Genomic DNA, 72,089 nt, shown 5'->3' on the forward strand with positions numbered 1-72,089 from the left:
TCACGTTGGATAACCGAGAGGAGCTTGTGGTCGATTTGTCTCAAGAAATGGTAGAGAAAGATTTGCAAGTGGAGCAGCTGTCTGGTGAGATTCATGAGTTGGAGGAGCTAGTGGGCACCCGGGAGAACACCATTGAGGTCCTAGAGGATCAGCTCCTCAACACTTAGCAGCAGCTGGCAGAAGCAAATGAGCACCTAGACATGCATCACCAGGAGATCCAGGACCAGGAGGACGACGAGGACGTCGACATTGAGGGAGGAGATGAGCCTGCTTCCAGTATAGACACTGCTGGCTCGGGAAGACCACCTTCCCCCGAGTCAAGTGTTGCTTCGTTCGCTCACTAGGTGTCCAAGGTAGGCTTAGAAGTTGGATAGTCGGACTCCTCGCAGCTAGCTTAGCTTTTGCACCCTTGGGGTACTAGGCTAGGTAGGGTTGAGTCATTTTGGAACAAATTGATGTAATCATGTAAACTCTCTTGGGGGCTTGTTTGAGGAATGCTATTATCAGTTTATTTTGGAAGAAAGAATTTATGCCTCTTAAAGAATCCCTTTTGTTGAAGTTAGATCTTTCATGCTGTTTTTAACTTTTTCCCCGTGTTGAAATCTTGAAATTGGAACTATGGTGTTAAGTAAGTATGTGGTTTTTCAGATGGCTGGGAGGCAGCGTCGTGGCTAGAACGAGCACGTTCCACCACCACCCCCACCTCCCACTCTGCAGGAGCTCATGGCTCAGCAGAATGAGATCCTGAGGCAGCTGGCTCAACGTCAGCCACCACCCCAGCATTATGGTGGTGGAGACCACCAACGTCACCCCGCGGCGGCCACCTATCAGGAATTCCTCAGCACCCAGCCTCCACTGTTCACAAGGGCGGAAGACCCACTTGACGCAGACGTGTGGCTGCGAGTGGTGGAATCCAAATTCCCACTGCTCCATGGAGTTTGCTCAGAGGTCACCAAAGTCAGGTTCGCCACCCAGCAGCTTCGCGGACCTGCAAGGACTTGGTAGGATCATTTTCTTGCTATGCAGCCAGAGGACCGATAGGTGGAGTGGAGGGAGTTTAAGGCAGCTTTTAGAGGACACCATATACCAGCCGGGATCATGGACAGGAAGCTCAACGAGTTCTTGGCACTCACTCAGGGCAACAGGACAGTGTTGCAGTATGCCCAGGCCTTTAATGACTTGTGCCAGTATGCGGGATATCATGCGGATACAGATGAGAAGAAGAGGGACAGATTCAGAAGGGGGCTCAGCACTAAGCTCCGGGATCGTCTCAACACCGTCAGGGCCAACAGCTACAATGAGTTGGTAAACATGGCCATCTCCCAAGAGGACTGCATTACAGCTAGGCAGGCAGAGAAGAAAAGGAAGACCCCTGTGGTCGGACCCTCAGCTCAGCCACAGCGTTTCCGGATTGTGTCCGACACCCAGGGCAGGGGACCCCAGCAGCAGCAAGGGCGATGGGTAATTCGACCTCAGCAGCAGCAGCAGCAGGCACCCAACCGCAACCAGTTTCCAGCACAGCGGAATAATCAGCAGCAGCAGTACCGCCAGGCCAATGACAACAGATGCTTCACTTGCGGCAACACTGGGCATTATGCCAAGAATTGCCCCAGGAACCAGCAGAGGCAGGGGCAGAATGCAAATCAGAACCAAGGCAAGAGACAGAAGGTGCAAGTGAGGCAGGGCAGGCTGAACTTCACCACCATGGCAGATATTCCAGAGGGAGCACCCGTCATGACTGGTATCTTTACAGTATTAAATTTTCCTGCTATTATTCTATTTGATTCGGGTGCATCGCATAGTTTTATCAGTGCAAGATTTAGTGCCAAGTGCCAATTGCCTTTTCACCACACCAATGGAGGTATCACAATTTCAACCCCAGGAGGCAGGGTTGCCACTTACCAAATTAACAAGAATGTGCCTATAAAGTTTGGTAGTCTGATAATTAAAGCCAACCTCCTCATTTTGGGTTTGGAGAGTGTGGATATTATATTGGGAACTGACTGGTTAACCAGAAACCAGGCTGTGATGGATATTGCAGCTAGGGCCATTGAAGTGCACTCACCAACCTGTGGTGAGACCACATTATATTTGCCTGACCAGGGTTGTACCCGATCTTGTGCTTTTGTTATGATAGAATCCCCAGTGGAAAAGATCCCAGTGGTCCGTGACTACCCGGATGTTTTTCCGGAGGAATTGCCAGGGATGCCACCTGACCGAGATATTGAGTTCGCAATTGAGTTGCAACCCGGGACCGCTCCTATCTCCAAGAGACCCTATAGGATGCCTCCCGCGGAATTGGCAGAATTGAAGAAACAATTGCAAGAATTGTTGGACAAGGGGTTTATTCGTCCAAGCACTTCACCATGGGGATGTCCAGCTTTATTTGTGAAGAAAAAGGATGAGAGTTTGAGGATGTGTGTTGACTACCGTCCTCTCAATGCGGTAACTATTAAGAACAAATACCCACTGCCCCGCATTGATGTTCTGTTTGATCAGTTGGTGGGAGCCAAGGTATTCTCCAAGATAGACCTTCGCTCAGGATACCATCAGATAAAGATCCGTGCCAGTGATATTCCCAAGACGGCCTTCTCTACCAGATATGGACTGTATGAGTTTCTGGTGATGTCTTTTGGGCTGACCAATGCCCCGGCTTATTTTATGTACCTGATGAATTCGGTATTTATGCCAGAATTGGATAAGTTCGTGGTTGTCTTCATTGATGATATTCTGGTTTATTCCAAAAATGAGGACGAACATGTTGAGCACCTGCACATTGTGCTTCAACGATTGCGCGATCATCATCTTTATGCTAAGTTGTCTAAGTGTGAGTTCTGGCTGAAGGAGATCAAATTCTTGGGTCATACAATTTCTCAGGATGGGGTATCAGTTGATCCTGAAAAGGTGCAAGAAGTGATGGATTGGAAACCCCCGACCACGGTAAAGCAAATTCGGAGTTTTCTGGGATTGGCAGGGTATTATCGACGATTTATTCCGGATTTCTCCAGAATTGCCAAACCAATGACTGAACTGTTGAAGAAGGGAGTCAAATTTGAGTGGAGCCAAAAGTGTGAAGATGCCTTTCACACCTTGAGACAGCATTTGACAACAGCCCCAGTGCTAGCTCAACCTGACAACACCAAGCCATTTGAAGTTTATTGTGATGCTTCTAGTACTGGTTTGGGATGTGTCCTGATGCAAGAGAACAGAGTGATTGCTTATGCTTCCCGGGCACTCAGGCCCCATGAGCAGAACTACCCTACACATGATCTAGAGTTGGCAGCTGTAGTTCATGCTCTTAAGATTTGGAGGCACTACCTGATGGGAGCTCACTGTAACATCTATACTGATCACAAGAGTCTCAAATACATCTTCACTCAGGCAGATCTGAACATGAGGCAAAGGAGATGGTTGGAGTTAATCAAGGACTATGATTTGGAGGTGCATTACCACCCTGGTAAGGCCAATGTTGTGGCAGATGCCTTAAGCAGAAAGGCCCAGTGCTATTGCATGAGCATGGATGTGGGAGTTACCACCCTGTGTGATGAATTGTGCAAACTGAACCTGGAAGTTGTTTCTTCGGGTAACCTAAGCTACATCTCGGTGGAGCCCACATTGCAAGAACAGATAGTCAGGGCTCAGGTTGAGGATAAGGGTGTTCAGGTTATCAAGGATATGATCAAGCAAAAGGCAGAAAAATACAAATGTTTCCGACAAGACAGTAAGGGAATTCTATGGTTTGGAGATCGATTGGTTGTTCCTAAGGACCCTGAGCTTAAAAAGAAGATACTGGACGAAGCTCACCTTTCCAAATTCTCCATGCACCCTGGTAGTAACAAGATGTATCATGATCTCAGATCTTTATATTGGTGGACTAGAATGAAAAGGGAAATTGCCAAGTACATATCCGAGTGTGATACTTGTCAGAGGATAAAGGCTAGTCACTTGAAGGCAGCAGGCCCTCTGCACCCCCTTCCCATACCATCTTGGAAATGGGAGGACATTTGCATGGACTTTATAGTAGGATTACCCAATACCTCCAGGCACCATGATTCTATTTGGGTTATCGTGGACAGATTGACCAAGACGGCTCATTTCTTGCCAGTACACACCACCCACAAGACCGAGAAGTATGCTGAAATTTATGTTGATCAGATAGTGAGATTGCATGGTATTCCCAAAACCATTATATCTGACAGAGGAGCACTTTTTGTGGCACGCTTTTGGGAGAAACTGCAAGAATCACTTGGGACCCATGTCATCCGAAGCTCAGCATACCACCCACAGACCGATGGCCAGACAGAAAGGGTGAATCAAATTTTGGAAGATATGTTGCGAGCCTGTGCACTACATTATGGAAAGGATTGGGACAAGTGTCTGTCTTTGGCAGAGTTTTCTTACAACAATAGCTACCAGTCCAGTTTAAAGATGGCACCTTTTGAGGCATTATATGGGAGAAGGTGTAGGACCCCACTAAATTGGTCTCAAGCAGGAGAAAGGGAAATTTTTGGGCCAGACTTAGTACTCGAGGCAGAGGCAAAGGTCAGGGTCATTACCAAGAATCTGGAAGCTGCTCAGGCTAGGCAAAGGAGCTATCATGATAAGAGGCGGAAGCCTCTACAGTTTGAGGTGGGAGATCATGTCTATCTTAAGGTATCACCCACCAAGGGTGTTCAGAGATTCGGGATCAAGGGCAAGTTAGCCCCTCGCTACATTGGACCCTATAAGATCGAGGCAAGTTGTGGACCCGTGGCCTATCAAGTGGAATTGCCACCTCACATGTCAGCAGTTCATAATGTGTTCCATGTATCTCAGCTGCGGAAATGCGTTCGTCTACCCACTGAAGTACTGCCAGAACCAGACATTGAGATAGAACCAGACTTGTCCTATCAAGAGTACCCCGTCAAGGTATTAGATCAAAAGGAGAGATCAACTCGGGCAAGGACAGTAAGAATGTATAAGGTTCAGTGGAGTCACCATTCAACAGAAGAAGCTACATGGGAGACTGAGGATTTTCTACGCTCTCGCTTCCCCGACTTTCTACCCAAAGGAGTCGGTATGTAACCCCAGAACCCCACCCCCCACCTGCCCTTTGAAATCAATTATAAGAAAAACTTAGATAACAAGGATAGTCTAAGTTGTGGATTTAACTTAAGAAGGGCTTCCTTCTGAAGTTGCAAAGAGAATGACATTCGAAGAGCAGTTAACAAGAGAAACTTGAGTATGAAGAAAGAGTAGCACCAACACACCTTCCAGCACCCTCCAAGGGACTCTACCTAAAATCTCGGGACGAGATTCCTTTAAGGGGGGAGGGCTGTAACACCCCAGGTGTTGCCATGGCTGGAACACACCTTGGCACTCAAGACTATGATCACATATGGAAGAACTTAAGGAGCAAAAGTATAAGGGGCTTGGGAAACTAAGTTTTTACCAAGAGTTGGGAATGACCAAAGGCATTACCCTAATTGTGTGCAACTATCATCTTGGGAGAGGGGGGAAAGAACCCTAGGCCTCTCTTAAACCCTATCTCCCAAAACCATGGATAAGAGGGGAAAGAGAGTGAGCAAATGTGCAAAACATGGGTAATCTTTACCCAAACCCTAAGCAACATTATAACCATTAATTAGGGGAGGGAAATATTACAAAAAGGCCCCTAGGGAAACCCCCATCTCAAATCTCCAAGTGGAGAGAGAGCTAGAGCTCTCTAATTCCCTCTAAGTCCCATTTTAGCCCTAAATCAAAGATCAACCGTGTTCACTTTAAAAATGGCGCCAAAACCACTTGGGTTCTATACCAAAAATGTGCAATACCACTTAGGGCACCCACTGGAAAAAGTTGAGCTCGAGACTCGGACGTTTGACATGCCATGGCATGGCTTTTGTCGTGTTATGCTCAGTATGACACACCTGTTTTGGCACCCGAAGATCTTCCTCCCTAGGCCGTATCTGCCCCGGCGTCTCACAGTTGAGTGACAGCCCTAGGTGCCAGGAAGAGGTCTGCGCCGGACTTTTGCAAAGATTCGCACGTTTGCGACCTCGGGCGACATTTGAACACTGGAAGAAACAAACCGCCACGTGTTCGACGCCGTCTGCCGCGCCCAAGCCAAGCCAGTGCCCTGGTCCGCGTCCGCGACTATAAAACGCCCAGGAGCCTTGGTCGTACCCCTCCGCACGCGCTCAAGCCTCACCGGAGCTCAGTTCGCCGCCGTTTGCCCATACGCGACGCGCCCGCGGCCACCCGAGCCCCTGCCACCGTAGACCGGCCAGCCCAGCCATTCCCAGCCCTGTCCAGCCCTCGGAGAAGACTGTGCACGTCTCCGTGAAGCTCCCCGAGCGAGGAATCGGGCTCTGCTTCACCGGAGAAGCCGGCCCAAGGTCACCGGACTTCAACCGACCGCCGGCAACCGTGGACCGAGGTACACCGTGCACCTCTCTTCGATTCCTTGCACGGTTAGACTCCTTAGACCTCCACGAAGCTCCCTATGCCCTTGGATTAAACTATGCCGCCGTGGATAGGCCGGAGCACACGCCGCCGACGAGCTCGCCCGCCTGCTCACGTGGACCGGGCGATTCCGGCCATCCCCGACGACGAGTCGTACCTCGACGTGATCGCCAGACCCTCCCCGAGCCAACCCTACCCTTCGCCGGACCTCCCTCGCCGCCGGTAAGCCGCGCCGCCCTTTCTTTTTCCGCGGCTACTGTTTCAGTTGAGGGAGGGACTGCGGGTGAGAGGGAGAGAAACCCAGGGGGTTAAGTGAAAGGTCAGAGACTCAAGTGAATAGTGCCTTAAGGGTAGATCTGCGAGGTTTGAATTGTTTTAAACCCAGGGGCCTCGGCGCAAACTGTTTTTCCAGGAAAGCTTAATCAAAACCTAATTTAAATTCAAACAGAAACTTTAAAAACCCATAACTTCTGTTTGGTTTATCCAATTTTGGTCAAATCAATTTTGCCAGACTCTAAATCATGTAACCTATTTAGGAAAAATATAAAACCCCTTGGTGCTGTGGAAAACTTAAAAGTTCTGATTTAATGTTAACTTTGACCAAAAGCTAAATAATAGTAAGAAAAATAGTTAGGCTATTTGACTAAGGTTAGGAAAATTTGAAGAAGTTTATATTTACCTACTAACCTGTTTAAAAATGTTAAACCCCTCTGTCCATTACATTAAGTTAGTTTTAACCCCTTATTCCAAATATGCTTAAAGTTTAAGAAAAATAGGAAAAGTGACACAAGTATTGAACCAGAGGGCACCCCTATTTTTGTTAAGATACCTAGTTAATGTAGTTCACTAGAAAAATATATCATACCCTGTTTTAGTGTAAAATAATTAAGATCTCTTTAAAACTAATAAAACAAGGATAACTTAGAAAAACTCCACAAAAATAACCCCAAGTTGAAAACACCCCCACCCTTGGGATAACTATTGTTTTATTAGAAAGAACCTAAGAAAAATATGAAATCTGCTGTTTGACATTTTTCAAATAATAAGGTAGTAGAAAGTGCCTTTTTGACATTAAACTTGGGAAAATCATAGCTAATTAACCACCCCTTAGTTTCCTGTGATTTTTAGCACAAAGACCTATCATTACCAGAGGATACCAACAAAAATGACCTTTAGGACAGAACCTACCCCTAACTAGGAGGTGTAGTGTAAAGTGCCCCTTTTTGCCTAACTTTTGTTATTTTTGTTCAAGGTTTAACTTTTATACCTTAAGCCTCAAATTCTTAAAACAAGCTAAAATAGCTAGTGGCAACCCACTGTAATTTTTACAGAATTTTTGGAAATTATTAAAACCCTGTTGTAGTTCAAACCTACCCTAGAAAACCTAAATGGAAATTAAGGGAAGAGAAATAAAAGATATGAATAAAGGTTGTCCCTAAAAACTTTAATTGCTGTCCACAAAAATATATCAAAGCAATACCAAACCAATATGTTGTCCTAAAGGAAAAACCTAAGTCCAAAGAGTAATAAGTCTATCTATGTACCACTAGAAGCCCCGCATAACTAAGAAAACCCTAAGTTACTTCTCGACTTCGTTTCTTTTGCATAAGGTTATTAAATCGTGCATAATCATGACATACATGTTCATTGCATTTCGATAGACTGTAATCTTGCTGACGGAGAGTACATCCTCGTGCCGGAGCAAGGAGCTGCTCAGGAGGTAGCCCCAGATCCAGCACCAGAGCTAGCACCAGAGGACCTGCCTGCCACTGCTTTGGAAGGCAAGCCCCGGTTTTATGCATAACCTGTTATTTATGCTATTTTACTTCACTTAATGATTGTAGGATTGATTGTGCACTTAGGTGTAGGAATTGTTTGAAACCCTAGTTGCATGATCTCAGGAATCCTTTGAAATGAATACTAGTATGACAGGTCGAGTAGTTGCTTTAATTAAATAGGATCTCGGTAGAAGACGAGTGATTTTTTTAGCACTCGCGCGAGATCAGGGAATTGATTGTACCCACTTTCACACTATCATGATACTAGTTGGTGGACAACAATCCATGGGGATTGGTTGTTTACGAGATGGAAAATGGAATAAGGATTAACGTGCGGATACCTGTGTCAAGCGTTTGAACGTACTGAGCACATGCCGAGAAATATGGTAAATCGGTAAGCCTAGTACCTGAGTGAACCCGGCAGTGGACATATCCCCTCACGCGTCCTGAGACGAGGTCTCCCATTCCGGTTATGGTGGGTACAAGTGCGGTCACTGCACGACGGCCAGTCGGGGTCAGTGAGGCATTGTACGCCAAGGCGGTGAGCCCTGATCTGCTGACGGGGAATCGATGGGGACGGTTGATGTGTGTGGGGACGGAGTGCCCCTACATGTCGTGTGTTTAGGTTTACCTTGCAAGGATAAAAACTCGATTCGAATCGTCTGCTTCTCGCAGCTAATGAGACTGCTTGATCCATTGTACTGCATTGAGTAATAAGTGGAAATATGATGAGTTGAGATAAGATGTTGACTGTTAATGATGCTTGTTACCATGTATGAGTAGATAGTCCACTTTTAGCCTTAAGAGAGTCACACTTAACTTTGATTAAGTTAAAATCTTGATTTAGAAACTCAGCTAGTGCTTTTGGCAACCAAACCCCACAGCCAAACAGCTGCATGTCTAGAGGTAGAGGAGTAGACTCCTCACACCGGGTAAGTCTAGCTGAGTATTAGTATACTCAGCCTTGCTTGTGGCATAATTTTTACAGGTTCTCTGGAGGAGATGGTTGCTGGGATAACTTGGCCGACCACCCTGCCACCGGGTTGGACTGTCGAGTGGGACCCTGCCTCGGCTGAGGAGGAGCATGAGGAGTGATGGGACAGGCTTCCCCATCTCTCTATTTTATTTACCGTTAGTTTTATTCCGCTGCACTTCGAACAATGATGGATACTTTTGCAAAAAAACTCCGATGATGATGATGGTGATGTAATAATTTAACATTATGGCATGTATGGTTTTATGCTTTATTGTATTTGCTCTGTGACTCACCTTCGAGTGAGATCGTGGTACTTGATCCTGTCAGTGGCCGTGTCGGACTAGATCCGAGGGATTGACGGGTTATTCCCATTTAAGTGTGGTCTAGCCTCTAAGGCGGGACTTGGACACTTAAGTTGGAATAATTCGGGCAGTTCCGCCACATAAAATAGCCTCGGGGCGAACGACGGTCCCCCTGGACGTATTCTCCCGGGATCTGCATCAACCCTCAGTCAAGATCGACGGCGCTCCCGAGCCCGAGGCACCCTCAGCACAGCCCGAGGCACCCTCGGCACAGCCCGAAGCGCCCTCGGCACAGCCCGAGGCACCCTCGGCTCAGCCCGAGGTAACCTCGTCCCCCGAGGGCGAGGCACTGGACGTCGAGGAAGGGCAGAGCGGGGCCACGCCTGATCGAGATTGGCAGGCCCCGTACCTGCAATATCTCTGCCGAGGAGAGCTACCCCTCGACCAAGCCGAGGCTCGGCGGGTGGCGCGACGCGCCAAGTCGTTCGTCTTGCTGGGCGATGAGGAGGAGCTCTACCACCGCAGCCCCTCGGGCGTCCTCCAGCGATGCATCTCCATCGCCGAAGGTCGGGAACTCCTGCGAGAAATACACTCGTGGGCTTGCGGCCATCATGCAGCACCTCGAGCCCTTGTCGGGAATGCTTTCCGGCAAGGCTTCTACTGGCCAACGGCGGTGGCTGACGCCACTAGAATTGTCCGCACCTGCGAAGGGTGCCAATTCTATGCGAAGCAGACCCACCTGCCCGCTCAGGCTCTGCAGACGATACCCATCACTTGGCCCTTTGCTGTATGGGGGCTGGACCTCGTCGGTCCCTTGCAGAAGGCGCCCGGGGGCTACATGCACCTGCTGGTCGCCATCGACAAATTCTCCAAGTGGATCGAGGTCCGACCCCTGAACAGCATCAGGTCCGAGCAGGCGGTGGCGTTCTTCACCAACATCATCCATCGCTTCGGGGTCCCAAACTCCATCATCACCGACAACGGTACCCAGTTCACCGGCAAAAAATTCTTGGATTTTTGCGAAGATCACCACATCCGGGTGGACTGGGCCGCCGTGGCTCATCCCATGTCGAACGGGCAAGTGGAGCATGCCAACGGCATGATTCTACAAGGGCTCAAGCCTCGGATTTACAACGACCTCAACAAGTTCGGCAAGCGATGGATGAAGGAACTGCCCTCGGTGATCTGGAGCCTGAGGACAACGCCAAGCCGGGCCACGGGTTTCACGCCGTTCTTCCTGGTCTACGGGGCCGAGGCCATCTTGCCCACTGACCTGGAATACGGCTCCCCGAGGGCGAGGGCCTACAACGATCAAAGCAACCAAGCTAGCCGAGAAGAATCGCTGGACCAGCTGGAAGAGGCTCGGGACAAGGCCTTACTACACTCGGCGCGGTACCAGCAGTCCCTGCGACGCTACCACGCCCGAGGGGTCCGGTCCCGAGACCTCCAGGTGGGAGATCTGGTGCTTCGGCTGCGGCAAGACGCCCGAGGGAGGCACAAGCTCACGCCCCCCTGGGAGGGGCCATTCGTCATCGCCAAAGTCCTGAAGCCCAGAACATACAAGCTGGCCAACAATCAAGGCGAGGTCTACGGCAACGCTTGGAACATCAAACAGCTACGTCGCTTCTACCCTTAAGATGTTTTCAAGTTGTTCATATACCCCGCGCCTACGCAAAAAGTTTAGTCATCAAGGAAGGGTCGGCCTCGCCTCGGCAAAGCCCGACCCTCCCTCGGGGGCTAAAAGGGGGAGACCCCCTCTGCGTCGAATTTTTCCTCGAAAAAAGATCTCTTTTTAGCAGAATTCCTTTCGTGCTTTTTGACTACTTCGAAAAGCGGATCCTGGAAACGACGGAGTACACGTAAGCAGCCAAGGTTGACCGAGCCGAGGGACTCCTACGCCTCCGGGATACGGATACCTCACTCATCACCTTCTGCGATAAGTAACTCGCGTTCGGATAAAGCGACTCCGTGGATCGAACAAGTCTTCACGTTCGGAAGCTCTTCTGCCAAAGCGGTCCTTCAAGCTTTCTCGACTAAGTCGGAGACAGGGCCTCATGGACGGGTGAAAGTACGCGTAAGCGGCAAGGCCGACCGAGCCGAGGGACTCCTACGCCTCCGGGATACGGATACCTCACTCATCACCTTCCGCGAGAAGCAACTCACGACCGCACAAACATCCCTGTTACCGACGAAAAAGTCCAGATGCTCGGAATAAGAGGAAAAGAGACGCAGCTTTACAAGCGCGGCGAGGGTGTGTTTTCTGGCCTCAGCGGCCGCAGAAGGCACACGCTACAAGACAATCTGATCCTGCAGGCTCGGGTCTTCACGCTGAAGGAGGTCGTAGCACCCTCGGCATCGACGACGTCTTCAGCAAGGTCTGACCCAGCCTCGGACGGCGACGCGGTCCAGGGACTTCTCCGGGAATCCGGCCCGAGCAGGCGGCTCAGCCGGTTACCCCTGGGGCCTCGACCGACCATCTTCCAAGGGCGCCAGCCCGACCCGAGGCCTCGGCTGATCGACTCCGGCGTCGGCTCCGCTGACAGACAACCCGGCTAGGCTCCGGCCAACCAGGTTCCCATTTTCGAGCCAACTCCGCCTCTGTTCGTACTAATATCGCTACCCCTGGCCTCGGCTCATCGAAGAGCGGCCGAGGGGTCTCTTTAACTAAGCTGGAGGAGCCTTAGACAACAAGGCCGATCGAGCTGAGGGATTCCTACGCCTCCGAGATACGGATACCTCACTCGTCACCTTGACACGGGGCGACTCATGCTTGGTGAAGCGGTTCAGATAATCAACAGGCGAGACTTAGTGCTCGAAAATGAGGAAAAAACACGGCTCCGTGCCGAAATTACATACATGTTCAGGCCTCGACAGCCACAATGAACAAAAACACTGGCATTCGAAGTGCCATTACAAACGGAACTCCGGTTCCCCCTCCGCAGGCACGAACAACCCCACTCCGAGGGGGAAGGCCTGCGGAGCAACGGAAGGCCGACGAACGGCGCGCCGTCACCTGCTCCAGCAGCGGCGACGACGACGACTTTTGCTCCAGGGGGCCGAACAGCGGCAACACTGACCTCAGGGTGGATGCCGCTGCCAGGAGGCCCCCGCCCATGCCAAAACTTGTGAGGCAAGGACGGGCAGAAGGCCGAGAAGTTGGAGGTCAGCCCGTGGCCGGCCCTGGCTATCGCGCCGGCGGAAGAACCTCTTCCAGCTGCCGTGGCGGACGCCGGCGCCGCGAGCGGCTCCGAAGCCACTCGCGTCTGAAGACCGGGCACGCTGCAGCTGCCAGCGCCACGGACAACACCCGCTCCTCCCCCCATCACTGAGTGAAGGAGCGGGCCGCCGCCCACCCAGGGGCCGACCCCAACTCGGCACTCTCCCCTCCCCAGCCTTGGTGATGAAAATCCTTGAGGCTGAGGGAGGGGCAGAGGCCGCAGCCCGGCTCACTTTCCCCCACCATCAAGCCGGAGGTCGCCATCTCGGGTGACCGCCGGTGGAGGGGTGCGGCCGGGCTGCGTGATGAAAATCCTTGAAGCCGAACGATGGCTGAAAGGTACCAACTCCCACAGAGTTGCGTTCCTCCAACGAGGAGGCGGAAAGACGGCGGATACCCCCCATCCGGGGGCTTGGAAGATGGAAAGACACGCCGCATAAGGGAGGAAGAAGACATGGTTGCCTTCCGAAAGGGGTCGCCCTCCTTTTAAAGGCAACTCTCCCTACGTGCGCCCCCAAACGCCACGGGCTGAGTCTTCTCCAACACGCTCCAAGGCCCTCCCCTGCGACTCGGGGGCCGGGTCCCGCATGTCATGCAGACCGGCTCAGAGCAGAAAAAGCCAAACCGCCGCGCGTGGTGCGCACAACCGCCCAGCGGTTACAAGCGACCCCCACTTTTGCCCAGACCAACGGGCGGAAGGGGCAGGCAGTCATGCAGGCGGCATGCAACCGTGCCAGGTGGACGCGCTTCTCCGACTTCTGACACGCCAGCTTGGAGGCCCAGGCCCACGCGTCACGCAACCAGCGCGCCAGTTGCTGCATGCAAGCAACCGCGCCGCCACTTGTGCCACCGTCGCACCTCTTCGGTTGCGGAGCCTATGCCGCGACTCGAGGCGACCCAGCGCACGACCCAGCGGCGCCAGCCTGGCGCGATGGTCAATGCGGCCGAAAGTGGGCCGGCAGTAATGACGGTGGCAGGCGGGTGGGAGCGGCAGTCACGTCGTCAGCCAGGCTCACGTCCCATCCAGGGACAGCAAGAGAGCCTCCTCCCACGGCGTGAAAGACGGTGCGCCCGTGATCCGTTCCTCGAATGGCTCGCGCACGCGCAACAACCGTCCCGCCAACCACTCACCCCGTCGCATTAACTCCGCGATGGGACACGCGGTGCCTCTGGCGGGAGAAGCGGGCGACGCTTCGCCTTCGCCGTAATAACCGCGCCAAAAAAGGTACACCACGTCGTTCGATTTCGTATCCTTTTCCTTTTTCCTCTTTCTCTATCTCTTGCAACAGGGACCGGGAAAGGGGGATACCCCGAAAAGGGTCCTTCTCTGTGAAGGAACCGGGCTCCGAGCCCCCCCTACTGATCAGAGGTTCGAAGGCTGGCCCTCCGAGGGGTTCAACAGTCGCCTCAGATCGCGTGGGCCCGACACCCACTACTGGTCAGGGGTTCGAAGGCCAGCCCCCCGAAGGGCTCCATGGCCGCCTCAGGCTACTCGGGCTCCGCGCCCATTACTGATCAGGGGTTCGAAGGCTGGCCCCCGAAGGGTTCACAGTCGCCTCAGACGCCGAGCGAGGGATGACCAGGGGTACGTTCGATACATAACCGAGGCTCGGGCTGCGCTCCCGAGGTACCCTAGGACATTTCTGAGACCAGCGGGAGCGATCTTGTAACGGAATCCCATCGGAGGGAGGCATCGAGCCCTCGGACCCCGTCGCCAGGGGACCGGGTCCGGCAGATCACCCGCAGGTACTTTTGGGCGTGCCTCTGGGCCCCTAGCCGACCCCCAACGAACGGGGCACGGACGTCCACTCGGATCACCCGCTTGCAGCTCACCGGAGACACCATGTTCGGTGCCCATCGAGGGTAACATGGCGCACTCCCCCCCTCCTCCTTGCGGAAAGGCGACGCAGGGGCGTATGTAAAAAAGCCGAGTCTGTCCCTGATCGTCCTCTCGCCCTGTGCGGAGGCTCGGGGGCTGCTCTCGCAAACCCGGCTCCGGCCAAACCGTTGACAGCTTCAACATACCAGCCCGAGAGCTTGGGCCCCGACCGTGCACCCGGGCTACGGCCAGTTCGCATGAGGGAACAACCAGACCAGCCGAAGCATTACGCAAGGCATTAAGACCTCGAAGGAGTGAAATCACTCCTCCGAGGCCTCGGGGGCTACACCCGGCGGGTGCGCTCGCGCGCACCCACCGGAACAAAATGCAACCAAGAAAGGCTGGTCCCCTTGCAAAAAAGTGCGACGAAAGCCTCCAAGCGAGTGCTAACACTCCCTTCGAGGCTCGGGGGCTACTGTCGGGGACCATAATTAGGGGTACCCTCAAGGCGCCTAATTCTCAACTGGTAACCCCCATCAGCATAAAGCTGTAAAGGCCTGATGGGTGCGATTAAGTCAGGGATCAGTCCATACGAGTGACTCGATCACGCTTCGCCCGAGCCTAGCCTCGGCCAAGGGCAGCCGACCTGGAGGGACTTCCGTCTCGCCCGAGGCCCCCCTTTTAACGGCGGACACATCTCCGGCTCGCCCGAGGCCTTGGCTTCGCTAAGAAGCAACCCTGACTAAATCGCCGCACCGACTGACCGAGTTGTAGGAGCATTTAACGCACAGGTGGCCTGACACCTCTATCCTGACGCGCGCCCCCCGGCAGAGCCGAAGTGACCGCCGTCACTCCGCCGCTCCACTGACCAGTCTGACAGAAGGACAGCGTCGCCTGCGCCACTCCGACTGCAGTGCCACTCGACAGAGTGAGTCTGACAGGCAGTCAGGCCTCGCCAGAGGCGCCATAGGAAACTCCGCTCCGCCCGACCCCAGGGCTCAGACTCGGGCTAAGACCCGGAAGACGGCGAACTCCGCTCCGCCCCACCCCAGGGCTCGGACTCGGGCTAAGACCCGGAAGACGACGAACTCCGCTCCGCCCGACCCCAGGGCTCGGACTCGGGCTCGGCCCCGGAAGACGACGAACTCCGCTCCGCCCGACCCCAGGGCTCGGACTCGGGCTCGGCCCCGGAAGACGACGAACTCTGCCTCGCCCGACCCCAGGGCTCGGACTCCGCCCTGGCCCCTGCCGAACGACTTCCGCCTCGCCCGACCCAGGGGCTCGGGCTCGGCCTCGGCAACGGAAGACAAATTCGACCCCAGCTTCGGAGGAACGCCCACGTCGCCCGGCCTTAGGCGCAGGCCCGCCACGTCAACAGGGAGCGCCATCATCACTCTACCCCGAGCCGACTCGGGCCGTAGAGAGCAAGACCGGTGTCCCATCTGGCCAGCTCCGCCAGACAGGCAATGATGGCGCCCCACAAGCTCTGTGACGACGGCGACTCTCAGCTCTCTTACGGAAGCAGGGCGACGTCAGCAAGGACTCGACCGCTCCGACAGTTGTCCCTCCGCCAGGCTCCGTTGCTCCTCCGACAGCCACGACATCACGCCAGCAGGGTGCCAAGATCTCTCCGGCTGCCACATTGGCATGTACTTAGGGCGCTAGCTCTCCCTCCGCTAGACACGTAGCACTCTGCTACACCCCCCATTGTACACCTGGATCCTCTCCTTGCGCCTATAAAAGGAAGGACCAGGGCCTTCTTAGAGAAGGTTGGCCGCGCGGGACCGAGGACGGGACAGGCGCTCTCTTGGGGCCGCTCGCTTCACTCACCCGCGTGGACGCTTGTAACCCCCCTACTGCAAGCGCACCCGACCTGGGCACGGGACGAACACGAAGGTCGCGGGATTTACACCTCTCTCACGCCCGTCTCCGGCCACCTCGCCTCTCCCCCCTTCGCGCTCGCCCACGCGCTCGACCCATCTGGGCTGGGGCACGCAGCACACTCACTCGTCGGCTTAGGGACCCCCCGGTCTCGAAACGCCGACAGTGATTGGCGCCCAAAAAGGTGTCAACAGCTTCTAAATATTTTGAGCAGCGTGTAGGGGGGCGCTCGCCCTGGCTGCTCCCCTGCTGGGTCCGCCACTGCCTTAGGGCTTGTTGATTTATCCATGAATACATGAGACAAGCAATTCAGCTAAAAATTGTTTCATATCACTGTTCCATGAAAACTAAATGGTCCTTTAGAGCTTATTTGGATTCATCAAAATCCATATGGATTGTAAGGAATTAGGTGGATTTTAATCCATAGCAAGTAAAAAAAATCATAATTTTTTTCAATCCCGTTCAATCCATGAGACATAGAAATAACCAAACAAGATTTTAGAGGGTGTTTGATCTTGGGAGCTAAATTTCAGTCCATGCCATATTGAATATTTAGATGCTAGCTAGAACTATTAAATATATTCTAATTACAAAAGAATTACACATATGAGAACTAAATGGCATGACAAACATATTAAATCTAATCAGTCTATAATTCATCCATGTGATGCTACAATAAATATTTGCAACTATAGTTTAATTAGGCTTAAAAATGTGTCTCGACGGTTAGCTTTTTATCGATATAAGTAATTTTATAATTAAAACATATTTACCTAAATGGCATGACAAACACTTCTTTAGAGCTTGTTCAGTTAAGGTGGATTGATGGAAAACCTCTTTTTACTCAATTTAAAATTGAAAAAAAATTAACTTAATCTCTTTAATCCACTCCCAAGACTGTCTTAATGGAGCGTGTAAAATAAAGGATGTGAAACTGTGGATGGCACTATTTACATAGAGAAGATTTAAAGATAGAGCATCTGCTAGAAATGACCTAACTAGTGATGGCAATAGAGAATTCCCCATCGGGGAATAGCTTCCCATACCCATTCCCGCGGGGATCCCCACGAACGCTTGCAGGGAATATTTCTTCTCCATACCCATTCCCCGCAGGGATAAATCCCCAACGGGGATCCCGTCCCCGTTTAAATTATAATTAGGACATACATCATTTGTTATTAATGCAAAAAATCACTTACATATTGTTAGATTTAAGAAATCATTATATCTATATCAAAATGAACATATTTATATAATGAGTGATCTCTTGAGAAAGCAATTATTTATTTTTATCATTAACTAGTACACGCAAACATCGTCACATTGAGGTTTAATGGGTCCCCATAGGGAACGGGGATGAGGATTGCTTCTTCGTCCACATCCCTGTTTACCCGTCGGAGAAAGAATTTTTCTTATTTACATCCCCATAAAAAAGAAACTTCTCTATCTCTATCCCTAACGACTTGTTTGGCTAGGGGTAGATTGACTAGGATTAGAGGGGATTAAATCTCTCTATTTAATTTTGAATATAAAGAGATTTAATCCTCTTTGACCCCACCAATCCTGACCTAACAGAGGAATCCTACTAGGGACCAGAGCAATTGTCATCTCTAGACCTAACCCAACAAGGCTGTACCTAGCCTGCCCTGTGTAAGGCCTAAAATTAGGTTAAAAATAAATAAATAATAATATATCATAAAATAATAAAATGAAGAGATAAAAATATATATAATAAGTGTGGTGAGAATTTTTTTGAAGACCTTTGGAATCTATTAGAAATCTCCCTCCTCATACTCTAAACAATAATTTTAAATTAGTTAAGTAACTGATAAATTAATAAAGAAAAGGTTGATCTCTTGATGATAATTTTTGGGTGATGCATTTTATGGAAAGCATAAACTTGATCCCAATTTCAAATACAAATATAAGATAGAAAACAAGGATGGGGATTTTAATAAAACCATTTATTCCTCCCATAAATAAATAATAAGGAAAAGGATAAAAAAATTATATTATCATAAACAGTAAGGTTTATATTCACAGTAGTATTAATTTTGACACTGGAAAAGTTGAAGTTCAAAACATATGTTTGAATTTGAAGTGAGAACTTTGAAGTAGAAGAGGAAATTTTAGGGTTTGAGGAGAAGGAAGAAATACTATAGAGCACAAAACAAATCCATAATCAAATCCACCACATTGAAATGTTCAAACTAAATATTTAAAATGGAGTACAAATTCTGTTGTGAAATTGAATTCAAATTCCAGATTGAAAATTTGGAATTCAATACAAAAAGAAAACAAAACAGGAAAAAAGGAAAAGAATACAAAAAAACGGATTCGGCCCAGGCCCACTTCCTTTTTCCTCTGCCCTCTCCTCAGCCCACTTACAGTCCTATCCCGCGCGGCCCACTCGGAGTTGTCATCTGCGCGCTGTGCTGCCACTGGCATGTGGACCCCACGGATTAGGCTTATCCCCTCGCTGCGGGACACTTACCTATGGGACCACCCCGTCGATCGCTCACCCGCGTGTCAGTCGTCTTCTCCAACGACTTCGCCGCTCCTGGCGGGAGCGCACCGGGAATCCCGTCGTCCGTTGACGGATTCTACCCGGCTCTCCCCCCCCACATAAGTTGCGCCCCCTCCTCTCCACTCGTTGACCCTTTTTGCGTCGTAGCCGTAGGCCCAAGCCTCTGTCGCCGATCGGAAAGGAGATAGTGAGAGCCGCATCCGTAGAGACCACTCCTCTGTCACCGTTGAGCTTCGAAGCGCGGATTCGGTGGAGAAGTGTCGTGCGCAGAACGTGTTCAACTGCGCAACTTCGTTCATGGGCGGTCGGCGGCGCGTGAATTCGTCGCCGGGGTCAGCCACTGCTGCTGTGTCGCCTGCCCTCGCGGTCAGGGCTCGCCTCTGATCGATTCACAGGTAATCTGCCGATGTATCCCTTGCCTTGATATCTGCGACGCGTTGCACCAGTGAATTAGAAGGGTAGGGTCGTTGGTGAGGTGTAATTTCTCACCGGACTTCACGGTGGCGCCGTGGGGCGTGGGAATACGTGGGCACTGTGCTCGCGGTAGTCGAACGTAGTGATTAGGGCCCCACACAGATCATCATGGTCCCGGGATCGAGTTGCTTCACCCAGATTGGAAGTGGGGCGGTGATTTGGGCGTCGCTCGCCGTGGCGACGAGTGCGCCACACGAGATGAACGGCGCCGCCGCGCCTGCGTGTGGATTTGGGGAGAGAAGCGCGATCGTTGGATGTCTTCTAAACGGCCTTGATCTGATCGTTGCGTACCCTTTCGCGCGTGATAAACCTCGACCGTAGATTCCCGATCGGAGGGTTAGGAACCGTGGTCTATTCGGACCGTTGGATTAGGATCCGCATGTCCTGGGTAGCGCATCAGAGCACCGATGGCTAGATCTAATCTGAGCCCTAGGTTTTGGATCCACCGACGCACGATCATTCATACCCCTTCGGCTCGGTACTTTTCTTAAAGAGCCCTCGGGGTTCTTCATAATAAACCCGCAGTACAACTCGTGGTTAGGCTGAGTCTTAGGATTTCTTATGCGTCAGCCCCTGACTTTTCTAGAAATTGTGGCGCAGTCCAGGAACTAAAGAAAATAGGGAAACAGAATTTAGAAATTGATTTTTGGTTTAAAAATAATTGCAGAAACCCATTTAATTCATGGAAAATTCATATTAAATCCAAATGAGTCCATTCCAATTTCTATAATTCTATAATATTATTGTTTATCACATAGTACCTCTGTTTGGACATGAAAGTCACATTAAAATTTATATTCTATTTAATCTTGTACAAAACACATAGAATCCTCAGAAAATCATAACTCCTTCATTTTAATTCCGAATTGACTCGTTCCAGTTGCGTTAGTTTTGTATAAATATTTACAATGCAATAACAACATTTATTATACCATGTATCATTCTTTTATAAGTAGATCTTTATTTAACTTATGTTGGTTAGTCTTGTTAATGTGTTCATCATTATTTACTAAATTATGATCGATGGTCAATTTATAACTTAGATTAAAGTTGAGATATTTATTTATAGAATAACCCCTTATACGATTTATGTTAACCAATTTATAATATAGTTTAATATTTTTAATCACATAAATCCTCTATAAAATCATAACTTCATAACTCTTTAACCATAACTATGATTTTAGTGGTTCTCGTTTCCGCGATCTCGTAGCAACGCATGGATCATTATTATGTAGTATGTTCTTATGTTTGGTGTGATGTTAATTTTGTCTATACCATGTCTGTTTGTATTGCTACGACTAGTAGTGCGGTTACGAGGATCTGAAGAATCACCCTGGTATCTGGAATCTCAAGTGACAGGCAAGTTGTGCTCTTGTCCACTTTTATTACCCAATAATGTTCTTTATTATCACTATTCAATGCATAGGTTTAATTTTGATGGGACTCAATAGGTCACCCTAGTCTGTTTATCTTTTACCTTGTTCACCCCTGAATCATTGGGTAGTTTTGCTATTGCTCTATATGGTTTTGGGATTAATATTTCATTATATCCATGTTCCAATTATTTTGTTATTTTATTTATGTTCATGTCAAGATCATTATCTTTAATTGGAACATGGAGCTTAACTTGAGAAACATGTGCCACCAGAAGGGTGGAATGGGACGCCCTTGGCTGACTAATTAGGAAAGCTAGTGGAATACTACCTTACCCGAAAGGGGCAAGGGTAGTAGGGGAGTTGCATGCAAGGAGGTTCTCGGGTTGATTTTGCTGCGATGGCGATCAGACAGGGGATTCTTGCAAGTGCTCTTCCCATAAACTGTAGCGGGTTTTCGGAAGCTAGTGGAACTTTGTAAAGGCCTCGTAGTGTTGCCCTGCCTCGCTTCCTTGGTAGAGGTGTATGGGAGTCGCAAATCGCGATCTCTTGGCAGATGGGTAACATGACTTGTGGGTACAGGGTACAACCTCTGCAGAGTGTAAAACTGGTATACTAGCCGAGCTCACGGTCATGAGCAGCTCAAGACTCTCGCGTGATTAATTTATGGAACTTAAATTCAATTTATCATTTACATTGCATGGGATTATTTATTAATTTTGTTCTATTACTTTTATTAAGGTTTGGTATTTACTTACATTTAGTAACTGCTAATAAATTTTTGACCAACTTATTAAAAGCAATGCTCAGCTTTAACCCCTATAGTTGATCAGCCTTACATATTACATGAACTCCCACCTTTGGTGAGTTCATGCCACATTATTTCCTCACAACTTGTTGAGCGATGAACATGTGTGAGCTCACCCTTGCTGTCTCACACCCCCACAGGAGAAGAATAGGTGGTTCAAGAGGAGCCACACCACGAGGAGTTCGATTCGATCTAGGTGGCGTCTCCGAGTTGACTTGCGCCAAGAATGATCCTTAGTTCGTTTTATATTTATCTTTTATTTTGTAAGAATTCCGCTATGTAATAAATACTCTGATTATTATGACATTTATCTCTATACACTCTGTTATTATATATGTTGTCTTCTTTGGCGCATGTATGAGATGCACCCGGCTTTGTCCCTTAAAATCGGGTGTTACAGAAGTGGTATCAGAGGAATGTTGACTGTAGGACAAAACATAGATAGAACTGGCCAACCCTTACCTACTTACCTCTGCTACTCTGATTCTTTCTAAACTTATCTTAATCTTTTCTCGCCTATTTCCGCTTTACTCTAATTATTCTTACCTTATCCTTATAAAGACAAATGTGAATTTCACACTTTGAAATCCTGTGCCTAAAATGACTTTTAGGAATAGGAGACCTACTCTTAGGAACAAAAACAAAACTATTTTTATAGGTATCTATACGGTTGAGTGCTTGTTCTTATGATACCTGTCTGATTTGGATCTTTGATTGAGTGTGATTAGTTGTGGAGTAATGTCCACAATTACATCTGCATGTACGTATAGGTATAAATATAAATAAATAGAATCCATGAGATAACTAAACAACCTCGATTATCCACCATTAAAGTGTATCTATTTTAAATGGACCCTTCTTACCTTAAAATATTCTCCCTTACCTCAATGGATTTCTCTTATCTTAAAAGAATCTCTCTTATCTTAATAGATTCATCTTATCTTAATAGATTCTCCCTTACCTTGATAGATCCATTTTATCTTAAAAGATTCTCTCTGATCCTTAAAGATTATTTCTTATCTTAATAGACCCATCTTATCTCGAAAAGGTCCTATCCTATCCTAATAGATCTAACTAATCTCAAAAGATTCTATCTTATTCTTAGAGACTCATCTTGTCCTAACGAGCATACTTATCCCTAACCACTTTGCTTATCTCATAATAGTGTAACAAACATGATCTATTCCAAATAAAATAAGTAGATCTTATCTAGTCTAATTTGATTACACCAATTTAATTCTGATCCCATCTAATCTGGTCAGATCTAATCTAATGGACAAACATGTTAGATAATACCGGTAAAGTAAGATTGGATCCTACTCTGACAAAGATGTTTAAATCTAAATTGGAGTCATAGTCCAATCTGGCCATATGCAACTACCATAACCACCCGATAGTTGCATAACTCCTCTATTTTAACCTAATAGAAATTCTGATCTACCTACACCATATAATCCATCTTATCCCAAAAGATTCTAACATACCCTAATAATACATGTTCTACCCTGGTAGATCTATCTAACTTAAACTAAGTTCAATCCAGTTATATCCAATCTAATCTAGACCCTACCTAATCTAATATGGTCTAATCTATGTTACAAGTATTAACTAAACCATAATCCTATAAATGGGTTTAAATCTAAAATGGTGTCTTAAACCAACTCGTTCGTGAAACCACGACCCAGCCTATGTTACAGGTTGCCCAACCCATTTATCCCCAAAGGCAAAGTAAAGTTCTGTTTACTCCACCAACCCTGTGTACCCGCAATCGTTATCCCAACTTGGATAATGGCATCTAACACCATGACCGATGGTCCCTAAATCAAGAAGAAGGTTAACCTCGACAAAGAAGGATATGTGTAGAAACAGATCTTCAGATGAATCAAGATCACCACTCGGAATAAAAGTCTCCAATACTTAACTTCCTTTTACCCCAAATCTTCTCTACACTCACCAAATAGCTAAAACATGATGTACCCTTGTTTCCTATGCCACACCTGTTAATGGCATGAAAATTTTAGGTATAAAGAAATTAATTACTAATTGGGAGTTCCACTTAGAAAAATATATATATACTGGAATTTCATAAAGATAAAGTCAACTGGATATGCTCAACTAAATGGTATTCTTAAATAGGATTATGGAATCTAGTGTGATCTAATCCAATGTGGTCTGCTTAAATAGATTAGTGGTACTTGGACCCTTCTAGCCAGGTGTAGACCAACTTAACCCTGAGTATAAGAGCTAACCCAACCCATAGAGTCATGATGAATGGTATAATCTATCTGTCCCCACCAAACATCAAACAAACTTTTAACCTACATCAGGTAGACTATCTCATCTTGACCAAATTCTATCCTACCTTTGGATATTCACCTTATACGACTAGTTACCCCAATTTGGACATGAAACGGATTAAGCCGTGCTAAAGAATCTTCAGATCATAACCAGTTATTAGCCTATTCATTCTGCTGACCAAATAATTCCCCTTGCAAAACTATTGTATCTTATGCTTCTAACTCTCATGGTCACTACCAGAAAAGGAAGATTATCAGGCAACATCAAACAGAAATGAATCCTCCAAATCCTCCACCTGTTGGAATTGATCAAGTGGTTGCCGCCCAAATGCTGGTAATACAACTAATGTCAAACATGGTTACCGAAATGCAAAATCAGATAAGACAAGAACGCCAGGAAATACGTCAGGACCGGCTAGAGATACGTCGAGAAATAAGACAAGCACAGTTGGAAAGACAACGACAACAACAACCTCCACCATCACCACCACCACCAGCTCCACCAAGCTACATAAACATATATATAAATTACTACTATTTGTAAGATCTAAGTGATACTTTAGTTAGTAGTTGATATGATACTACTTTAGGTGGAATAATAAGGTCTAATTGACCCCATGTGCTACGAATAAATTGTGCATCATGCTGAGATTTTTGTTTGTGCATATGTGTTGAGACAATATGAGTATACACCCTTTCCTTACAAATCTCGAGGACGAGATTTGTGTTAAGGGGGTAGGATTTGTAAGGCTTAAAATTGGGTTAAAATATAAATAAATAATAATATATCATGAAATAATAAAATGAAGATATAAAAATATAAATAATAAGCGTGGTGAGAACTTTTTTAAGACCTTTGGAATCTATTAGAAATCTCCCTCCTCATACTCTAAACAATAATTTTAAATTAGTTAAGTAACTGATAAATTAATAAAGAAAAGGTTGATCTCTTGATGATAATTTTTGGGTGATGCATTTTATGGAAAGCATAAACTTGATACCCAATTTCAAATACAAATATAAGATAGAAGATAAGAATGGGGATTTTAATAAAACCATTTATTTCTCCCATAAATAAATAATAAGGAAAAGAATAAAAATATATTATCATAAACAGTAAGGTTTATATTCATAGTAGTATTAATTTTGACACTGGAAAAGTTAAAGTTCGAAACATATGTTTCAATTTGAAGTGAGAACTTTGAAGTAGAAGAGGAAATTTTAGGGTTTGAGGAGAAGGAAGAAATACTATAGAGCACAAAACAAATCCATAATCAAATCCACCCCATTGAAATGTTCAAACTAAATATTTAAAATGGAGTACAAATTCTGTTGTGAAATTGAATTCAAATTCCAGATTGAAAATTTGGAATTCAATATAAAAAGAAAACAAAACAGGAAAAAAAGGAAAAGAATACACTAAAACGGATTCAGCCCAGGCCCACTTCCTTTTCCTCTCCCCTCTCCTTAGCCCACTTACATTCCTATCCCGCGCGGCCCACTCGGAGTTGTCATCTACGCGCTGTGCTACCACTGGCATGTGAATCCCGCGGATTAGGCTTATCCCCTCGCTGCGGGTCACTTACCTGTGGGACCGCCCCGTTGGTCGCTCACCCGCGTGTCAGTCGTCTTCTCCAACGACTTCGCCGCTCCTGGCGGGAGCGCGCCGGGAATCCCGGCGTCCGTTGACGGATTCTACCCGGCTCCCCCTCCCACATAAGCTGCGCCCCCTCCTCTCCACTCGTTGACCCTTTTTGTGCCGTAGTCGTAGGCCGAAGCCTCCGTCGCCGATCGGAAAGGAGATAGTGAGAGTCGCATCCGTAGAGACCACTCCTCTGTCACCATTGAGCTTCAGAGCGCGGATTCGGTGGAGAAGTGTCATGCGCAGAACATGTTCAACTGCGCAACTTCGTGCGTGGGTGGTTAGCGACGCGTGAATTCGTCGCCGGGGTCAGCCACTGCTGCTGTGTCGCCTGCCCTCGCGGTCAGGGCTCACCTCTGATCGATTCACAGGTAATCCGCCGTCGTATCCCTTGCCTTGATATCTGCAACACGTTGCACCAGTGAATTAGAAGGGTAGGGTCGTCGGTGAGGTGGAGTTTCTCACCGGACTTCACGGCGCCGCCGCGGGGAGTGGGAATCCGTGGGCACTGTGCTCGCGGTAGTCGAACGTAGTGATTAGGGCCCCACACAGATCATCGTGGTCCCGGGATCGAGTAGCTTCACCCAGATTGGAAATGGGGCGGCGATTTGGGCATCGCTCGCCGTGGCGGCGAGTGCGCCACCGCGAGATGAACGGCGCCGCCGCACCTGCGTGTGGATTTGGGGAGAGAAGCGCGACCGTTGGATGTCTTCTGAACGGCCTTGATCTGATCGTTGCGTACCCTTTCGCGCGTGGTAAACCTTGGCCGTAGATTCCCAATCGGAGGGTTAGGAACCGTGGTCTATTCTGACCATTGGATTAGGATCCGCGTGTCCTGGGCAGCGCATCAGAGCACCGACGGCTAGATCGAATCTGAGCCCTAGGTTTTGGATCCAACGACGCACGATCACTCATACCCCTTCGGCTGGGTACTTTTCTTAAAGAGCCCTCAGGGTTCTTCATAATAAACCTGCAGTACAACTCGTGGTTAGGCTGAGTCTTAGGATTTCTTATGCGTCAGCCCTTGACTTTTCTAGAAATTGTGGCGCAATCCAGAAACTAAAGAAAATAGGGAAAAGGAGTTTAGAAATTGATTTTTGGTTTAAAAATAATTGCAGAAAACCATTTAATTCATGGAAAATTCATATTAAATCCAAATGAGTCCATTCCAATTTCTATAAGTCTATAAAATTATTGTTTATCATATAGTACCTCTGTTTGGACATGAAAGTCACATTAAAATTTATATTCTATTTAATCTTGTACAAAACACATAGAATCCTCAAAAAATCATAACTCCTTCGTTTTAATTCCGAATTGACTCGTTCCAGTTGCGTTAGTTTCGTATAAATATTTACAATACAATAACAACATTTATTATACCATGTCTCATTCTTTTATAAGTAGATCTTTATTTAACTTATGTTGGTTAGTTTTGTTAATGTGTTCATCATTATTTACTAAACTATGATCGATGGTCAATTTATAACTTAGATTAAAGTTAAGATAATTATTTATAGAATAACCTCTTATACGATTTATGTTAACCAATTTATAATATAGTTTAATATTTTTAATCACATAAATCCTCTATAAAATCATAACTTCATAACTCCTTAGCCATAACTCCGATTTTAGTGGTTCTCGTTTCCGCGATCTCGTAGCAACGCGTAGATCATTATTATGTAGTATGTTCTTATGTTTGGTGTGATGTTAATTTTGTTTATACTATGTCTGTTTGTATTGCTACGACTAGCAGTGCGGTTACGAGGATCTGAAGAATCACCCTGGTATTTGGAATCTCAAGTGCCAAGCAAGTTGTGCCCTTGTCCACTTTTATTACCCAATAATGTTCTTTATTATCACTATTCAATGCATAGGTTTAATTTTGATGGGACCCAATAGGTCACCCTAGTCTGTTTATCTTTTACCTTGTTCACCCCTGAATCATTGGGTAGTTTTGTTATTGCTCTATATGGTTTTGGGATTAATATTTCATTATATCCATGTTCCAATTATTTTGTTATTTTATTTATGTTCATGTCAAGATCGTTATCTTTAATTGGAACATGGAGCTTAACTTGAGAAACACGTGCCACCACAAGGGTGGAATGGGACGCCCTTGGCTGACTAATTAGGAAAGCTAGTGGAAGACTACCTTACCCGAAAAAGGCAAGGGCAGTAGAGGAGTTGCAAGGAGGTTTTCGGGTTGATTTTGCTGCGATGGCGGTCAGACGGGGGATTCTTGCAAGTGCTCTTCCCATAAACTGTAGCGGGTTTTCGGAAGCTAGTGGAACTTTGTAAAGGCTTCGTAGTGTTGCCCTGTCTCGCTTCCTTGGTAGAGGTGTATGGGAGTCGCGATCCCTTGGCAGATGGGTAACATGACTTGTGGGTATATGGTACAACCTCTGCAGAGTGTAAAACTGGTATACTAGCCAAGCTCACGGTCATGAGCAACTTGGGACTCTCGCATGATTAATTTATGGAACTTAAATTCAATTTGTCATTTACATTGCATGAGATTATTTATTAATTTTGTTCTATTACTTTTATTAAGGTTTGGTATTTACTTACATTTAGTAACTGCTAATAAAATTTTGACCAACTTATTAAAAGCAATGCTCAGCTTTAATCCCTATTGGTAATCAGCCTTACACATTACATGAACTCTCACATTTGGTGAGTTCATGCCACATTATTTCCTCACAACTTGTTGAGTGATGAACATGTGTGAGCTCATTCTTGCTGTCTCACACCCCCCACAGGAGAAGAACAGGTGGTTCAAGAGGAGCCACACCACGAGGAGTTTGATTCGATCTAGGTGGCGTCTTCCAGTTGACTTGCGCCAAGAATGATTCTTAGTTCGTTTTATATTTATCTTTTATTTAGTAAGACTTGCGCTATGTAATAAATACTCTAATTATTGTGATATTTATCTTTATACAATCTGTTATTATATATGTTGTCTTCTTTGGCGCATGTATGAAATATACTCGGTTTGTTCCTTAAAACCGGGTGTTACACCCTGCCACCGTGGTCCCGGTCCACGAGGCATCCACCCATATAAACCCACATGCCAGCAATCCACGCTCACAACTCACAAGAGTTGTCTGTTGCCTCACCACCCCTCTGTCCCTGCTTCCTTCTGCTCCCGCAACGGGTGGCCTCCGTTCCCCGACCCCGCCCGACTCTCCCACACATCTCCGGCGCTCTCTTCGAGTCCTCCTGCAGTCCCGCCGCCTTCTCATCGCTACCAAAATTGCAAAGCCGGACTGGAACTCGCGTCGCGCGCAGGGGCATGGACCCGGACGACGAACCAGCGGCGCAGCGGAAAGCCGTCGACTTGCACCTGCCGCGCGACACGGAGCCTGCCTCCTCGCCCGCGTGCACCCGCCGCGCCGCGCCGCGCGTGCTCAGCTACTGTGACGTCCCTTTCGCCTCCGCCTCGGCGCAGCGCTGCGCATCATTCCCGCAGCGCCACGGAGAGCTGGCGCACGCCCGCTCGGCCTCCTTCGCAGCCTGGATCGAAGGCGGCTCGGCGTCGGCGCCGGCGGCGGCACTCGAGCGGGCCATGTCGCAGTACGGCGGTGCGGACGGCGCGCTGCCAGAGTTCGTCGGCGCCGGCGGTGGCGAGGGCATCTTCCGCGTGCCGCTCCGCGCGGCGATGCACCCGGCGCGCCCGCCGCCGCTCGAGGTGCGGCCCCACCCGCTGCGGGAGACACAGGCGGGCGCCTTTCTGAGGACGCTGGCCTGCGACCCGCGGCGACGGCAGCTGTGGGCGGGCGCCGAGTCCGGGGTTCGAGTGTGGGGCCTCCACGAGGTGTTCCGTGGGTGGTGGCCGGGCGCCGGGCCGCGGCGCCGCGGTGACGAGGAGGCCGCGCCGTTCAGAGAGTCCGTGCCGGTCCCGCCCGCGCTCTGCGCCGCTGTCGACGGCGCTAACGGGATGGTGTGGACGGGGCACAGGGACGGCAGGATCAGGGCGTGGCGCATGGACCACGCCGCGCCCGCCGGAGGATACTCCGCCGGCAGTGCGCCCATGTTCAAGGAGGCCCTCTCGTGGCAGGCGTACAGTCGCACGCCGGTGCTCGCCATCGTCGTCACGTTGTACGGTAACAAGCTTTGCTTACTCGATCATCTCGTTGTTTTGCACTCTGTTGGCTGCTTCTAGCAGAGTATTGGGAATCCAGAACGTTCGGTTTTACTGGTTGGTTTCACGTGACTGAAATGTGGTAGCTTAGCAATGAAGTTCTGGGACCTCCGGTAGTCAGTATCAGTATAGTTATTGACTCGTCGCTGACGAGAATTTTGAATCCCAAATTAGAACATTATTATCATGCCACCATCACCGTTAAATCTTAGCTATGTATGTTGAGTATTTTAGCATGTGGAACCTCTAACTATCATTATCCTTAAGAACTAATTTGCAAATCCAAATCGTTCCTTGTTGTTGCTGAGATATTCAGTGATGTTAACCATAATCTATATGGTTCTTGATCAACAACTCTGTACTCTCGATCAAAAGTTCTAAACCTATTCTCCCAGCTTCATTGGGACGCTTTCCTTTTGCTATCTGCCAATGGCTGAAACACTAGACCCTTATTGTTCGAGTTTATTCATCTCCGATGTTTTATAGTTTATGTGCTAACATAGATTTGGATTTAGAATGGCTAGAAGCTATCCAAATTTATTGTTTCATTTAATCTCTTGGAAACAGGTGAAATTTGGTCCGGATCAGAAGGCGGTGCCATAAAGGCATGGCCTTGGGACACCATTGCTAAGTCCCTCTCATTTACATCAGGAGAACGTCATAACGCTGCCTCGCTGGTTGAAAAATCTTATATTGACCTTAGAAACCATGCTACAATTGGTAACATGTGCTCATTGCCTGCTGCTGATGTGAAACACATGCTCGCAGACAACTGCCGAGCGAAAATTTGGAGTCTAACTAGCATGACATTTGCTCTTTGGTATACTTTGATAAATACAGATATATCTAACAGTTGACTCAAGTTCCTGGCTCTTATTTTTCTTATACATTTTATACAGGGATGCTAAGACTAGGGAACTTTTAAAAGTATTTGGCATCGATGGACAAGTCGACTTAGCTCGTCCTGAGGCCCCAGTAATGCCCGAACAATTCATAGAGGAAGAGATTAAAGTAAAACCCACAAAAAGGGAGAGGCCGCAAGGTTCTTTCACATTTTTTCAGAAATCTAGGAATGCCTTGATGGGCGCAGCTGATGCTGTACGCAGAGTTGCAACAAAAGGGACATTTGTCGAAGATAATCGGCGAACTGAAGCAGTGGCTCAAGCAATGAATGGGACAATTTGGTCTGGTTGCACAGATGGTTCAATTATTGTTTGGGATGGAAATGGGAATAGACTGCGAGAATTTCATTACCATAGTTCTTCTGTTCGATGCATAAAGACACTCGGAGACAAGGTTTGGGTGGGCTATGCAAGTGGCACTATTCAAGTTGTCGATGTCGAAGGTAACCTTCAGGCAGGATGGATTGGTCATAGCTGCCCAGTCATAGACATGGCAATTAGTGATTCTTACATTTTTTCTTTGGCACATCATGGTGGTATTCGAGGATGGCCTCTAAGTTCCCCTAGCTCCCTAGATGATATTCTATGCTATGAGTTGGCTAGCAGGGAACTGTTATACACAAGGCTAGAGAACCTTAAAATACTGGTTGGGACTTGGAATGTTGCACAAGAGAAAGCTTCTCCTGAAGCACTAAGGTCATGGTTGGGTGGTGCATTTTTTGATGTTGGGCTGGTGGTGGTTGGTTTGCAAGAGGTCGAGATGGGTGCTGGAGTTCTTGCCATGGCAGCTGCCAAAGAAAGTGTAAGATGCTTTGCCTCACCTTAATATTTATTTCTTTCAGCAAGTGTGAAGATAGCATTCAATTTGGCAAATAGGTGTCAGAACAGTGAGGAAAACAATCTGGTTAAGAATTTTGAATTGAAGATATTTAAAGAATAAGTATGCATAGTTTCTGACGATCTTCCTATTGTCTCTATTCCACCTGTTTCATGAATTTAGGAAGATTTTCGTATAAGCTTGTCCAAAATATGTGACCTCTTGAAAAATCGAGGGAGTATTCAATACCATTGTTTCGTTTTCTTGAACAATATTATGAAATATAGGGAATATTTGTGGACCTTGATGTTCATGGTCCTGAAGCATTCAATCATTTAGGTTTTTATTTGTGCCAAAATGCAATGTAAATACACCCTAATGCTTGTACTGTGTCTCCACCTTGTTATTATTTGCTCTCTATCGTGAGTTAAAGTTTTCAATGTTGTAGCTTAACTTGGGAAGTTAATTTATTCTGTTCTTGTGTTAATTATAGATCCAATTTTAGAAAGTATCCACTTTACCCCTGACAACTGAAAGGGCTGGAACACTAATAACTTTATATTTTTCCCTATTCATTACTGTATATTGATCTTTCTCCTACTGCTTTCAGTTTAATCGAGAAATGTCAACATTACCAGCTATCGTCACCTATACATTTGATTATTGTTCTTTAACGTGAATATTTGATTCAAAATAGCTCTCTTATGGCCTTAGGTAGGGCTTGAAGGCAGTGCCAATGGGCAGTGGTGGATAGACAGTATTGGCAAAACACTTGATGAGGGAATATCCTTCCACAGAGTTGGTTCAAGGCAGTTGGCAGGACTACTTATTGCTGCATGGTACTGATTAATCACGAATCATTTCTTAATGACACATTATAAATTTCTGTTCACATGATTATTACAGTTTGCGCTTCCATACTTATCCCATATTTCCACATTCTGTGTCATGATTATTTGAAGGGCAACGAATGACCTTAGGCCACATGTTGGTGATGTTGATACTGCTGCAGTGCCATGTGGCTTTGGGCGTGCTATTGGCAACAAGGTAAGTGATTATCTAGGCATCTTCACTTGTTTTTTTGTTTCTGATGAAGGTACCAGGTACCATCTGTGATCTGTGTACTACCACTAGGCATCGCCTAGCCTCTCTCTTCTGGACAATATAAAATAAAAGAAAATGTTTGCATAAAAAGGGAAAAGAGGGTGGCAAACTGCATGCCATATATTAGAGTTAGTGCAATATAGATTCAGTAAACTTATTAAAATGTGCTGTTCTTTTTGTGGCTGTACCATGGAGAAGCGATGGTGTCCACCTATGTTAGAACAAAAGAATTCAACTGACGACTAACTTTGGAAGGTTCCAACTTCAGTAATCTGTAGTCTGTAGATAAACTCTTGGAACTATATATTTGAATTCAATAGTTGATTATTAGCTTTTCATGCCTGACAAAGTTGTGCTCTAAATTTCCTTGGCTGTGCCACACTGTAGCTGTATAAATGACAGCCGATGCTTCTTTCAGGGTGGCGTCGGATTAAGAATAAGAGTCTTTGGTCGCAGGATATGTTTTGTAAACAATCATTTTGCTGCACATCAAGAGAATGTTAGCCGCCGCAATGCTGATTTTGACCGCATTTATCGGACAATGACTTTCACCAAACCTCAGGGATCTGCAGGTATTTTGTTGCCAAATGCCTCTTGGAAGCACTATTATTTACTAACATTGCTATACATAATACATGAAACAGTTACACATTTTCTTTATTTGTTGTACTACAGCTTCTGCTACAGCTGTCCAATTGCATAAAGCAGTGAGTGCATGCGATCATCAAGCTTTGTTCGCGGCAATAACTGGCTAGGTTTCGTCTTGGGTATGAAACTATTTATGTGTGCATACTTGTAATAATGGCAGGCTAATGAAAATCAAGCAGATGAAGGTAGGCCTGATCTGGCAGAAGCTGATATGGTTATCTTCCTTGGTGATTTGAACTACCGACTTGATGGCATCACCTATGATGAAGCAAGGGACATGGTCTCCCAGAGGAGCTTTGACTGGCTTAGAGAAAGGGATCAACTTCGAGCGGAAATGAAGGCGGGAAATGTGTTTCAGGGAATGCGTGAAGGCCCAATCAGATTTCCTCCAACCTACAAGTTCCAGAGACACCAGTCGGGTCTCTCAGGTACACTGCATTTGATGCTGCCTCATAGTACTTGCCTTGCCTCTTAAAAATGTGCATCTTTCGCTGCTCTATGGACAGTAACAGTACTCGTACCGCCTGCTTGAGATATGAGTTTGTTCCGTCATCTCCATATATGCAGGGTATGATTCAGGCGAGAAGAAGAGAATACCTGCTTGGTGCGACAGGATACTGTATCGAGATAGCCGTCCTGTACCAATAGCTGAATGCTCATTAGAGTGCCCTGTCGTCGCTGCAATCACAGCGTAAGATTTGACAGAGCCAGGCGTCTTTGTATCTTTACCATTCTGTGTGTGTGTGGAGGAAGAGAACTACTGGGTTCATGTGATCCTTTTTTTTTGCTCTTTGACAGGTACGAATCTTGCATGGATGTCACAGACAGTGACCATAAACCCGTGAGATGTACATTCAGCGTCGATATTGCAAGAGTAGACGAGCTGATAAGGAGGCAAGAGTTTGGAAAAATAATCGAATCTAACAAAAAGGTTCGCTCTTTGCTTCGAGAGCTCCGTTCTGTTCCGGACACCGTCGTCAACGCGAACAACATTACATTGGAAAATCACCAAGAAGATGTCATCCTCCGGATAACTAATAACTGTGAAACCAGCAAGGCCGCTTTTGAAATCCTGTGTGAAGGCCAGACAGTCAGAAAGCAGGGCGGAACCCAATCTGAGGAGCTGCTCCCAAGGGCGTCCTTTGGCTTCCCACTTTGGCTTGAGGTAAGTCAGTGAGTTACTCTCTCTCTCTCTCTCTCTCTCTCTCTCTCTCTCTCTCTCTCTCTCTCTCTCTCTCTCTCTCTCTCTCTCTTCTGTATTTCTACTGTTGTACCATCCTCCTTTACTGTGCTCGTCTATCTTGCCTTTACGGACAACCGATTCTCGCCCTGCGATGTCTCAAACAGGTCCAACCATCGATGGGTCTCATCGGCCCAGGAGAAACAGCGGAAGTCGTCGTGCGCCACGACGACTTCCTGACGCAGGAAGAGTACGTCGACGGAGCACAGCGGAACCGGTGGCGCGAGGCCACCCGAGACCTGGAGGTCGTGCTCTCGGTGACAGTCACGGGCAGCTCCAGCTCCTCGGCCGAGGCCGTCGCGCACAGGGTCACCGTCCGGCACTGCTGCCCGGCGCCTCCGGCTCCCCTGCCCGCCAACCGGCGCTCTGCCGCTGCCTCGCCTCGTGACGACGTTGCCGCGTCGGATAACCAGTCGAACCACCTGCACCGTTCCGATCTCGCCAGCTTCGGTAGCTCGGAGGTGCGTGACCTGTGCGGGGGCTTGTGAAAGCGAGTTTCGCTGCCTTTGCTTCATCGTCCTGCATTCCTGCTCCTTACATGTGCGTCGTCCTGCCGTTCTTTGCGTGTCGAATCAAAAAGCGAGAGAGAAAGAAAGAGAGAGGAAAAAAAAGGAAGAAAGAAGAGAGTGCAATTGTTGTAATTACCTGTAGTAGGTAAAATTTTCAAGCTAACCTTTTTTTTTTGACCTTCTTAAGTTAAGTAGTAGATGTGGCATTGAAATTGTGTTGGTGCAAAGTGGAGTGAGTGTATGGTTGTATGTATAGTAATGGAGGTTGTATGCTTGTATAGTCTATTGATTGGACGATGCTTTGCTCCTACTGCAATACAGCGCAACGAGAACTGCAGCTGCTCGCCTGCTCCTACAGCAACGCCACACCGCTTCTTTTTTTTTAAAAAAAAAACAGAGAGATAGAGAGAGGTCCGGAGATCGCGTTCATGGTGAGTTTGCTGGCTCCCCCTTTGACTCTGGAGACTGAAACCCTCCCATGCTTCCAGCCTTCCACCCACCAACAGAAGGTGACCGGCCGCACGAATGCTAGATTGCTAGTGCGGTTGAGGTGGACAGAAGCAGAGCCAGAGCCAGCCAAGTGCAGGCAGCGAAACAGAGACTTTCCAACTCCCCACTGATGAATGATGATGGGTCGTCATGCTCTCACGCACGCACCCAGAACAAAAGATTCAGCGATAAGCAGTATTGACAAGCAATGAAGCAGCGTAGGTTCGAAGCTTGGACATAACCCATATTCAAACTACACTTTATAAATAATGTAATATAAAATATAAAATAGTGTAAAACAATATTTTGGGTGACTGAACTGCTGAGAGATGGATATAGAATAGGACTAGGAGATACTGATGCGCAGTTAGGTTTCTGGTACACTGAACTGAACAGTGCAGGGCTCCATCCCAAGCCCCGCGACAATTTTATCATTTGGTGTGAGCCGGTCGGTAGTAGCTGGGGTTTGGCCAGGCGTTTAGGTTGCGTATCCACCGCCGGCGAAAAGCTTTGGAATTTTGGGGAAGCTTCGAGCTGGCAGGACGGGAGATCACAAGGATCGTCAAGTGTCGCAGCAAGCTAGCAGAAATGAACCGCATGTTGTGGTTAGAGTTTTTGCTGGTGTTCTTATCTCTCTATATATCTTGTACCGTGTCTCTCGTGCGCCGCCTCCTCTTTCCACCACCAGAGGAAAAAAGTGGCGCTCTACATCCAGCGCCACAAGCTTTTTTTTTTCTCCAGTTCCCACTGTCGAAGCGAACCAAGCCAAGTGAGCCACACGCTATACTCCTCTCGGATCACTCTCATGTGTGGATGGATTCGCGTGGACGCATGAGCCGAACGCCTTGGCAAAGGTGGACTGGTGGGTCGCGCGGCGACGTCGACACTTGGCGTTGTGTTGTGTGGGGCTTCCACTACGTGTACCGTCCCGTTCCCATCCCAGCTTCACCAACCAACCAGCTACAGCTACTGACCGAGCACACCTCACCAGCCTTTTTTTTCTCCTCTTTGCGAGATGGAGCAGCAGCCAAAATAGCATGATCCCAGAACGCAAGTGCATGATCAGATCAGCATTCACGAACGAACAGAAACAAAAAGGCAACAGCCAAAGACCAATGCCGCCGGCCGGTATCACACTCACTCATCTCCAGTATACGAACGTGCAGTATACACACACACACAGAGACACCTACCATACAATGAAGATACACACACTAGCTAGCTAACCCAACCCATCGTAAGGCCTACTACTCTGAAGATCAGATCAGATCAGATAGATATATAGTGAGACGCCCCCGACGACGACGACGATGAGGTATATATATATATATTACATAGACAGCGGCAAGCGGCCGGCGTTGGAGGTCTTTTCCTCCTGCTTCCGGCGCCGCAGCACGACGCCCCACGTGACGGCCTCCAGCGCCACGGCGACGGCGGCCAGCACGGAGACGGCGGCGACGTAGCCCGTCCTCCACCTCCGCTCCACGTCCAGGATGGCCATGCCCTTGAAGACGTTGACGACGCCCAGCACGATCACCGTGTACCCCACCGAGTGGTGGTACGCGTTCCAGTACACCCGGTACTTGTGCTCCTTCTTCGGCCTCAAGAACAGCGCAAAGACCTACTAGCAGCCAAAAGCAAAGCAGAGCAGAGCAAAGCCAAAGCCATGAGAAGGAAGGATGGGTCATGGGTGTGTGCTGCGCCTGCGCTGCGCTGTGAAGTGTGGAGTCAGTTACCTGCAGAGTGCCGAGGGCGAAGACCGTGATCCCGATGTTCCGGTGGAGCGAGTAGGTGATCCCCTTGGACAGGTTCCCGAGGTGGATGCCGGTGGCCCAGCCGGACACCCCGACGCCGTACCCGGCCAGCTGGCACGCCACGTGGAGGTAGAACCAGGCCGGGTCGGCGGACCTGAACGTCTTGAGGTACCGAGCGAAGGTGGCGCCCATGGGCAGCAGGAGGCCCCAGCTCACGGCGTTCAGGATCCCGTGCGTCTGCGTGCCGGATCAGAACGGTTTCAGTTAATCAGTTCGATCTACTACTGGACAGTATAGTAATAGCAGTGCGTCGAAATCCGTAGTGTACGTACGTACGGGTGAGGAAGACAGGAGCCTGATGTACTGTCAGTCTGTCACACGGTCAGCAAACGCTGCCTGCCGTACGGACTAGGACTAAGGGGGTGTTTGGTTGCCCCTGCTAAAGTTTAGCCCGGGTCACATCAAGCGTTTGACTTTCAAATAAGAGTATGAAATATAGACCCAACCAACTGGACTAGATTCGTCTCGTCTTTTAATCTTCGGCTGAGAAATTAGTTTTATAATCCGACTACATTTAATACCCGAAACGGAGGTTCAAACATTCGATGTGACGGGGGCTAAATTTTAGTTTGGGGTAACCAAACACCCCCTAATACGGTTTTGATTTCAGTCGGGGACTATCGTAGAACAACATGACTTCACGCATTTTCCAATCCTGGAAATTTTAAATCGGTCCCTACATCGACATGCGACAAACTTAAATTTGTGTGGCTTGTTTTTTTTCAGATAAAGGAATTATCTCTTTTTTTTCAGTTGCAGTAACGCTTCATGTGAAGGTGCCTCATGTGAATACAGTAACGCTTCATGTGGATACAGAAGAGCTCCTTTGCTAAAAAGGTTATTCTTTTTTTATTATTAAAAAAAGGTGAAAATTGGGTCAGGGATCGAACACTAGTAGAGCTGTGCTGTGAATGGGATCAAATTGTCTCTAAAATTTTGCACCGGGGCGTGATAAGCAAAGAAACGAACGGATGGTTTAGCACGAACAGACAAAAGGGGGGGAACGGAGCCGGAGCGACTCACATTTTTCTTCCTGAGGATACTGCCCCCACCGCTGGCGGCGGCGGTGGCGCCGGTGAGGAGGTTCAGCGTGCCCTTGGCGTTCATGTTGTCGCCTTTCATTTCGTGTATCTGGATCCCGCCGGAGTAGGGCCCCACCTGCCACACCTGGTTGACCTCGGCGCCGCCCGTGCCGTTCGGGAGCTTGAGCGTGCCGAAGATCCGGACGCGGCCGTCGCCGCCGAGCTCGGCGGCGAGGTCGGACGTCGGGTAGGCGAGGGGGGCCCCCGGGGAGCCGAGCGAGGTGCCGGAGATGCTGTAGGTCTGCACCTCGTACGCGCCGCCGCCGCCGCCGCCGCCGCTGGGGACGGCCACCAGCGCCTGCGTGCCGTCCATGCTCTGGCCCTTGGGGTTCAGGCCCCAGGCGACCCACCCGCCGGCGGACGGCGGGGCCGCCAGGAACGCCACCGACAGGGACGACGCCGCGGCGTCGTAGGACCAGTGCAGCGACGCGCCGAGGCGGGGCAGGTCGGCGCACGTCTGGAACACGCGGTTGCTGGACAATTTCTCCGCCGCGCAGGCACCGGCGCCGGCGCCCGCCGCGCGCGCGGGCGCGTACGCCGCCGCCACCGTGGCGGCGAGGACGGCCAGGAGGAGCCGCGGGAAGGACATGGCCGCGGCCGCGCGCGGGGGCAGTCTTGCGGGTGGGGCAGGAACTGTAGCCTCCGAGCCCAAGGAGGGGAAACGAGAAACTCAGGAAAAAGAGAAGGGTTGCGGATTTTTGGGTCCGTAGTTGGAGCTCAGATTCTGCAGTGGGCAGTGGGCGCGGTTAATAAGGAGGAGGACACGAGGCCGGAGAGGACGGTGGACAGGTGGATGCCTGCGATTGGTCACCGCGCCCGTTTACATGAATCCATTCATGGAACGGAGAAGTATTTTGTGCTACACAACACAAATCTTCCGTGCGTAAGTTAATGATGCTGACGATCTTTCAGTTACTGAGAGGGGAAAAGTGAAGTCAAAAAAATGTCAGTATGTATTACTTATATTTATTTGTGCTCCACTCTCCCAGTCTGCAAAAATGAGCGCGGGGCACAACTGTTTATTTTCAATATAGAATAAATATTATAAATATTGTGAATATAGAAACCGTACGAATACTTCATACGCACAAAAACTGATTAGTCACATTCGAAATGACTATATGAGCACGAATGCTTTTTTTTACAAAGAGACAAAGCCCTCTATTTTATTATAAAATACTCCCTCCATTCATAAATATATGGCATCGTTAACTTTTAAAAAAACTTTGACAACTTGTCTTATTCAAAAAAAATGAGTTGTCATTTTTTATGATTTGTTTTTATGGTAGTTTGTGGTTGACTTAAAATTTTACATTTTTGAATAAGACAAGACAACGGTATCATAAATTTGTGAATGGTGGTAGTAGGATCCAAAGTTCATCAAGTGATACAAATGATCCATCATGACCGGCACATTGGCCTAGCCCATCTAGATGGAGCACTTTCAGGAAAAAGGATAAGCAGACCACAACAGGAACCACAAACGCAGATACAAACATATTATTAAGCTTCCCCTCGTGAGGCGATACAAGGGACATCTCAAACTATTGCAAACATCAACTAGCAACTCCAGAACAAAGGCTTTGTCATACAAAGCTCCCAGCAGTTCGTCTATCCAACGGCTCCCATCTAAAAGCACGCTTCAAAGCTTCATCTGTCGTCCTTCTGATGCACCATCTTTCTTTTATTTTGGAGGGAGAAGCTTTCAACTTAGGTTCTGTTAGCAGGCAACCTAATTTTTATTTTTTTTAGCTAGGAGAAATCAGCTTCTTAGTTTTTAAGAAACTGAGAATTGAATTCCTATAAATTGAGGTATAAGGCTGGGCACAGTCGCGAGCTGTAAAAGATACGCTATACACATGCAGTCACACATGCAGTAAGAAAAGGGTGCAACAGCGGACGCTATCACCTGCGCTATTTTGCAGTCACACATCCAGAACTCTGCAGGTAGAGCTGTACGGGCATCAACGCTATAGCAATAAAATAAACCGGACGGAGGTAGAGCTGTACGGGCATCAACTCTGCAGGTAGAGCTACAGGCAGAGAGCAGCAGCATGGGTACGGTGTGTTGGTATAGAGTTGAGATATAGAGTAAACATGACTGTAGAAGATTGTGGTATAGAGTAGATAATCTTGCTGACGGGGATAGAATATTCCTTTTAGAGTAGAAATTTAGAGTAGTATGAATGCGGATAGCCTAAATCGGTATGTTTGAAACTATCTTAATTTCATAAATCAGTTTCTTAAAAACTAGGTGCTTACAATCAGAACCTTAATAACTTGTGTTGACTTTTTTTTGAAATCCTTTCGGACTAAAACGAGTGACCAACATAAAGGTTGCATAACATTCGTGCCAGACTCCGCACGTTAGCCAGGTCAGTGCTTACGCATTGCTGTTACTGCTGCTGCCCGTCGGGTCGGGTCAGCGCTGGGCTGCCACCAAGGGCATTGTAGCCGAAGCACTGGCCAGTCGCCGAATCTGAGGTTGAGCACGTGAATTGCCAAACTGATGAAGAAGGACTGAAGGAGGTGCGGAGGAGCGCTGTGGACCCTGGAGCGGGTTGGCCACGGCGGTCAGTCCGCCTCGCCAAGACGAAGATCTTCATGCAGAGACTCGGCTGCGGGCTGCGCCAGCCACAGACTCTCCGGTCACCCTCGTGTTTGTCTGTCGTGCGAGTCTGTCTGTCTGTCTGTCTCGTCCTCCCGGTCCGTCGCAGGCCTGGTTTTTAGGGCTGGAAATAGATGTCTGGAAATTCAAATTATCCGTATTCGTATTTGCTAAAACTGCTAATATGGATATCCGTATCCGTATTCGATTTTAATATGGATGTCAAATGGATATATTTGATTTCGATTTATAGTACTTTTCTTTATCCGATTTCATATTCGTATTCGAAAAAACCATGAAACATTCGATGTTATCCGTATTCGTGAAAAAAATGTTCCATGAAACCATTTAAAACTTAACTTTATCACTAATTACTAATTAAAAATGATTTTAAGTTTAATAATATACTAAAAATGATATATATCATTTAAAATATTAAAAAAATATTTATATGATAAATAAATATATCATATATTTCTAGTGATATTCAATAATAAAATTTAATAGGTTTCATAAACATTCAATTATAACTCTCCACTTTATCTATATAGTGAACACATCTCAACGAAGTTCCATAAACATTCAACTATAACTCTCCACTTTACAATAAAGATATAAATTTCTTCATGTTTTCATTAAAGTTTTGTTACACACATTTATATAAGACATTCATTCATTTTAGAACGAAAAAGTTGTTTTTCTTGGTACATTTACTATTTTATATCAATTTTAGTTTACTTGTATTTGTATAAATGTCACTTACTAAATATCACGTGTTGTTGTTTACCTTTTGTTACACGATTCAATAGTTTAAAAATATTATTTATATAGTTTTATTGACTTAGATATAGAGTATCATGAGAAATCTATTTTTTTTAAGTTTGTTTTGACTATCTATAAACTTGTACTTAAATAAAAATTCACATATACATATGTTAAATTTTAGAGTATGCTATTTGAGTTGAATTGAGTAAATATTCGAATAAGAATTCATATTCGACTATCCGTTTTGTATTCGTATCCGAAGATATTTGAATTCGTATCCGAATCCGGACTAAAATATGGTAAACTGCAACATTCGAATTCGTATCCGTGCGTATTCGATCCGTTTCCACCCCTACTGGTTTTGAGGGCTCCCAAGCGCTGACTCGTGTGCGACGACCATGGGTACTCTCCCGTGCAATGCAATTGCCTCGCCGGTCTCAGGAAGCCCCAGCCCCCAGGCCCCAGCCCCATTGCTACCGTTCAGGTTTCAGCAGGTAGCGTGCTTCCCCAAAACGCACGCGGCGGGCGGCCGTGACGAACCCGCAGCGACCCGGGAACTCGGTCTGGGCCGCGCCTAGCTGCGAACTTTGGGCCGGGACGCACGTCACCGCGCGGGACTTTAAACGCTGGGCGGTTGCCGTTGCCGGCGCCGGCGGCTTTAAGCCGCCTTGATTGCCTTGGCTCCAAGCTGAACTCAGCCACTCGCGACGGAACCCGTCGTGTCTCGTGTCGTCGCACGCATACACACGGTAGATGGCTGCATGCCGCACGCACACGCGGACGCCGCTCCGGCGCCCCGGTTAAGACGCCACGCCAGACTAGGACGCTGCTGCTGTCCGCACGCACGGTCGACGTGCCGGGCACACTGCACGAACCGAGTCGGTCCACTGACATCGCCCATTCGCCACCGAACCTTAGCTTTTTTCCCCCCAAATAACGACGCGGGGTTTCTCGTCGATACGGACCAGAAGCCCGTCCGCACGCCGGCCCGGCACGTCCGCGTCGCAGCGGACCGACGGACGGACGCCCGTGGCCGCGCATGGGTGGCTGCGCTCTGTTCGCGCACCGCCACAGGCGACACAGGCTCCGGGGGAACCCGTGGCAGGGCCGCAGGGGACGCGGGGGGACAGCGACGGGAGCCAGCCAGTGAGCCAGGCGACGTCGCGACGAGACAATGGGAGCCGCGGCCGGTGCGAGCTTATTTGGCGCGTGGCGACGGCGCGACGTCCCATCGGGTTGATTCCATGCGAGAGAGCGAGACCCCGACGAAAACGACGCGACGCGCGGCGCTTCGGTCCGTCCTGACCCCTGAGACGACGGACCCTGCATGACGCCACCGTGACGCCCGCATGGCGTGGGCGTGGCGGTACGGTGCCAATTGCCATCATGCAAAGCCATGTAACCTACGTATCACATGGAATGGTGGCACGTGCAAAACAACACACACAGAATCGTGGCTCATGCAAAGTCATGTTGTTATGTATATCACGCAGCATGTGGACGATAGACATCTCTTTTAGTACTGATTTGGTGATCGGGGATCTCCATGAGAAGAAATCCTCTTGTTATTCAAAATTAAATTGCAAGGGGATTCCTCCCCCATGGATCCATTCGGGATCCCTAATCACCAAATCAGGCCTTAGAGCTGTGACCCCCATATGCACCTTAAAATTGAATAGCACTAGTAGAAATGAGCTCTAAGCTGACGACACGTAGAAATTTATACTCTCAATTTCAGTTACCGCGCGCTACTGAAAATAAACAGGTGGACCCGCCTTAAGGAACCGCAAATGGAAATGAGCTATTTCTACTAACGGTTGTGTTAAGTGAATCGCCAGTGGAAAGGTGCTATTTACACTGGCGGTAGTGTTAAGTGAACCACAAGTGAAATGTTATTTCCACTGCCTGTGCACTTTGCCAACCGCCAGTGGAACGGGCTACTTCCACTTCGGTTTTGTTAACACAACCGCTAATGAACCGCCAGTGCACCGATTTGTCTGATAAAGTAATTTTATAAAAGTATAAATGTATTAACATTCACCCAATACATTGCATGATTACTCAGCACCAGAGAATACTCAGTACATAATACATTACAAACACGATGATACTCCAGTAATCTTCACTTGCCTGCTTCTAATCTCTCACTACATGCACTACATCAATGAGATACATTACATAAATGTATTAACATTCATCTAACTATTTCATTACATCTAGCTACTTCATTACATACACTACATCAATGATACTCCAACAGCGGTCCAATCTCTAACTAATGTCATTTCTTGACTTGCATTAACATTCACCCAATCTGACACATCGTAATCAGCTTGGCCATGCGAACTACTCCCTGATCCTCCTCTGTGGCCACGGTCCAACAAATAGTTGTGTAAAGCAAAACAAGCAATTACAATCTTTACTTGCCTGCTTCTTTTCGTACATTGGGAGTCCTTGTAGCACATGCCATCTTGATTTGAGAAGTCCAAAATCCTGTTCAACTACATTTCACAGACTCGAGTGGTGGAAATTGAACTTTTCCTACACAGTTTTTGTTCCTCTTCGATTAAAATCTTCTAAACGATGCCTCTGATTCTGATATGGTGGCAAGTAACCTTCACGAATTAAGTAACCAACATCCACTAGATAATACCTCCCTGTACACAAAAAAATAAACTCAGAAAAACATTTACTAGATCGTAATGAAGACAATGTATACAATGCCAACATAACATGCCTAACTGCTGATGGGTGTGGATAATTCGCTTCTTCCATATAATTCCAGAGCACTGCCGCATATCATGACAAGAACCAGCTAACCCAGCATCAAGAAAAGTGAACCACATATCCATGTCCACTATACCTAATATATTGTAGCTAGGCCATCCTTTTCTGTTTATGTAGTCAAGCCTCGACTAATGACATACGTGAACTGGAATGTGTGTACCATCTAAGGCTCCTATACACCCGTCAAAGAAAGGGGCATAAGGTCTGAGCTTTTATGCACTTTAGAATATGTTGGATCCTTTGGACATATAATGGTTTGTGCAAAACAATACATAGCATCTGCCATCATAGTCATTTTCCTACTAATGGTATCCAAAGACCTTTCGAATCTGGCTCTAATTTGGCGTGTCGCTTGTTGTGACCCACAAGCCCATAAGAACATCCCTAATGCCTCACATGACTCCACCTCTTGTGTTGACCTTAACCCGTGATACCTCACTAAAGTATCTTGCAATACCATAAAATCATCTGGAGTCAGTGGCGGACACAACTTCTATGCTTAGGGTGTGCTAGAAAAAAATATAAAACATACAAACAAAAAATAGGAATCAACAAGACTCGAACTTTGACCACCAAGTTTAAAATATAGCACTTATACCACTATGCTAACTACTCTAATGTAATCTTAGGGTGTGTCGTGACCCATATGGACCACCCACTGGGTCCGCCCCTGTCTGGAGTCATACGAAAATTGTCACGAGACTTCCTAAAATCCCTCAAAATATGTTCCACCCATTGATGTCCTGTCACGTGCGATAATGGAGGAGGAGGATTAATCATAGGAGCAACAGTACACGAACGAGAAGCGAAATCAGATAGAACGATAATTGTTTTGCATTTTTTGTTTTCATAATCAAGACCAATATGCTCTTTGAAGCTGCGATACACTTGTTGCAATCCATGTTTAGTTAAGCCTAAGCTAGTGAAGTTATTAAGGTTATTCTGAATGATGCATAGGTCGAGGAATATTTTTGTTGTCGCCGCATCCCAGTTGGTACAGTCCGAACTCATCTGTGGGCAAGTTGCACATGCAAGAAACTATTTGGTACATATACAAAGGCGCATTTAACAATTTCTGAAATAGAGGACATGTAGTAAAAGAAACAACATAGATAAGTTATGCATATAAGAAGAACTTGACGTGGCAGTTCTGAAAGGGAAATAGGCTTACACCTTTTCCTAAATTGATTTTGGTGGTTGAATTGCCCAACACAAATAATTGGACGAACTAGTTTGCTCTAGTCTATAAGTCTTACAGGTGCCAAAGGTTCACAATAAGCCAATAAAAAGACCAAGAAAGGGTTCAAACAAAGAGAGAAAAAGACAACCCAAAGGCACCCTGGTCTGGCGCACCGGACTGTCCGGTGTGCCAGCGGAGCAACGGATACTTCACGAGCAACGGTCGACTGTAACGCATTTAATGCGCGCCTGCGCGCGCAGAGGTCAGAGCACGCGCAGAAGGCGCACCAGACAGTCTACAGGACCTGTCCGGTGCACCACCGGACAGCTTAGGGGCCCCACCTGTCAGAGCTCCAACGGTCAGAACCCAACGGCCGGCTGACGTGGCTGGCGCACCGGACTGTCCGGTGGCACACCGGACTGTCCGGTGCGCCATGCGACAACAACCTTCCAACGGCCACTTTTGGTGGTTGGGGCTATAAATACCCCAACCACCCCACATTCAATGGCATCCAAGTTTTCCACCTTCAACACATTACAAGAGCTATAGCATTCAATCCTAGACACAACCAAAGAGATCAAATCCTCTCCCAAGTTCGGAATCACTCCAAATCAAATAGTGACTAGAGAGAGTGTCATTTGTGTTCATTTGAGCTCTTGCGCTTGGATTGCTTCTTTTCTTCCTTCATTCTTGTGATCAAACTCAATTGTAACCAAGGCAAGAGACACCAATTGTGTGGTGGTCCTTGCGGGGACTTTGTGTCCCGTTTGATTGAGAAGAGAAGCTCACTCGGTCTAAGTGACCGTTTGAGAGAGGGAAAGGGTTGAAAGAGACCCGGTCTTTGTGACCACCTCAACGGGGAGTAGGTTTGCAAGAACCGAACCTCGGTAAAACAAATCATCGTGTCTCACTCTTTATTTGTCCGCGATTTGTTTTTCACCCTCTCTCTCGGACTCGTTCATATTTCTAACGCTAACCCGGCTTGTAGTTGTGCTTAAGTTTATAAATTTCAGATTCGCCCTATTCACCCCCGTAGGCAACTTTTAATTGGTATCAGAGCTCGGTGCTTCATTAGAGCCTAACCGCTCGAAGTGATGTCGGGAGCATCCGCCAAGAGGGAGATCGGGACCGGCGAGAAGTCCGCCACAAGCCATGGGAAGGCTCCATCCGGGGAGTCCGCCAACAAGGTGAAGGGATCCCCTTCACACAACAAGTCGCGTCGGAGCGGTGACAAGAAGAAGAAAATGAAGAAGGTGGTCTACTACGAGACCGACTCTTCGTCGCCATCCACCTCCGGCTCCGACACGCTGTCCGTCACTTCTAAGCGCCATGAGCGCAAGAAGTTTAGTAAGATTCCCCTACGCTATTCTCGCATTTCAAAGCATACTCCATTACTTTCTGTCCCATTAGGCAAACCACCGGCTTTTAACGGTGAAGATTATAGTAGGTGGAGTGAAATGATGAAGTTTCACCTAACCTCACTCCACACAAGTATATGGGACATTGTTGAATTTGGAGTACAGGTACCATCCGTGGGGGATGAAGATTATGATGAGGACGAGGTGGCCCAAATCAAGCACTTGAACTCTCAAGCAACTACTATACTCCTCTCCTCTCTAAGTCCGGAGGAGTATAATAAGGTGCAAGGGTTGAAGAGCGCCAAGGAGGTTTGGGACGTGCTCAAGACCGCACACGAAGGAGATGAAGTGACCAAAATCACCAAGTGGGAGACGATTGAGGGGGAGCTCGGTCGATTCCGACTCAACCAAGGCGAGGACCCTCAAGCAATGTACAACCGACTCAAGACCTTGGTGAACCAAGTGCGCAACCTCGGGAGCACAAAATGGGATGACCATGAAATGGTCAAGGTTATTCTTAGATCACTTGTTTTTCTTAACCCTACGCAAGTTCAATTAATTCGTGGTAGTCCTAGATACACACTAATGTCTCCCGAAGAAGTGATAGGAAATTTTGTGAGCTTTGAGTTGATGATCAAAGGCTCAAAGAAAATCATCGAGCTAGATGGCCCCTCCACGCCCGAAGCACAATCGGTCGCATTCAAAGCAACGGAGGAGAAGGAGGAGTCTACATCAAGTAGACAACCCATCGACGCCTCTAAGCTCGACAATGAGGAGATGGTGCTCATCATCAAGAGCTTCCGCCAAATCCTCAAGCAAAGGAGGGGGAAGGATTACAAGCCTCGCTCCAAGAAAGTTTGCTACAAGTGTGGTAAGCCCGGTCATTTTATTGCAAAATGTCCACTATCTAGCGACAGTGACAGGGGCGACGACAAGAAGGGCAAGAGGAGAGAAAAGAAGAGGTACCACAAGAAGAGGGGCGGTGATGCCCATGTGTACCACGAGTGGGACTCCGACGAGAGCTCCACCGACTCCTCCTCCGACGAGGACGCCGCCAACATCGCCATCACCAAGGGCCTCCTCTTCCCCAACGTCGGCCACAAGTGCCTCATGGCAAAGGACGGCAAAAGGAAGAAGGTAAAATCAAAATCGTCCACTAAATATGAAACCTCTAGCGATGAGGATAACTCTTGTGATGAGGAGGATAATTTGCACATCCTTTTTGCTAACCTAAACATGCAACAAAAAGAAAAATTAAATGAATTAATTAGTGCTATTCATGAGAAGGATGAACTCTTGGATTCTCAAGAGGACTTCCTTATTAAAGAAAACAAGAAGCATGTTAAGGTTAAGAATGCTTATGCTCTAGAAGTAGAAAAATGTGAAAAATTATCTAGTGAGCTAAGCACTTGTAATGATATTATTGCCAACCTTAGAAATGAAAATGCTAAATTAATTGCTAAGGTTGATTCTAATGTTAGTGATGTTTCAATTCCCAATCTTAAAGATGATAATGTTAGTTTACTTGCTAAGATTGAAGAATTGAATATCTCTCTTGCTAGCCTTAGAAATGATAATGAAAAATTAATTGCTAAGGCTAAAGATTTAGATGTTTGCAATATTACCATTTCCAATCTTAGAAGTGAAAATGACATTTTACATGCTAAGATTGTTGAACTAAAATCTTGCAAACCCTCTACATCTACCGTTGAGCATGTTTCCATTTGCACTAGGTGTAGAGATGTTAACATTGATGCTATTCATGATCATATGGCTTTAATTAAACAACAAAATGATCATATAGCAAAATTAGATGCTAAAATAGCCGAGCATGACTTAGAAAATGAAAATTTTAAATTTGCTAGAAGCATGCTCTATAGTGGGAGACGCCCTGGCATCAAGGATGGCATTGGCTTCCAAAAGGGGGACAATGTCAAACTTAATGCCCCTCCTAAAAGATTGTCTAACTTTGTTAAGGGCAAAGCTCCCATGCCTCAGGATAACGAGGGTTACATTTTGTACCATGCCAGTTATCCCGAGAGCAAAATTAGGAGAATTCATTCTAGGAAGTCTCACTCTCACCCTAATCATGCTTTTATGTATAAGGGTGAGACATCTAGCTCTAGGCAATCAACCCGTGCAAAATTGCCTAAGAAGAAAACTCCTATTGCATCAAATGATTCTAACATTTCATTTAGAACTTTTGATGCATCTTATGTTTTAACTAACAAATCCGGCAAGGTAGTTGCCAAGTATGTTGGGGGCAAACACAAGGGATCAAAGACTTGTGTTTGGGTACCCAAAGTTCTTGTATCTAATGTCAAAGGACCTAAAACCGTTTGGGTACCTAAAATCAAGAACTAAATCTGTTTTGTAGGTTTATGCATCCGGGGGCTCAAGTTGGATCATCGATAGCGGGTGCACAAACCATATGACAGGGGAGAAGAAGATGTTCTCCTCCTATGAGAAAAACCAAGATCCCCAACGAGCTATCACATTCGGGGATGGGAATCAAGGTTTGGTCAAAGGATTGGGTAAAATTGCTATATCACCTGACCATTCCATTTCCAATATTTTTACTTGTAGACTCTTTAGATTATAACTTGCTTTCAGTTTCGCAATTATGTAAAATGGGCTACAACTGTCTTTTTACGGATACAGGTGTTACTGTCTTTAGAAGAAGTGATGATTCAGTAGCATTTAAGGGAGTGTTAGAGGGTCAGCTATACTTAGTAGATTTTGATTGCTAAGACTAACATGGGCTGGCTCTGGCATCGCCGACTAGCACATGTTGGAATGAAGAATCTTCATAAGCTTCTAAAGGAAGAACACATTTTGGGACTAACAAATGTTCATTTTGAGAAAGACAGGGTTTGTAGCGCATGTCAGGCAGGGAAGCAAGTTGGTGTTCATCATCCGCACAAGAACATTATGACGACTGATAGGCCACTCGAGCTCCTACACATGGACCTATTCGGCCCGATAGCTTACATAAGCATCGGCGGGAGTAAGTGCTGTCTAGTTATTGTGGATGACTATTCTTGCTTCACTTGGGTGTTCTTTTTGCAGGAAAAATCTCATACCCAAGAGACCTTAAAGGGATTCTTGAGACGGGCTCAAAATGAGTTCAGCTTGAGGATCAAAAAGATTAGAAGCGATAACGGGACGGAGTTCAAGAACTCACAAATCGAAGGCTTCCTTGAGGAGGAGGGCATCAAGCATGAGTTCTCCTCTCCCTACACGCCAAAACAAAATGGTGTAGTGGAGAGGAAGAATCGAACTCTATTGGATATGGCAAGAACCATGCTTGATGAGTACAAGACTTCGGATCAGTTTTGGGCCGAGGCGGTCAACACCGCTTGCTACGCCATCAACCGGTTATATCTACACCGAATCCTCAAGAAGACATCATACGAACTCCTAACCGGTAAAAAGCCCAATGTTTCATATTTTAGAGTCTTTGGTAGCAAATATTTTATTCTTGTTAAGAGAGGTAGAAAATCTAAATTTGCTCCTAAGGCTGTAGAAGGCTTTTTACTAGGATATGATTCAAACACAAGGGCATATAGAGTCTTTAACAAGTCCTATGGACTAGTTGAAGTTTCTTGTGATATTGTGTTTGATGAGACTAACGGCTCTCAAGTAGAGCAAGTTGATCTTGATGAGCTAGGTGATGAAGAGGCTCAGTGCGTCGCGCTAAGGAACATGTCTCTTGGGGATATGTATCCTAAGGAACCCGAAGAGCCTCCAAATGCACAAGATCAACCATCTTCCTCCATGAAAGTATCTCCACCAACTCAAGATAAGGATGAGGCTCAAAATGATGAAGGAGAAGATCAAGAAGTTGAGCCACCTCAAGAGGAGAGCAATGATCAAGGGGGAGATGCCCATGATCAAGATGAGGAAGATGAACAAGTTCCAAGGCCGCCACACCCAAGAGTCCACCAAGCAATCCAACGAGATCACCCCGTGAACACCATCCTCGGTGATATTCAAAAGGGGGTAACTACTCGATCTCGTGTTGCTCATTTTTGTGAACATTACTCTTTTGTTTCCTTTATTGAGCCAACCAGGATAGAGGAAGCACTTCAAGATTCGGATTGGGTGGTGGCGATGCAAGAGAAGCTCAACAACTTCACTAGGAATGAGGTATGGCATTTAGTTCCACGTCCTGATCAAAATGTTGTAGGAACCAAGTGGGTCTTCCACAACAAGCAAGATGAGCATGATGTGGTGACAAGGAACAAAGCCCGACTTGTGGCCAAGGGATATTCACAAGTCGAAGGTTTGGATTTCGGTGAAACCTATGCACCCGTAGCTAGGCTTGAGTCAATTCGCATATTACTTGCCTATGCTACTTACCATGGCTTCAAGCTTTATCAAATGGACGTGAAAAGTGACTTCCTCAACGGACCAATCAAGGAAGAGGTCTATGTTGAGCAACCTCCCGGCTTTGAAGATGGTGAGTATCCTAACCATGTGTATAAACTCTCTAAGGCGCTTTATGGGCTCAAGCAAGCCCCAAGAGCATGATATGAATGCCTAAGAGATTTTCTTATCACTAATGGATTCAAAGTCGGAAAAGCCGATCCTACTTTATTTACTAAAACTCTTGACAATGATTTGTTTGTATGCCAAATTTATGTTGATGATATTATATTTGGGTCTACTAACAAATCTACTTGTGAGGAATTTAGTAGGATCATGACACATAAATTCGAGATGTCTATGATGGGGGAGTTGAAGTACTTCTTAGGATTTCAAGTAAAGCAACTCCACGAGGGCACCTTCATTAGCCAAACGAAGTATATTCAAGACATTCTAAACAAGTTTGGGATGAAGGATGTAAAGCCTATCAAGACACCCATGGGAACTAATGGGCATCTCGACCTCGACACGGGAGGTAAATCCGTAGATCAAAAGGTATACCGGTCGATGATAGGTTCTTTACTCTATTTATGTGCTTCTCGACCGGATATTATGCTTTCCGTATGCATGTGTGCAAGATTCCAAGACGGGAAGCTCACCTTACGGCCGTAAAATGAATCTTGAGATATTTAGTTTATACTCCTAAGTTTGGGCTTTGGTATCCTAGGGGATCCACATTTGACTTAATTGGTTATTCGGATGCCGATTGGGCAGGGTGTAAAATTAATAGAAAGAGCACATCGGGGACTTGCCAGTTCTTGGGAAGGTCTCTGGTGTCTTGGGCTTCAAAGAAGCAAAATTTCGTAGCTCTTTCTACCGCCGAAGCCGAGTATATTGCCGCAGGCCATTGTTGCGCGCAATTACTTTGGATGAGGCAAACCCTTAGGGACTATGGTTTCAAATTAACCAAAGTTCCTCTTCTATGTGATAATGAGAGTGCAATCCGCATGGCGGATAATCCCGTTGAGCATAGCCGCACTAAACACATAGCCATTCGGTATCATTTCCTAAGGGATCACCAACAAAAGGGGGATATCGAGATTGCATATATTAACACCAAAGAACAATTAGCCGATATCTTTACCAAGCCATTAGATGAACAAACTTTAAACAAACTTAGGCATGAGCTAAATATTCTCGATTCTCGGAATTTCTTTTGATGTTTTGCACACATAGCTCATAGATATACCTTTGATCATGTCTCTTTTATATGCTATGACTAATATGTTTTCAAGTGTATTTCAAACCAAGTCATAGATTGAAAGGGAATTGGAGTCTTCAGCGAAGACACAGGCTTCCACTCCACTCCATCAAATTACTCATCCTTCGCCGTCGCTCCGAGCAACTCTCCAACTTTGGTATAATCTCCACTCCTATTTTGTTCGCCAAAGGGGATAAAGTAGTTATAAGGGCTTATATTTCACTCAAGTATCCGTTTTTGGCGATTCATGCCAAAGGGGCAGAAAGTATTAGCCCAAAGCAAAAGGACCGCACCACCAACCACCAATTTTCAAAATTTGAGTTAAGAAAAGGTTTTGAAATGATAAATTTTTCAATTAGTATCTTATTTTTGATAGAATTTCAAATTGGGACACCCTCTTCAAAAACTAATATCTAAAACCCTCTCGAACACTAAGAGGAGGATTTTATTGAGGGGGAGTTTTGTTTAGTCAAAGGAAAAAGCATTTGAAATAGGGGGAGAAAAATTCAAATCTTGAAAATGCTTCTCAAAATCTTATTCATTTACCTTTGACTATTTGCAAAAGGACTTTGAAATAAATTTACAAAAGGATTTGCAAAAACAAAACATGTGGTGCAAGCGTGGTCCAAAATCTTAATATGAAAAGAAAGCTATCCATGCATATCTAGTAGAAATATTTATTGGTTTCATTCCAAGCAACCTTTGCACTTACAATTATGCAAACTAGTTCAATTATGCACTTCTATATTTGTTTTGGTTTGTGTTGGCATCAATCACCAAAAAGAGGGAGATTGAAAGGGAAATAGGCTTACACCTTTTCATAAATTGATTTTGGTGGTTGAATTGCCCAACACAAATAATTGGACTAACTAGTTTGCTCTAGTCTATAAGTCTTACAGGTGCCAAAGGTTCACAATAAGCCAATAAAAAGACCAAGAAAGGGTTCAAACAAAGAGAGCAAAAAACAACCCAAAGACACCCTGGTCTGGCGCACCGAACTGTCCGGTGTGCCACCGGACAGTGTCCGGTGCACCAGGGAACTCGACGCTAAACTCGCTACCTTCGGGAAAATCGGAGGCCGCTCCGCTATAATTCACCGGACTGTCCGGTGAGGCACCGGACAGCGTCCGGTGCACACCGGACCAGCGGAGCAATGGCTACTTCGCGCGCAGCGGTCGACTGCAACGCATTTAATGCGTGCCTGCGCGCGCAGAGGTCAGAGCACGCGCAGAAGGTGCACCGGACAATCTACAGGACCTGTCCGGTGCACCACCGGACAGCCCAGAGGCCCCACCTGTCAGAGCTCCAACGGTCAGAACCCAATGGCCGGCTGACGTGGCTGGCGCACCGGACAGTGTCCGGTGCGCCATGCGACAGCAGCCTTCCAACGACCACTTTTGGTGGTTGGGGCTATAAATACCCCGACCACCCCACATTCAATGGCATCCAAGTTTTCCACCTTCAACACATTACAAGAGCTATAGCATTCAATTCTAGACACAACCAAAGAGATCAAATCCTCTCCCAAGTCCGGAATCACACCAAATCAAATAGTGACTAGAGAGAGTGTCATTTGTGTTTATTTGAGCTCTTGCGCTTGGATTGCTTCTTTTCTTCCTTCATTCTTGTGATCAAACTCAATTGTAACCAAGGCAAGAGACACCAATTGTGTGGTGGTCCTTGCGGGGACTTTGTGTCCCGTTTGATTGAGAAGAGAAGCTCACTCGGTCTAAGTGACCATTTGAGAGAGGGAAAGGGTTGAAAGAGACCCGGTCTTTGTGACCACCTCAACGGGGAGTAGGTTTGCAAGAACCGAACCTCGGTAAAACAAATCATCGTGTCTCACTCTTTATTTGTCCGCGATTTGTTTTTCACCCTCTCTCTCGGACTCGTTCATATTTCTAACGCTAACCCGGCTTGTAGTTGTGCTTAAGTTTATAAATTTCAGATTCGCCCTATTCACCCTCCCCTAGGCGACTTTCAAGTTCTCTTGGCACGCTTCTGACATAGGTTGTATTTGGTACATAGATAAGTTATGCATATAAGACTTTGATGTATAGAATGTATGATAGAATTTAATTCCATGTTGCTTTCAATATGTGCGCATGTCTGTAAATAAATATAAAATTATGTTTTGTTTGAAAATTTGAAAAAGGGCTAAAAAACTTACATTGGCGGGAAATGTTAAGCAAACCGCCCGTGAAAATGACATTTTTCACTGGCGGTTGTATTAAGCAAACCGCCAGTATAAATGTTATTTTGATTGGCGGTTTGCTTAATAAAACCGTTAGTGAAAATGTTATTTCCACTTACTAGTTGTTTAATACAACCGCTAGTGAAAATAACATTTTCACTAGCCCATCTAGCACGGCGGCACTTAAAAACACTAGTGCAAATAGCTCTAAGACCATCACTATGAAGTTTCTTTGTACTAGTGAGGATTTCTCCTCGTGAGAATCTACTCTAATTTTCTGATCACCAAATGGCTGCCTTTTGTTCTCATTTCATTTCATTGGCTCTGTGCGCTGTACGTAGAGGCCGGAATCATGCATGCAAAAAACCATGTTCACTCATGGTTCATGTATTTCGATTATAAACAAAAAGAAGAAGAAAAGCTCACCTCACAGCACGAGGATCGGAGGCGTACGTACGTCCCGGCTGCTGAAACTGTCCTGCGCGGGAAACTCTGCAGCCATGAATTCCACGATCTTCGGTAAGCGATGCGTGGCTCGATCTTCTTGCGTCGTGCGTAAACAAGGTCGCAGAACGTCCGCGTCCGGCCAGGAATTAAGGTCAGCGTTGCAATGCTGCGTGACCGACCGATGTGGGCCGGCGGTGGCTGCCGGGCGCTCACGCCGCCGCCGCCGGTGGCTCCGGGGCGCTTCATACGTGTGTTGGTTTTTCCGCTGATATCCTGTGCTACCTCATCAGTTTTCCGTTCTGAAACCAGCCTCTCGGGCCAAGTCTCAGGCCAACAAGCAGATTCCTGAGGGAGGAGGACCCCGACTCCCCGAGTGCACGGCGGTACGATAGTGTTGAAAATCTGACCCCGTACACGCACAATGAGCTAGCTAGCCAGTGGTCAAACCAGCCAGCCAGCCAAATCTGACGCATGCAGGCAGTACGGCAGACGGATTTCAACTACGTATGTAACAAACCAACTGGGCCTTTTCCTAGCTGCTAGTCTCGGTTTCACATCAGCCGGCGCGCGAAGAAGACACAGATTTTGCAGGCGGGTAAAGCTAGTTCACGCAAAATGAAGGAGTGGACGGCCGGGACAGCGTCAACTTCTGTTGCGTTGCCGTTGCGTTGCAGCACAAGTTTGCTGACTGACTGAAGCAAGATCCGCCAACCTGAATGTGAGAATGGGTCGAAATAGCTAGTATATAGTAGCAACAAATTCCCAAGCTTCGTCCTAGCTCGGTGGCTTCTGGAGGAGAGGACAAGTTCGGCGCGCGCCTGTCCCTTAAATTCAACAGTTCAACCACGCGAAATCTATGAGGAAAATGTTCATATCAGCATTTTTCCATGTATCCTTCTTGATAGAACATGTAACTAAGCCATTTTGCGACATAATTGACCTTAAATAATTTTCTGATAACTTTAGCTTTGAGAAACTTGTTTCAACTGAAGCTATCATCACATGATATATTGGTCAATAAAATCCGATATGCAACACATTTGTGTGGATAACAATGCATTTAATGAACCAAAAAATCTCAGTTTACTAACATCAAAGCATCCGACAAAGTTGGTTGCAAGAGTTAAAACACTGATAAAATTATTGATATCAACATCAGATGAGTTGTAATAGCAAAAAATATATATATGTAAAAGTTATGTAACACTTATGCATATCATGATTATTCAAAAACTTATAAGAAACATATAATTTTTTTGTGCCACCTCGATGCTTGGGCCCGCCTAGGGCTAGAGATGGCCCTAACGATAAAGGTAGCTAGTTGAAGACCATTTTTAATCAACGACCAGACACACGTGGTCGAGCGTGCCCCCTGTCATGCACCAAGTCGAACCTCCTCACGCGCGTCAGTCAAAACCCTGATCAAACATCGAACCTCCCGTGTTGGACGCAAGCAATAAATTGTTTACAGAAATAGCGTAAATAGTTCATAACGATAGCATAAAAACTTTGCCTTGCCACTCGATCACGTCCACACGCGTAGGCGCATATATGCATATCCTATTTTTATGATAGATCTGATAATTATGGCAGATCGTGGAAGTTTACATTGATGTGCGCAAATTTTGGATGACATTTTCGTTTCCACTGCATTGCGCAAAAAATGGATGGCTTCATATATATAGGATCGCTCTAACAACTATGCAGCTAGGCCCGTTAGAACCAGTTTATGATATATACTGATTCTAGTTATGCTACACGGTATAGTTATTTATGCAATTTGGTACACTGCGTAGAATTTTGTTTCCTGTTACATGCGCACAAATTTAGGATGGCTGCAATGTGTGATGAAAGAAAATGGATTGGTATGCATGGAAGCATTTTAGAGTTAAAGAAAATAGTATTAGTATCTAACTTAGTAGTAAAACACTAGCATCATTTGCACTGCTATCCTTCATTGAGCAATTACGAAATTACTTCAGCTTTGCTTTATTGTTTGGTAGTCGTGGGGAATCCAACCATTTTATGTGATATGAGCGCGCGAAGAGAGATAGGAGGTGGCATGAGAGCGGCCTGCCATGGAGGAGGCGCGAAGGTGTGGTCGCCGGCGGAGGCGCACGCGGTGACATAGTTGACCTTAAATAATTTTTCGATAACTTTAACCTTGAGAAACTTCTTTCAGCTGAGACTATCATCACAGGATTGGTCAATAAAATTCGATCAATACCGATATTTAGATAAGCACTCTTCCATGTAATAAACTGAAGAATCTTAGTTCCTGACATCAAAGCATCCTACAAAGTTGGTTGCTTGAGTTAAAACACTGATAAAATCATTGATATCAACATCAGATGAGTTGTCATAAGAATATATATATATATAAGTTATGTAACACTTCTATATATCATGATTATTCAAAAACTTATAATAAACATATACTTTTTTGTGCCCCTCGATGCTTGGGCCTAGGCAGTCGCTCCTTCTGCCTATGGCTAGATCTGGCCCTGGTCAGCTCTGACGATAAAGGTAGCTAGTTGAAGAAGACCATTTTTAATCAACGACCAGACACATGCGGCCGGGAGCGTCCCACTGCCATGCACCAGGTCGAACCTCCTCACGCGCGTCATTCAAAACCCCGATCAAACATCGCCCCCCCGCGTTGGACGCAAGCCATAAATTGTGGTTCTAATTTTTGCGCAAATAGCGTAAATAGTTCATAGCGATAGCATAAAAACTCTGCCCAACCACTAGGCCACGTCCACACGCGTATGTGCATACATTTGGCACGCCAGGTAGGGGGCTAGGCATTAGGTTTTTGCTGGTTTTCTCGCTCAGCATGATGGTGCAAATCGTTGAGCACCGCGCCGAGACTTCCACGGATTTCCTGGTGGAGGAAGAAGCTGTTTCTTCCACACCACAGGTTCCCGATCGCCCAGTGACGGGCACTGCTGCTGTGCACGCTGCACGGCAGCATACATCAACACAGACATCCCGGACTCCGTCGAGGGCAGCTCCGGGAGCGTTGTCAGCAGCCAGGGAGTTGCTGTGACACCCTCCAAGCTCCATGGCCTCACCAGGGCCATGAAGCAGTGGCGGTACGACGTCGACCGGCTGCTCGGCATGACACATTCTACCTTGACCAGGTCGAGGTCACGGTCATCCCGGCGCCAACATGAGGTGTCGGTGTCTGTGCGCTCACCCTCAGTAAGGGGCGCACAGACCAACGACCTCCGGGACGAACTCAACCGCAGACGCGCGGGAGAGAACGCTCGAATCTCTTTGGAAAGGGCGCGCGAGCGCCACCAAAACATCGAGGGCCGCAACCTCGATCAAGACTTCGCTGTGGTAGCACCACAGGCCCCAATGGGCACCCGGTCCCAAGCGGGTGTCCCCTTGGCCGGCGTGGGCTGTGCTGCTCTCGCGGATCATCTCCGCGCGACATCATGGCCACCCAAATTCCGTCCACACTTGCCGGAAAAATACGACGGAACGTCAAATCCGTCAGAGTTCCTACAGGTGTATGTCGCCGCTATCACAGCAGCCGGTGGGAACACCACTGTGATGGCAACATATTTTCATGTCGCCTTGTCTGGTCCTGCCCGGACTTGGCTCATGAACCTCGCCCCAAGGTCAATCTACTCCTGGGAAGAGCTCTGCGCGCGGTTCGTTGCGAACTTCGCCAGTGCTTACCAGCAGCACGGTGTGGAGGCCGACCTCCATGCAGTGAGGCAGGAGCCCGGGGAGACTCTCCGGACGTTCATCTCCCGCTTCACCAAGGTGCGAGGTACTATACCTCACATTTCCGATGCTTCCATCATCACGGCCTTCCGACAGGGAGTACGTGATGAGAAAATGTTGGAGAAGTTGGCCACACATGACGTGGAGACTGTCCCCACAGTCTTCGCTCTGGCCAACAAATGCGCCAGAGCCGCCGAGGGCCGTGCATGGCACTCGGCCCCACAAACCGTGGCTGCCCAGTCGGATGGCTCGGGTGTCGTCCCCCGGGACGGTAAGAAGAAAAAGAAGAAGGATCGTGACTACCAGAAGCCGCGGTCCACCGCTCTAGTTGTTGCAGCCGCGACTGGGGGTCGGGGCGACCGCAACAAACGTCCACGACCGCAGAGGGGTAACAGCGGTTCATGCCCTGTGCACCCCAACGGTTGCCACAGCGCCACGGAGTGTCGTGAGATCATTGACCTCGCGAAACGCGTCAGCGAGCGACGCGAGCAGTCTTCCAAGGACGGCTCTCCACCTCGTCGCCGACCTAGCAAAGAAAAGGCCGACAACGGCGAGGTGGCCACGGCTGAACAGGACCTCGGGTATCAGTCACCCGAGGGGGACCTGAAGGATGTCTTCGCCGGAGGCTCCTACTCCGGTGGAGATAGATGGACCCCCAGGGGACCCCGTGCTCCCCGGTCTAGGGGGCCAAAGCCTGCCTTCCCCCGAAAACCCTTCTGGACTCCCCACGGGTCCAGACTTCCGACAGGTTCATGCAGAAATGGCCACAGTCGAAGATGAGGGCTCCCTCGTCAAACGCAGATGGGAACCCAGGGTCGGGACCTAGTCCTACGGCAAGTACCAAACCAAGAAGGGCTCTGCAACTCTCCCCCAGCTGGGAAGGACCCTTCAAGGTAACGGGAATACGCCGATCCGAGGGTGACCGTCTAGCTACGACTGAAGGAGTGCCTCCCCCTGGTGCTGGAGCATCTCTGTAAGTTCTATCCATAGGAGCAAGTCTGAGGGGTCGAATTTGTTTCCCTTTTGTAATTAGGTAACGCATACGTGTACGCCAACCTAGTGAGGTCCGTCCCCATAAACCTGACCTGTTGGTCTGCACCCATGCATGATAAGTTATAAAGAAAAGAATTACCCCCTCAGATGTGCCCCTATGATAGTTTCATCTTACTGCTCCATGGTCTTACCTTGCAGTTCTTCAGATATTATTTTATCTAACCCACCCGAACAGTTCCCTTTCCATCAGACATAATGACATCCGAATTGAACAGCCAGGATTGCAGTTTAGGACCTCTCTGCGAAAGCAGGAGGGCCCGACAGCCTGGGAGCTGGCTCTGGAGAACGGGACCCCGTTCCATGGGGTGGTCCGGAGCCTGTGTGGCCGCTTAGTCTGGTTCCGTACCCGAAAGCCTGCACACTCCACCACTCCATGACGGGTACCTAGTATTTGGAGCTATAAGTCCTGTGGGTCCGACAACCTGGGGTCCGGAACTAGAGAATGGACATTTGTCTCCTGGGGTGGTCCGGAGCCCGTGTAGCCGCTCAGCCTGGTTCCTTACCGTGGGCCTGCACACTCCACCACTCTGTGACAAGTGTCCTAGTACCTAGAACCACCATCCAGGGGGTCTAGACGCACAACTTGGCCTCCCAGACTAGACCCTGCAGGTCCCGAGCATGTATCAAAGGATGGCTAGTGTCAGATGACGGGTCCTGTGGGTATACTACTAGCGCTCCCTAGCCGAAGCTATGTGCAGGCCCAGGTCCCAGTCGAGGCTACCTCCTGGGGGCCACCGCCAAACTCTTTCTTAGGTATGCTGGTCTGCAGCCTCGACAAATCGAGCCTACACCCAAGGGGGGCCAGGTACCAAGGAAGAATCAGTTACACCACACGCAACAAGGACAAGTAGTACACAGATAAGTGCTAATACTGCTTGATAAATAGTACTCAAAAGTACCTTACAAAAAGCAAAAGTATTACATCCGCTTTCAAGCGGAGCCCTAGTTCCATCTCTACTCTACAGGTATGAACTACCTGCACACCAATAGGGCCGCGTGGTAGCTAGCTCCGAGCGGCTCTCCAGCGGAGGCGACCACCTCAGCACCGACGACAGCGGCCACCTCTGCACCGACGACTCGCCAGCGGCGACGACTGCCTTGACTCCGAACGGCTCGTCAGCAGAGGCAACCACCTCTGCAACGAGCAGTCTCACCAGCGGCGGCGACCACCTCTGCGCTAGGCAGCCTCCCCAGCGGTGGCGACCACCTCAGCATGTGCGCCAAGGTGAAGAGGTCCTCGCCTTCGTCCCCCTACGGGGGCGAGGACTGGACCATCCAAGCCTTGGAGCTGGGAGCACGGCGGAAGGCGGTGCTTGCGGTCTGGCCGCAACCGCGTAGCTGAAGTTCACCTCCTTAACAAGGCTGGTGATCATCCTTTTCCTCCGAATGCTAGAGGAAGAGGCGGGCACTAGCCCATGTGGGAGGCGAAACCGTGACTCATCTCGCTCCCCACCACTGCGAGGCTGATGAACATCCTTGAGGCCAAGCACCGGTGGAAGAGCGCCGCTCCCACAAGGTCGCGCACCTCCAACAGAGGAAAAACAAGACCGGTAGCACCGGCCCGCTAGGAAGGACAAAAGGCACAAACTCTCTAGCGGCAAGCTCATCGGAGTGGGTAACGCCGGCGCAAATCCTTCCGCTGAGCGCCGGCGCATTCCATCCAAGCAAGTGGTATACCATTTCGAGCACTCACTCAGTTTGGGTGTGCTCGGGATGAAGTCACAAGGCCATGGCAAACTACGGCAACGCAAAGCAGAAACCTTGAAGGCAAAGGCGCACAGAGAGCTCGAAGATGAAAGGGCACCGCGAGTGGGAGAGAAGCAAGACATGGCTGCTACTCGAAGGGTGAACCCCTTTTTAAAGGCAGATTTCCCCGCTCGTGCCCCGAAGCGTCACGAGCAAGGTCTCCCTCGATGCGCACCAGGGTTCCCATCCTATGACATGGGGCTAGGCCCCACATGTCATACAGGCTGGCCCGAAGCGCGAAGAAGGCGAATCGTCGCACAGGGAGCGTGCAACCGCCCTGTGGTTATACGCCCTTCCATCTTCGCCGCAACCAGCGGTCAAGAAGGTGAACCGCCGCACAAGGAGCGTGCAACCGCCCTGCGGATATTCGCCCTCCCATCTTCACTGCAACCAGCGGTCAAGGAGGCGAACCGCCGCACAAGGAGCGTGCAACCGCCCCGCGGTTGTGCACCCCCTCGGCTTCGACCAGTGGCCCATCCTATGACATTGGGGCTAGGCCCCACATGTCATACAAGCTAGCCCGAAGCGCGAAGAAGGCGAATCGTCGCACAGGGAGCGTGCAACCGCCCTGTGAATATTCGTCCTCCCATCTTCACCGCAACCAGCGGTCAAGGAGGCGAACCACCGCACAAGGAGCGTCAACCGCCCCACGATTGTGCGCCCCCTCGGCTTCGACCGGTGGTCCAACCTCTGGCATGGGGGCCCAGGCCCACATGACATGCACCCGACGCGCCGGTTTCTGGGTGCAGAAAAGTCGCACCGCCGCTTGCGCCAATACCGCGCTTCCTCGAGGCCGTCGCCGAAGGCTGAGAAGATAAATTTTCAAAACCAATGCAGCGACTCGAGGCACCCCGCGCATGGCCCAACGAAGGCATTAAGTGCGGAGGTCACGAGCCAGTCAGCCGCAGGGACAGGCGTGGTAGTCGGCGTGACCATGGGCGGGCCGGCAGTAATTGCATCAACGAGCGCGCAGGAGCAGCGAGCCAATTGCTAGTCAAACTTTGGCCCCACCTGCAGGCTCGCATCCTCCCCTGAGGTGGACTTGGGGGCCACTGTCGGTACCCTGAATCAGGGGTACCCCTTACTGAAGTATGAAGACGCGGTGCCCGTACGCCGTTCCTTAGCCACACGGTGATCAGCGCTCGTCCCCACCACATGGGCAGATCGAGGGGCACCATATGGCAAGGAAAGATGATACATCCAGGATGTATCAGTCGAGTCGGACCTCCGCGAGGGAGCACCGGACCCCTGTACGCACAACCCGGACCCCCGATTGTGGCCCGGGACTCCCGAGTAAGCGTGTCGGGTCCCTTGGATGGGGTCTAGATCCCTCCGAGTAAGGTCCAGGCTGCAACAAGGTCCCGGGACAGGGGAAACCCTAGCATGAGCAAGGCTCCGGTACTGACGCGTGGCCGGGCTTTACTCTGCGCATGCGCTCCCCGCTCAGGCGGAGACCCGATGCGACCACGTGGCTCGTTGCCCGTGACATAAGCCAGCGGGCGAAGCCTGATGTAAGGCCCCTAGACCGCGCGGACTCTGCATTTATTATGGAAAGGACGCGCCGCCTGTCCACCCTGCTGACAGGAGATGTGCCCCACAACTATAGGTGTACATTTGTGCTGTGCCTAATAGGCCGGCCCAAAGCACACAATTTCTGGCACGACCCATATCTGGCACGACCCAACCTAATTGTGGGCCTGGGCCGGCACGACCCACATTGTGGGCCGTGCCTGGGCCTCAAGTCAAGCCCACGGGCCGGCCTGGCACGACCCATTTAACTAAGGCCCATCGAGGCCCACTAAATATAGACTCAGACACTCAGTATTTAACTAAGGTCCGTCAAAGCCCACATGACTAACATAACTTGGAGAATCTAGAGCTTCAATAAGCCATCGAGAACCAATACCTAGATATGGATAGTGAATAGTGATGATGATCATTGTATATGTATTCTGTATGGATGTATAGTACTCAATTAAACACTAAACAGAGAACTGGATATTATTTGTGAGCTAGTTGTAATATTTTTTTCTTTCTGACCAAAGGTTTATAATGTGTATCCACAAAACATCTTATTTTTATTTTGATCATATATATATTATATTTTTTGTTGATGTATTACTGTTGTATGTATATGGGTCGGTCTGGCACATTAAGGTATTTTGGGCTATTTGGGCCGGCCTGGCACACATAACTAATTGTGGGCCGTGCCGTGGGCCGATGACTGGGCACACGTGCTGGCACGGCACGACCCATAATTAGATATGTGTCTTTGTGGGCCGTGCTTTTGTGGGCCTGTGCCGTGCCGGGCCAGGCCGGCCCACATGTACATGTATACCCACAACATTTATTGCGTCCTGTCCACTCCGCTGGCAGGCGGCGCCAGGGCCACCTTGCAGATGGCTCACCTGTCCAGTCTATTGTCGAAACAGTGCGCTCGTGCTTTACGGTGCACTGTGCTCATCGTCCCTTATACGAGAAGCTTCCCCCTGCGCGTCGAGGATACGCAGATCTCGGGTGTCAGGGCACAAGAAGATTGCCCCAGCAACAAATATTAGTAGCTCCAAGTACTACTTCCGCAATGTTCCTGGGCCCACATGTCGGGGCTCAGCACTCTTGTACATGCCCCCCTTAGCTATAAAAGAGGAGGCATGCAACGTTACAAAGGGAGGACACTTAGACAATACTTAGACTCTCAACTCTCAAGCTTCACAGCAATCCAACATACAGCGGAGTAGAGTGTTACGCTCCGGCGGCCTGAACCACTCTAAACTCTCGCGTGTTCATGTGCTTGATGTTCGCTTAGCAAGACAGGCAAAACGCTTAAGCCCCTTCCTCATCTTAGGATTTAGGGCGGGTGCACTCCGCCACCCGGCCGGAGAATTTCCTCTCCGATAGTGATAAACAATATTAATACAAATTTATAGGAACCAGAAGGGGTTAAAAAGGAGTAAAAATGAATTTTCTATGAATTATACAAATTATGGATTTATTTTTACATAAGAAAAGCCTTTTCTACTTTAATTTCTCTGGTTTCTAATTTCCTCGGACTGCGCGCATGAATAACCGAAAGCATAGGGGCTTTTGCACATGGGTCCCCAGACTCAGAACCCATCTACTATGGACTGCGGGTTGAATAAGTTAAAACGTAGGGTCTTTTAAACAAAACCACCCGACGAAACGGTATGAGTCAATCCCGGTCGTTCGATCAGAACCGAAGGGTAGGGATTAATATCCATTTCGATCCCAACCTGTACGAAACCGGGACCCTCAGATCTGCGATCGATGGCCATGGTTTCATGTGCATGTGATCAGATCCCCACCGCCCAACCCTGAATCAATGTCGTAGATCACACAGCGCGAAACAATACGTAGTATCTAATCTACACCGGTCATCACTAGATCGATGGCACTTAATCGATATCGCGAACGGGTACTCAGTCGCCAGATCAGAGCCGCATGATGCAAAATTGACAATCCGCCACTCGTCTTCCCAACCCGAGGTTAGACGCGGCGGCGCAACTAGGCCGTGTGGCGGTGCCATGGCGATCCCGCAACACAATGGCTCAATCCGAACAATACTAATCTAACACGATGGCACGGGCAAGGTAAAACTTGTTATGGGTCGCATACCGGAGGTGGAGGGACCGTTGAGTCTGTTCACGGCGCGACGCAGTCGACGACAGCACTCTCACACCGGCGAGAAATTGCCACCGCCGTAGCGAAGTTCTCCCCCGACCGAGCACAGCACCACACTCCCCACCCTCAGACGATGCTCCGGTACGCCCCCAAGGGATGAAACGTGGGTGCGGATCTCCAGTGATCTCCGCTCCGCATGGATTTTGGCTCCCTCACGTGAATTGTGCTGAACTGAGGGTCGCAGTTGGGAGAAGGGGAAACGGGCGACTAGAACAGGGTGTTTTTAATCAGACAGGGTGGTGGTTGAGGCCGGGCTAAGCCCGTGCATGCGGCGGCGAGATCACCGGCACGTCCGCCGCCATGCGCGGATGCCGTTGTGAGGACGTGACTAGCAGCCTGGGCCCATTGGACAGAGGAACGGGAACGCACTAGAGACAACAATTGACGTGTGGGTCCCAAACGCAGAGGCGACCGGCGTGGTAGGCCAACCAGAGGGACCGGGGTGTTAGCGCACGTGACATGTTGGGCTGCGCGGTGGTTGCTTAGTTGGGCCGGCGGCGCCATAATGAGCCCGAGTGTCTACTTTCTTTTTTTGTTTCTTTTCTATTTTCTTCTCTCTTCATCATTTTTTCTTTGAATCTAAATTTGAATCCAAATTTTGTTGGGGAATTTTTGTATACCTAGATTAAATGTCCAATTTCAAGAATATTAGTTTGGAAAAAAATTATTTTTAGATTATTTTCTTTATTTTGCAAGGTATTTTCTTCCCTTTCTCAAAATTCTAAATTACAAATCATATCCTAAATCCCAATTTGGACATTAATGTGTTCCTATTTATATTATTATTATTATTATTATTATTATTAAATGCACACACAAATAAATCCCAGCATGATGCATATATTATTTAGTTATCATTAGCTAATCACTTCAAATGTAAATGTTCACATGTTATAATGAATAGTGGTCAAAACATATAAGGGAGGTCATCTCCTTTCTTATACTTTTACAAATTGGGTATTACATCCTAGTTATGCTACACGGTGTAGGTATTTATGTAATTCCGTACACTGCGTAAATTTTTTTTTCGTGTTATATGCGCACAAATTTAGGATGGCATGAATGTGCGATGAAAGAAAATGCCTTGGTATGCATGGAAGCATTTTAGAGTTAAAGAAAACACTATCAGTATCTAACTTAGTAGTAAAACACTAGCATCATTTGTACTACTATCCTTCATTGAGCAATTATGAAATTATTTTAGCATTGCATAATTGTTTGGTAGTCGTCGAGAAATTAATCATTTTATGTGATATGAGCGCGTGGAGAGAGATAGGAGGTGGCATGAGAGTGACCTGCCGTGGAGGAGGCACGAAGGTGTGGTCGTCGGTGGAGGCGCACGCGGTGACCGGTGGAGAGGGTGTGGCAAGGCAATGGATGTGAGCTTAAAGATGGGCGGCGGCATCGACACGGGAAGGAACACCGCGGCAGCGTGGTGAGGAGCAGACGACCAGGTCTCCGCAACGACACGGTGAGGACGCCTAGCCAGGCCCGTTCCGCGAAGGTAGGGCAGCAAGCTGGGACAGGGCCATAGAGCTGGCTTCGTCGTGACAAAAAAGAGTGCGGCCTGGAGGCCAGCCGCGGTGTTGCAGGGAGGAACACGACAGTGTGGCGAGCGGGGCATCTCTCCGCGGCCATGGAGATTGGAGGCAAGAAGGGAGGGGCGACAGAACCGGTAGAGGCATGCAGAGGAAGAGGGTGTGACTGGCGACGACGCGTGAAGGAAGAGGGCTGGCGAGCGACGGGGGCACGGTGATGCAAACGGTGGTAGCTGGGTCGTGCAGCTGACTGGGGCATGGAGAATATGGCCGAACATAACCATAATGGTTGTGTAACCCAAAGAGTATCCTATTCTCGCTTGTGCGAAAATATTATGTGCCTTTTATTTAATATCAGTTGCATTACATATTGCTCTTTGTCTCTAAAAAAAGGTAGCAGGGTTTTGATGAAAATGGTAGCAGTTCCTTTCGACCTCGACAAGAGGAGGTCGTGGAATGAGTCCCGGATGGGGTCTTGCATCCCCATGATCTCGGCGAAAGCAGGTTGCAGTACGCATCGCCGCACCATCAACTCCTCGTGGGGAACGGAGCCAGAGGCAGTCGAGGCCTCCGGCAATGTCGAGTGAGTCGCTAATTGGGGGAACCAGGACTTTTGAGGCCTTGTCCATTGTCCGCCTGTCGCTGATGATGAAATTGAGACTCCCAAACCAAATGTCGTTCCGGGGGGTCCAAACCATGCCACCGTCGTTGCTGGCCATCCAGAGCCTGGAAAAGTTCGTTGAAATCATGCAACCCCTACTTGGTGCTGCAATTATAGGTGTTTTGAAAATCTTCTCCGACAAATAAATTTCTATGTGTGTGTTTTGCGCTCCGGATGGTGTAAGTTTATACTGGCTCGCGTAGAATGTCCCTACATCCAGTCTTCGGTGGCTCGCGCTACCGACACCTCTGTTGCTCGATGATCGTAGTAGGGGTTACAAGTGGGTGAGAGAGAGGGGAGAGGCTCCCAAGTCTCTTAAGAGTGAGTGGCCCTAAAGACTACAGAACTGGAGTCCTACTCTAAGCCTTGCCTCTGGCGTCCAGGTCTTCAGGTCTCTCCGGGCATATTTGGCTGCGTATTGTCGAGTGTCTTCTATCTTGGAACTTCTTCGGTTTCTCTTAGTCTATCTAGATTCAGCAGCCTCGCCCCTTATCCTCGTGGCCAACCTTCTCCTATCTCCTTTTATAGGCCAAGGTGGGGGTCGGCGGGTGGTGGTTCCTTTCAGAAGGAACCACTATTCCATGGTAAAATCGAGTGCCTTTACCATAGCATGGTCGTTTGTCTGCATGTGCCTTGTTGTCTCTGTCCGCTCTCATTATGATGGCTGGCATGGGCGGTGTGGGCCTTGGTGCCATCATTACTATCTCTACGCCATGCCGACCCCTGACCTACGCAGCCTAGGTTTCAACGTGGCTCGTCGCATTGCTGGTCCTCTAGATGATTTGCGCTCTCATTCCTAGGCCTGACATGTCATAAGTGCTCCACAGGCCAAGGGATTCATAGTTCATGAGTGCGCCGCTGACCAGAGGGCTGCGCAGGTCATGAGCGTGCTGTTAGCCGAGGGGCTTCACAGGTCATGAGTGGGGGTGGACTGCTCTTTATTGTGAGTTGGTGCCAGCATAGTTAATGTGGTTGGCCTCTTACGGTGGGTCAGTCTTAGGCCCAGCGAGGAACCCACTCGAGTGGTTTCCTTCCAGTTCGCACATCCCCCTCTGCTACTCCGTCACACCCGACCCTGGGCCTAGTGCCTCAGGGTTTACCTGGGGACAGGTGCATTCTGGGTAGATGATTCCCTTGCGTCTTCACTGACGAGTGGCCCCTAGCAGTCGAAGGTCCTTCCCTCACACACTATCCCTTACCGGTGGGCCCTATGGGCCCGAGGATCTTTCCCCGACATGTGTCAACACGCGAGAGGAACGCCAAGACCAGGAATGCAGAGGAGGCTTTAAAATAGATTGAGTTTTAAGGAAGTAGATTAGGTTTTGGGTCTGAAAAGGGTTAGAGTGTCTCCACTAAGCATAGTTTTTGGAATGGACTTTTAGCGATATTTTTGATTTTCTATAGGGGTATAGCAAAATATTGACTTATATTTGCTATATTAATAATTGTAAATATGTAGCCGGATGACATTCTGGTTGGATTATGTTTGTATGAATGATTCTTATTCAAAGTTACATATATCTCTACTACGCCTCAAGGGGATTCGAACCCGCGACCCCGCAAGCAAATGCAAGTAGTAGCTACCGTTACACCACATGTATGTTTATGTCTACATCTATGACAGGAGAAACATCTACTACATCTCTCACCAAGCCCACCTGCTACCCTTGCACAATGTGCAGTAGTAGATAAGCATCACTGAGATTCTTGAATTATATTTTTGGATGGAGGGAGTAGTATTTAAAGAAGAGCCTTGCATGAAATTTCTTTTGTTTGAATAATGTTTTCAACTTAAACTCTTTTTTGCATGCGTGGCATTTGTAACACCCCTGGTGTTACTGCCAATAAAACTTGAGCATAACATCATAAGCATTGGCATATCATGTGTTTGTTACACCTAGAGTGCATTCACTAGGCAAAAAGTTCAAACAAGTTGTATTGATGTGACATGTTATAAGTGAAACCCTAGGGTACAGTGCTTAACCCTAGATTGGGCTTAATAGAGCAAACAAGGCTTAATAAGGGAAAACTTCAAAACTCAATTGAAATAGTCATAAAATGTCACCAGGAATGGACTTAAGTAACATCCAAACCTAGAAGTACTAAAAACCCTAATAGAACCCTAGAAAACCCTAGACTAAAACCCTAGGGAGCTAAGTGCAAATTTAATGCACTTTTGGACTAAAGTGCAAAACCATGAAATTAAGGCATCTTAACTCATTTGGTTCACAAGTATGTGGATTTGCAACCTAAACCCTGAGATTTGGACCTATTTGCAAAAAGCCACATTTGAGCTCTATTGGGTTAAGTCTGAAATTCAGTGGGATTGGCTCAACTTTGGGGCCCTATATCTTCCAAATTATAAAGTTTTTGCCCTAGGTCACCACATCAAGTTTGTAGAGCTATGAAAATGGAACAATTTTGCTATAGAGATCAAGTCCTGGTACTATGAAAAGTTTTGAGAAAATTGGATTCAAAGTTGGGCTGTCAGGTTGTCCTAAGTCTGAATTCAGACTGACAGTGTGATTGAGCGAACCTTGAACTGGGATTTGACCATGATCCAGTAGGAATTTGACTAGAGATGCTATAATAAAAATGAAGATAGATTATAGGTCTATAACTTTGATGCAAATGAATTATGAGGTTATCACATAGAATTTGGAGAAAATTGGCCCTGATTTTGCTCTGTCAGTCGTTCTGAAGGAACTATGTGATGGTTAGTATCCCGATCGGATTGCCAGCTCAGTAAGCTCGCCACCGGCGATCCGCGCGTCCGGATTTGCGCTGGTCGCCGTGATTCATGCTTGGCACGCAGAGGATATCCATGGGAAGGTAAAAGATCTCACGAGGGAATGGATTTGATGGCGGATTGAAGTTTATCACCGTGCCTGTAGTCGTTGCGACGTGGCCGGACCGCCAGCGTCGCCGTGGAAGCTCCGGTGACCTCGGTTGCGCCACGCCGTAGCTTGTTACTATGCGGTAGTAATCGTGGCACCCTTAGGAGTGTCGTTGCACCGGTGAACGCCACGGTCACAGCCACCCGTGTTCTTCCCTATCTCCGGCCGCCAGCACGCCATGACCAAATTGAGAGCCACCGACCCCGAATCCTATAAATTGAGCGCGCCCTCGGCTCCGCCATGTAGTCAAGCACTCAACGCACCCACTCGTGCCTCCGATTAGTCACCAGAGAAGTCCAATTTGGGATTTTCCCCAAATCGGTCAAGAACATCGCAGAAGTGAGCTCACCATGGCCAGCTCTCCACAGGTCCGATCGTGTTCCCCTCGCTCTTGTTCTAGCATTCCTGTGTGTTCTTAAAGCTCATCGGCCCGACCAATTGCTCTAAACCAGAGTAGATCGTCGGGAACACTTTGATTTGTCCCCGGATTGCGCGGTCACCGTGGACAGAGTGATTAGGAGTTAGAATCTTGCAATTAGGTGAGGGGAAATGATTGTCAGGGGTAGAATTAGGTGCCAGCCGAGCCTACGGTCCGGTCCTTGTGTATCTCGGCCGGCACAAGCTCGCCGGAAGCTCTGCGCGTCGCCGTCCACCGTCGTGGACCTCGTAGTGTGAAGGGATAAAACACAGGGGTTTATTTGCAAACGTCAGCGACTGCAGCAAATAGTGTCTTGGACTCTTTTGAGTTATTCAAAAAGACAGGGTCCTCGTTGCACTGTCTGCACGCGGGCGCGCGCGGGCGTGTTTTCGCCAGCTTGTGGGCCGACTCAGGCCAGTTTAAGCCCAATTTTGTAGCGTCTTTTTCTTTTTCTTCTGGACTTAGAAAATTCCTAGAAAATTGTAGAAAAATGCTAAAAATACCAAACCAATTTTATTAGGCTCCTAATTTTCCATAGAATTTAATAAAAATAGTTTCATGATTTTTAGTTCCAATAGAGAATTTTGGGGCATTTAAAATAGCCAAAATCCATACTTCTAGAATTTTAGGGAATAATTTGTAATTCCAAAATTCACCAAACTTTTTAGGTAAACTTTAAATATTATTTAGAAACCTTGGGTAAAGTTTGGTATGATTTGGACTATGCTTAATACTTAGAACCCAAAACTCTAGCCCCCTTGCCCTATGAACTTCACTATAGACTCCGAAAACACTAAGTTCTCGGAGATCCGTGAAGGAAAGTTATATTCAAGACCTTAGATAATAAACTTTTATTATCTTAGCATTTTCATGAGCATTACATGAGCATTCATGATTATATAAGGTTATATCTAGAGAACGAAGAGGAAATAGAAGTCGAAGAAGCAAGGACTTCACCACCACCACCTGAAGAACATCAGGCAGGCAACTGTTTTTATTTTGATATCTGCGGAACAGAGCCTGATTCACCAGTAACACAAGGCAAGCCCCGGTGCATTTGCCACCTCCTTGTTACTTTTAA

At 47.7% G+C, this 72,089-nt stretch overlaps 2 protein-coding genes across 3 annotated transcripts; one reads left to right on the plus strand and one right to left on the minus strand.

Moving 5' to 3' along the window:
* The first annotated feature begins 28,630 nt into the window (after positions 1-28,630).
* On the plus strand, positions 28,631-35,242 carry LOC103653189 (type I inositol polyphosphate 5-phosphatase 12). Of its 2 annotated transcripts, XM_008680148.3 has the most exons (11): positions 28,631-29,647; positions 30,253-30,505; positions 30,585-31,389; positions 32,119-32,243; positions 32,367-32,451; positions 32,927-33,080; positions 33,184-33,215; positions 33,317-33,584; positions 33,724-33,847; positions 33,955-34,321; positions 34,504-35,242. In XM_008680148.3, exons 1-11 carry the CDS (start codon positions 28,837-28,839, stop codon positions 34,882-34,884), a joined length of 3,405 nt encoding a protein of 1,134 aa, XP_008678370.1. In that variant the 5' UTR covers positions 28,631-28,836; the 3' UTR covers positions 34,885-35,242. The 2 variants fall into 2 exon arrangements, with proteins under 2 accessions (XP_008678370.1, XP_008678371.1); XM_008680149.4 differs by lacking the exon at positions 30,253-30,505 and having other exon boundaries at positions 28,637-29,642; positions 34,504-35,185.
* Positions 35,243-36,440: 1,198 nt separating this feature from the next.
* LOC103653190 (cytochrome b561 and DOMON domain-containing protein At5g47530) lies at positions 36,441-39,016 on the minus strand. Its single transcript, XM_008680150.4, has 3 exons — positions 38,232-39,016; positions 37,131-37,385; positions 36,441-37,015 (listed from the first exon to the last, which is right to left on the minus strand). Exons 1-3 carry the CDS (start codon positions 38,877-38,879, stop codon positions 36,725-36,727), a joined length of 1,194 nt encoding a protein of 397 aa, XP_008678372.1. The 5' UTR covers positions 38,880-39,016; the 3' UTR covers positions 36,441-36,724.
* Between the last annotated feature and the right edge of the window lie 33,073 nt (positions 39,017-72,089).

The sequence above is a fragment of the Zea mays genome, chromosome 4 (assembly GCF_902167145.1).
Source record: "Zea mays cultivar B73 chromosome 4, Zm-B73-REFERENCE-NAM-5.0, whole genome shotgun sequence".
Taxonomy (NCBI): domain Eukaryota; kingdom Viridiplantae; phylum Streptophyta; class Magnoliopsida; order Poales; family Poaceae; genus Zea; species Zea mays.

Bases quoted from the DNA above. Each gene is read 5' to 3' on its own strand.
- LOC103653189 (XM_008680148.3), top strand. From the start codon at position 28,837: ATGGACCCGGACGACGAACCAGCGGCGCAGCGGAAAGCCGTCGACTTG. The intron at 29,648-30,252 runs GTAACAAGCTTT...TCTTGGAAACAG, and splicing joins CATCGTCGTCACGTTGTACG to GTGAAATTTGGTCCGGATCA. The intron at 34,322-34,503 runs GTAAGTCAGTGA...TGTCTCAAACAG, and splicing joins GCTTCCCACTTTGGCTTGAG to GTCCAACCATCGATGGGTCT.
- LOC103653190 (XM_008680150.4), bottom strand. From the start codon at position 38,879: ATGTCCTTCCCGCGGCTCCTCCTGGCCGTCCTCGCCGCCACGGTGGCG. The intron at 37,386-38,231 runs GTGAGTCGCTCC...TCCGGCACGCAG, and splicing joins GTATCCTCAGGAAGAAAAAT to ACGCACGGGATCCTGAACGC. The intron at 37,016-37,130 runs GTAACTGACTCC...GGCTGCTAGTAG, and splicing joins TCGCCCTCGGCACTCTGCAG to GTCTTTGCGCTGTTCTTGAG.